General features: G+C 46.9%; 2 protein-coding genes across 3 annotated transcripts; one reads left to right on the top strand and one right to left on the bottom strand.

Moving 5' to 3' along the window:
- The first annotated feature begins 39,498 nt into the window (after positions 1-39,498).
- On the top strand, positions 39,499-55,592 carry BCL2L1 (BCL2 like 1). Its single transcript, XM_044273127.1, has 3 exons — positions 39,499-39,684; positions 42,164-42,819; positions 53,358-55,592. The coding sequence occupies exons 2-3, from the start codon at positions 42,331-42,333 to the stop codon at positions 53,493-53,495; spliced, it is 627 nt and encodes a 208-aa protein (XP_044129062.1). The 5' UTR covers positions 39,499-39,684; positions 42,164-42,330; the 3' UTR covers positions 53,496-55,592.
- A 3,550-nt stretch (positions 55,593-59,142) lies between these two features.
- On the bottom strand, positions 59,143-65,152 carry LOC122922515. Of its 2 annotated transcripts, none has more exons than XM_044273135.1 (5): positions 65,007-65,152; positions 64,402-64,498; positions 59,924-60,082; positions 59,488-59,619; positions 59,143-59,406 (listed from the first exon to the last, which is right to left on the bottom strand). In XM_044273135.1, exons 2-5 carry the CDS (start codon positions 64,496-64,498, stop codon positions 59,270-59,272), a joined length of 525 nt encoding a protein of 174 aa, XP_044129070.1. In that variant the 5' UTR covers positions 65,007-65,152; the 3' UTR covers positions 59,143-59,269. The 2 variants fall into 2 exon arrangements, with proteins under 2 accessions (XP_044129070.1, XP_044129069.1); XM_044273134.1 differs by lacking the exon at positions 65,007-65,152 and adding an exon at positions 64,610-64,711.
- Positions 65,153-66,948: the final 1,796 nt, after the last annotated feature.

The following is a 66,948-nucleotide window of genomic DNA, read 5'->3' as shown; positions in this document are numbered from 1 at the left end:
AGACAAAAAAAAAAAAAAAAGAAAAAAACAGGCCACAACGCAATAATTTTATTAACTTTGGAACAGAACATGTAACTTTAACTTTTGGAACTAAACATTAACCTGTTTGCTTACCTGTTTTTTTTTTTTTTTTTTTTACCTTTATAGAACAAACCTCTCCTTCCCCATGGGTCAATGTGCAAAGCGCAAATCGCCCAAAGATGTGGCGAAGTGCGTTATGCACTTTGTCCCATGTGAAAGGAGACGTTTGCAGCAGCAGTGAGTGAATGGGCCCTAATAGCCCTGTGTGCCTGTCCTGGTGAGATGATCCCTATGCTAATAGTGTACCTGTGAGTGGTACTTCCGGAAACACTCTCCAAAGCATAGGGCAGGGTGGTCCGGACAGTCAGGACAGAAATAGCGGGTGTCACGCCTTATTCCACTCCTGCTACAGACACGACATCTTTTTCGAGGTGACTGTTGGGTTGAGGTACCAGGAACGACATTGGGGAAATGTCGCTCGTGTAGACGGCTAACTACACTGGTGGTTGGGGCCACGGAACCTCCTGGATACAGGAGGTTCTCGATGATCTCTTCCTGAAATTTGAGGAAGGATCCAGTTCTCCCAGCCTTACTGTAGAGAACAAAACTATTGTACAGAGCCAATTGAATTAAATATACAGACACCTTCTTATACCAGCGTCTGGTGCGTCGGGAAACTAAATACGGAGACAACATCTGGTCATTGAAGTCGACCCCTCCCATGTGGAGGTTATAGTCGTGGACTGAGAGGGGCTTTTCAATGACACGGGTTGCTCGCTCAATTTGTATTGTCGTGTCTGCGTGAATGGAGGAGAGCATGTAAACGTCACGCTTGTCTCTCCATTTCACCGCGAGCAGTTCTTCGTTACACAGTGCGGCCCTCTGCCCCCTTGCAAGACGGGTGGTAACGAGCCGTTGGGGGAAGCCCGCGCGACTAGTTCGCGCGGTACCACAGGCGTCAATCCGTTCTAGAAACAAATGCCTAAAGAGGGCCACACTTGTGTAAAAATTGTCCACATAAAGATGGTACCCCTTGCCGAATAAGGGTGACACCAAGTCCCAAACTGTCTTCCCACTGCTCCCCAGGTAGTCAGGGCAACCGACCGGCTCCAGGGTCTGATCTTTTCCCTCATAGACCCGAAATTTGTGGGTATAGCCTGTGGCCCTTTCACAGAGCTTATACAATTTGACCCCATACCGGGCGCGCTTGCTTGGGATGTATTGCTTGAAGCCAAGGCGCCCGGTAAAATGTATCAGGGACTCGTCTATGCAGATGTTTTGCTCTGGGGTATAAATATCTGCAAATTTCTGGTTGAAATGGTCTATGAGGGGCCGAATTTTGTGGAGCCGGTCAAAAGCAGGGTGGCCCCTGGGACGGGAGGCGGTGTTGTCACTAAAGTGCAGGAACCGCAGGATGGCCTCAAAACGTGCCCTGGACATGGCAGCAGAGAACATGGGCATGTGATGAATCGGGTTCGTGGACCAATATGACCGCAATTCATGTTTTTTTGTCAGGCCCATGTTGAGGAGGAGGCCCAGAAAAGTTTTAAGTTCGGAAACTTGGACTGGTTTCCACCGGAAAGGCTGGGCATAAAAGCTTCCCGGGTTAGCGGTGATAAATTGTGTGGCATACCTGTTTGTTTCGGCCACAACTATGTCTAAAAGCTCCGCAGTCAAGAACAGCTCAAAAAATCCCAGGGCCGAACCGATCTGAGCCGTCTCAACCCGAACTCCAGACTGGGCAGTGAAAGGGAAAACTACAGGTGCGGCTGAAGTTGGGGACTGCCAATCAGGGTTTGCCAGCACCTCTGGGATTCTAGGGGCTCTACGGGCACGTCTTTGCGGTGGCTGCGACGGGGTCACTACTGCACGTGCCACCGTACCAGCTTCAACTGCCCTTCTGGTGCTCGCTACTTCACCAGGTTGTACGGCAGTGCTGGTACTAGGTCCAGGGAGGGCTGGGCTGCTGGTGTATGCCTCACCACGTAATCCGACAGCACCAGCCCCACTCTGCTGCTCTTGAAGCGGATCCTGCGCAACCTGCGGTCTAGCGACACGGGGCCGGGTACGCCTGGTGCTATCAGGGACCTCAGCCTCCTCGTCCGAACTTTGGGTCAGAGAGCCACTGCTTTCTACAGGTTCGTATTCTGACCCGCTGGATTCATCAGATGAGGGTTCCCACTCCTCATCCGACTGGGTCAGAAGCCTGTAGGCCTCTTCAGAAGAATACCCCCTGTTTGACATGTGGGCAACTAAATTTAGGGGTATTCCCTGAGACTACCCAAGAAAAAAAAAGCAAGCCTGTCTTACAAAGGGGAGGCTAGCGAAGTACCGGAGGCCGCTGCGGTTGATAAAAAATATCAAAACTGATTTTTTTATCGCCGCAGTGCGTGTAAAGTGAATGTGCAGTGATAGCGATACGCTAATCAGCGAATAACGGACTGCGGTGCGGTGGGCTGGGCGCTAACTGATCGCTAACTACCTAACCAAGGGACCTAAACTATACCTAAAACCTAACGGTCAATAACAGTGAAAAAAAAAAGTGACAGTTTGCACTGATCACTTTTTTCTTTTCACTTGTGATTGACAGGGGTGATCAAAGAGGTGATCAAAGGGTTAATTGGGGTTCAGGGGGGTGATCAGGGGCTATAGTGTAGTGTTGGTGTACTCACTGTGAAGCCTGCTCCTCTGCTGGATCCAACCGACGAAAAGAACCAGCAGAGGAGCAGGCAGCCATATAACAGATCATATTTACAAATATGATCTGCTATCTGGCACTTTGATTGGATTTTTTAAAAATCAGCAACCTGCCAGCCACGATCATTGGCTGGCAGGTTGCTGACGAAATGGTCCTGAACGAAATGCTGGCGCGAACTGCGCACGCGCGGGCGCATACTCGCGTCATCTCGCGTCTCGCGAGATGACGCGTATATGCGTGACTGTGCGCAGCCCTGCCACCTCCGGAACGCACATGTGCGTTAGGCGGTCCGGAGGTGGTTAAGAACAGGCATTTTATAATACACATTTTAGCTGCTTTTTGAAGAGAAAAGAGGAGCCCCCCCAGCGCTGCAGCAGCAGATATGTGTATTTTGATATCCTGTAGTAGCTGAGACCTGGTCCAAGAGGTTCTGCAGCAGCTGAGATGTGTATTATGTTCTGGAGCAGCTCAGTTGTGTATTATGAAGCTCTGCCGCAGCTGAGGTGTGTTTTCTGAAGTTCTGCAGCAGCTGAGATGTGTATTATGTTGTGCAGAAGCTGAGGTGTTTTCTGAGGTTCTGCAGCAGCTAAGGTGTGTATTATGTTGTGCAGAAGCTGAGGTGTGTATTATGTTGTGGAGCAGCTCATGTCTGTATTATGAGGCAGCTGAGGTGTTGAGGTTCTGCAGCAGCTGAACCTCTGTGCTGAAGATCTGGCCACCTACTTCAAAGAGAAAATTGAAAACATCCAGCTTGTAATCATTTACCAAGCATCAAGTGACATTAATCTTCCCTAAAGCACCTCCACTGGTTCACTTTCTATATCATAACCAGTCACAGAAGACGTCTCCAAGATCCTCTCTTTTTCTCGTCCTGCCACCTGCACTACTGACCCTATTCCCTCACATCTCCACCAGTCTCACTCCCCAGATGTCACTATTCACCTAAATATTCAACCTATCCCTCTCTTCTCGTATCCTCTCCTCCTCTTTCAAACATAACCCCATTACTAAAGAAACCTCCTGACCCACCATGCACAACTAACTACAGACCTGTCTGTAATCTCCCATTCATCTCTAAACTCCTGGAGTTTCTGGTGCACTCTCAGCTCATCCAGTATCTTCCTCTTAACTCTTTCCTTGACCCGTTACAATCAGTTTTCCGCCCTCCAAATTCTACAGAAACTGCACTCACCAAAGTGACAAATGATCTTTTGACAGCCAAATGCAACAGTGACTACTCTGTGCTCATTCTCCTGGATCTCTCTGCAGCATTTGACAGTGTAGACTCACCATGCTGCAATCTATTGGTCCTAAAGGGGTTGTCTCACTTAAGGAAATGGCAGTTATTCTGTAGACAAAGTTAAAGTGGACCTTTCACAGCTCTGGACATTATCATATAACTAGCGGGTTGTGTAGGACATACTGATGTTACAGCACTTACTAGTTTCTCATCGGCACAGGGAGGAGGAGACGGACGCGTTTCTTAATGGGCATCTTCTTCTCCCTAGGTGTGAGCTGTCCAATTGCAAAAAAAAAAAAAAAAACTCACATTCTCCCCAGCTGTGACGCTCTCCACTGTGATTGGACAGCTCACAGCCAGGGAGAAGGAGACGCCCATTGAGAAACACGACCGTCTCCTCCCTATACCGATGAGAAACTAAAAAGCTCTGTAACATCAGTATGTCCTACACAACCCGCTAGTTATATGATAATGTCCAGACCGGTGAAAGGTCCTCTTTAATACAAGGCACTTACTAATGTATTGTGATTGTCCATGTTGTCTCCTTTGCTGGCTGGATTCATTTTCACATCGCATTATACACTGCCCATTTACAGGGGTTACTGTAGGAAAAAGTGCCGACCTTTATGGTGGCCGGGACCGTAGGAGTGCACATAGGCACGCATGCACAACAGCTCCTGTCTCGGCTACTACGTATCTCCTCTGCAGCATAACCCCTAGAAATGAGCAGTGTATAATGCAATGGAAAAATGAATCCAGCCAGCAAAGGAGGCAATATGGAGAATCATAATACATTAGTAAGTTCCTGGTATTAGCTTTAAACGACATCATAAATACCATTTGCTGCCATGAGACAACCCCTTTAAGGTCTCTTTCACACATCAGTGAATCACAGACAGCACAGAAACCTATTGACTTTAATGTCCTTCAGTGTATCATTTGCTTCTCTCCCTCTTGCTGTTGGGGTTTCTCAGGGTTCAGTCCTTGGTCCTCTCCTCTTTTCTCTCTACACAGCCCCTAATTTGACAGATTATCAGCAGATTTGGTTTTCAGTACCATTTCTATGCTGATGACACCAACTATACACTACATACAGTGACATCACCCCTACTCAGGCATGGGATTCCGCCACTTCCCTCCGGTTCTCCAGATCCGGTTGTTAAAATTACAGCCGGATCGGAGAACCGTGTTGCTGGCTGAATCCCGATCCGGAGCTTGGCAGCAGAAGAGCAAGGGAGAGGCGTCTCCCTTTCCTGCTCCTCTGATAGGCTGCAGGCACTAGGCTTGCAGCCTATTAGAGGCTGGCGCAGGCGGAGCGATGTCATCATCGCGTCCACCTGAACCGAGATTTGTACTGCGCGGGACACAGGCCAGAAGAGGCCTGCATCGCTGCCAGCATGGAGGTAAGTGTTAGTGTTTTTTTCTTTTCTTTTATGTGGCGCGCTATGGGGGCATCAACTGGGGGAATTACTGGCACATGATAGGAGACACTATGGGGGCATTACTGGCACATCATGGGAAACACTATGGGGGCATTACTGGCACATCATGGGGCAATATGGGGACATTACTGGCACATGATGGGGGACATTACTGGCACATGATAAGGGGTACTATAGGAGCATTACTGGCACATGATGGGGACACTATGGGGGCATCACTGGCATATGATGGGGGATACTATGGGGGCATTAGTGACACATGGTGGGTTATACTATGGGGGCATTACTGGCACATGATGGGGTACTCTATGGGGCATTACTGGTACATGATGGGGGAAAAAATGGGGGCTTTACTGGCACATCATGGGGGACACTGTGGGGGTCTTACTGGTACATCATGGGGATTACTATGGGGGCATCTACTGGCACATCCTGATAGACACTATGGTGGCATCTACTGGCACATCATGAGGGACACTATGGGAGCATTACTGGCACATCATGGGGGACACTATGGGGGCATTTATACTGGCACATCAGGGGGGGCACTATGGGGGCATCTTTTGGCACATCCTGGTGGACACTATGGGGGCATCTACTGGCACATCATGAGGGACACTATGGGAGCAATACTGGCACGCCATGGGGGAACCTATGGGGGCATTTAATGGGGGCATTACGTGCACATCATGGGGGACACTATGAGGGCATCTACTGGCACATCATGGGGGACACTATAGGGGCATTACTGGCACATCATGGGGGACACTATGGGGCATTTATACTGGCACATCATGGGGGACAATATGGGGGCATCTACTGGGGGCATTTACACTGGCACATCAGGTGGACACTATGGGGGTATTTATAGTGGCACATCATGGGGGCATTATGGGGAAATTATACTGGCATATAATGGGGGAATATGGGGGCATTTACACTGGCACATCATGAGGGCATCTGCTGTGGGCATTTATACTGGCACATCTGGGCTATCTACCCGGAGGAATTTATACTGGCACATTATGGGGGCACCTACTGGGGGCATTTACACTGGGACATTAGGGGGGAATTTACTGGGGGGCGGTTATACTGGCACATCATGGGTGACACTATGGGGGTATCTACTGGGGATATTTATACTGGTACTTTATAGGGGGCACTATGGAGGCATCTATACTGGCACATCATGGGGACACTATAGGGGCATCTGCTGGGGGCATTTATACTGGCATATCATTGGGGACACTATGGGGGAATCTTATACTGGAACATTATGGAAGCACTATGGGTTTGGAAGGGGGAGAACACTATGGGGGCATATTATATAGGCACATTATGGGGGCACTATGGGGAAAAGGAAGGAGCGCTATGGTGGCATCTACTTGGGGCACTATATAGGGGCATTTTATACTAACACATTATGGGGGACACTATAGGTAAGGGGAGATGAGCACTATATGAGCATTATATAGGGGTATTTTATACTTGCACACATTATGGGGGCACTATAGGGATATTAGCTCAACAGGGGGCACTAAGAGGGGGGATTTTATGTACTGGCACACAGAACAGGAGCATTTTTGAACTAGTGCACATTATTAGGGGCAGGGGAGCACCCAGGAATTTTGTCTAGGGGGGGTCCGAAAGGCCAAAAAATGTGGCATGTGTAGTGTGCTGTGCTAATTCAATTTTTCAAAGCCCCCTTTATATTTAAAGGGCTTCTGTCAGCCCACTAAACCCTTTTTTTTTTTTCCGTTAATATTAATCCCTACACTGCAAGCTCCCTGTACATATGCTAAATATTAATTTTCGTTCAGTAGATATTGTTAAAAATCAAGTTTTATCATATGTAAATTACCTTGCTACCAGCAAGTAGGGCGGCTACTTGCTGGTAGCAGCCGCATCCTCCTCTCATCATGACGCCCCCTCCGCCGTTTGATTGACAGGGCCAGGGAACGGGTTCGTTCTCTGCTGGCCCTGTTCGAATTCAAAATATCGCGCCTGCGCCGTACCTTTCTTTAATCGGTGCAGGCGCACTGAGAGGCGGCCTCTCTCCCGGCCGCTCCATCCTCAATGCGCCTGCGCCGATGACGTCACATCTACACCCGGCGCAGGCGCATTGAGGATGGAGCGGCCGGGAGAGAGGCCGCCTCTCAGTGCGCCTGCACCGATTAAAGAAAGGTACGGCGCAGGCGCGATATTTTGAATTCGAACAGGGCCAGCAGAGAACGAACCCGTTCCCTGGCCCTGTCAATCAAACGGCGGAGGGGGCGTCATGATGAGAGGAGGATGCGGCTGCTACCAGCAAGTAGCCGCCCTACTTGCTGGTAGCAAGGTAATTTACATATGATAAAACTTGATTTTTAACAATATCTACTGAACGAAAATTAATATTTAGCATATGTACAGGGAGCTTGCAGTGTAGGGATTAATATTAACGGGGGAAAAAAAAAAGGGTTTAGTGGGCTGACAGAAGCCCTTTAAAACTGCAGGGACGGGGGTATAGTGTGTTGCGCTGATTCTTTTACTTGGCGATTCTAAAAGCTGGCCAGGAAAAGAACAATGCGCGCCGCAATCCCCCCCCCCCCCCCCAATACTGTACTGCAGAAACAGTCCCCCTGGAAATACTACTACCACACAGATAGTGCCCCAATACTGTGCCCGCTGTGCCCCCAATACTATACTGCAGAAACAGTCCCCCTGGAAATACTGCTACCACACAGATAGTGCCCCCAATACTGTGCCCGCTGTGCCCCCAATACTATACTGCAGAAACAGTCCCCCTGGAAATACTGCTACCACACAGATAGTGCCCCCTTCAACAATTATTGGCCGTTCTCCCCTTTAGTGCCCCCATAGTGCCGTTCTCCCCTTTACTGCCCCCCATAGTGCTGTTCTCCCCTTTAGTGCCCCCATAGTGCTGTTCTCCCCTTTACTGCCCCCCATAGTGCCGTTCTCCCCTTTACTGCCCCCCATAGTGCCGTTCTCCCCTTTACTGCCCCCCATAGTGCCGTTCTCCCCTTTACTGCCCCCCATAGTGCCGTTCTCCCCTTTAGTGCCCCCATAGTGCCGTTCTCCCCTTTAGTGCCCCCATAGTGCCGTTCTCCCCTTTAGTGCCGCCATAGTGCCGTTCTCCCCTTTAGTGCCCCCATAGTGCCGTTCTCCCCTTTAGTGCCCCTTTAGTGCCCCCATAGTGCCGTTCTCCCCTTTAGTGCCCCCCATAGTGCCGTTCTCCCCTTTAGTGCCCCCATAGTGCCGTTCTCCCCTTTAGTGCCCCCATAGTGCCGTTCTCCCCTTTAGTGCCCCCATAGTGCCGTTCTCCCCTTTAGTGCCCCCCATAGTGCCGTTCTCCCCTTTAGTGCCCCCCATAGTGCCGTTCTCCCCTTTAGTACCCCCCATAGTGCCATTCTCCCCTTTAGTGCCCCTGTAGTGCCGTTCTCCCCTTTAGTGCCCCCATAGTGCCGTTCTCCCCTTTAGTGCCCCCCCATAGTGCCGTTCTCCCCTTTAGTGCCCCCATAGTGCCGTTCTCCCCCTTTAGTGCCCCCCATAGTGCCGTTCTCCCCTTTAGTGCCCCCATAGTGCCGTTCTCCCCTTTAGTGCCCCCATAGTGCTGTTCTCCCCTTTAGTGCCCCCCATAGTGCCGTTCTCCCCTTTAGTGCCCCCATAGTGCAGTTCTCCCCTTTAGTGCCCCCATAGTGCCGTTCTCCCCTTTACTGCCCCCCATAATGCCGTTCTCCCCTTTAGTGCCCCCCATAGTGCCGTTCTCCCCTTTACTGCCCCCCATAGTGCCGTTCTCCCCTTTACTGCCCCCCATAGTGCCGTTCTCCCCTTTAGTGCCCCCATAGTGCCGTTCTCCCCTTTAGTGCCCCCATAGTGCCGTTCTCTCCTTTAGTGCCCCCATAGTGCCGTTCTCCCCTTTAGTGCCCCCCATAGTGCCGTTCTCCCCTTTAGTGCCCCCATAGTGCCCTTCTCCCCTTTAGTGCCCCCATAGTGCCAGCTCCCCCCCTCCAAAAAAAAACAACAACAAAAAATACTCTGATACTTACCTCCAGCAGAGATGCGATGCAGCCTCTTCCGGCCCGTGTCCCTGCTGTGTGCTGCCCGGCTCAGGTGGCGCAATGATGACGTCATCGCGCCGCCAGAGCCGGCCTCTGATAGACTGCAGGCATTAGTGCCTGCGGCCTATCAGAAGAACAGGGGAGGGACACACCTCTCCCTCCCCTGCCGCAGCACAGCACAGGCATCTGCTATCGCTGTCCTATGGACAGCGATACAGATGCATTAGATATGGAGATGAGCGCTTCCACAATGGAAGCGCTCATCTCCTACTGGCCCCCCCACCACCACCGCCGCCGCAATTACATCCAGGGCCACGCCGCCTGTGGTGATCGGCGGTGCGGCCCTGAAGGATAAAAAATAATTTTTGGGCTGGTTGTTCTAAGGGGGGGGGGGGTGTCCAGACCCGCTGGACCCCCCCTGTAGGCGCGCCACTGATTAGGGGGCATTTTTTGTACTGGGGCACATTACAAGGGACATTCTTTGTACTGGTGCTCATCTTAAGAGGCCAGTTTGCCCCCCACAGTAATACTGCTCCAAAGTTTTACCAATAGTAATAATTCTCTGACTTAGTAGTAAAAATGTCCCCACTGTGCCCCAGAAGTAATAATGCTCCCATAGTACCCATAATAGTAACCATGTTCCCCATAGTCCCCCAGTAGTAACAAGGGGACATAATGTTTTACACTTTTAGTGTCAGGGGCACTATCTGCTGGGCACAGTTATTTGCAGGGCAGTGTCTGCCAATAATTATTGAAGGGCACTATCTGTGTGGTACTAGTGTTATCAGGGGGTTTATCTGTTTCTGCTGTTTAGTATTGGGGAGCACAGCGGGCACAGTACTGGAGCTGGGGGCACTATCTGTGTGGTACTGGCATTTTCAGGTGTACAGTTTCTGTAGTATAGTATTGGGGAGCACAGCAGGCACAGTATTAAATGTGGCAGGATGAGTTGTTCAGAAGGTAGGAGGATGGAAAAGTAGTAACCTAAGATGTTTTTTTTGTAAAACTGCAGAGACGAGAGATAGGTGAAAAATTATCATGGTAGTCTGGTCTGAAAGGAGAAGATGAGGAAAGAGAACATCTACATCAGAGGATAAGTCACTGGATGTAAGAGGTATGGGGCGCTGTATTCTGGATACAACTGAATATAATGTGCGTGCTAGGTACAAATGTGTATGAAATGTATATGGAGTAGGTAGATCTACTGTAAGTGCACCCTATATGGGTGTATATTGTATATGTGATTATGTGAGTGTAGTGTCTATATAGTCTGTTTACTATGCATACCTCCCAACCATCCCAGATGTGGCATAACTACTGTTTGGGGGGCACAATGGAGACATTATGTGGAGTTAGAGGTGTGGGCCAGCGCTTTAAAAAACTTGTTGTGACAAGCTTTGCACGCCTCTGATAGTTTAGCTACTTGGGCTTTTTGAAAGTTGGGTGGTATGTGTGTGTAGTGTATATGTGGTGTATTTATGTGTATGTGTGTTGCATGGATATTGTGTATGTGTATATAAACATGTGTCGTGACGCCGCATGCCTGGCGTTGAGTAGGGAACCTGTTGTTAAAAATTTGAATCCCACCCCTGCCCCTACTGTACTAGACTGTCTGCTGTCCCTAACTTCATGTCCTCGCTCAGTGTGAAGCTGAATCTTTCAAAGACCAGCATTTTATGCATGCCACTCGTCATAAATTAGGCGCAGTTTTACAGCCTGTGCGACTGAGTAGAGTCGTTATTTTTACCAACATTTATACTTGTTTCTAGGCGTAAATTTGCTAGGGCTGATGTCCCGGCCCCCATCACTCCCAAGTGGCGAGGATGGCGTTAAAACGGCCACGCAACGAAATATGTGTACTGAACTGTGAGTTCAGTACAAGAGATCCACAATCAGATATGAACTGACTGTATGGTAAAACACGATGATACAGTCGTTTCAGTTCAGCGGAGACATGGTCGACCCGGGAAATGCGGCAGTGCATGAGCCCTAAATAATCCCTTTATGAGCCACTCCTGGTTTTAGCTTTAAAAACGGCATCAGAAAACCTGACCCACACCTGAATGTGTGCAGGCCTAATGCTGGGTTCACATCATGTTTTTGTCCCATGTTTAACATATATGTCGTGGGGGAGGGGGGCAAAGGAAAGTACACTATGCGTTTCCATCCTGCAGAGTCCAGTACAAAAAGTATATGTTTATATATATATCTTAGTTTTTTTTACAGTGGAACTCCATTTTCTGTGGCAGAAAGAGCCCTGGGTCTTGCAGTTTTTCACCCCATCGCTGCTTCCAGTGATGTCTGGACCCTGTGCCAAGAAGGAATATGCCCATTGAAAACCATGGGAGGTGGACACGAATCCGGCTGTAAAATCCACCATGGGAATATACTGCATTGACACTCGCCAGATTGTGTTGCAGAAATTTTCTGTTGCACACGCAAGATAATGGGGCCAGGCAAGAGCAGTACTCAGACACCTGGCCGTGTTGATCACCAAGAAATAGGCGGAGCTAAGTGAACAAAGGGCAAAAGGCCCGCCCTCGGTGCGTCAAACAGCTCATTTGCATTTGTGTTCAAACTACTTTTTCAGCTAATTGATACAACAGTATAAGTAAAGAAAGGGAGCACTTTAAATGTCTCTGCAAGTGACACTATGATTAGTTTAATAAGGAAAAACAAGTTGACAGATTCCCTTTAATTAAGATGAGCGCTGGGTGTGGTCCTTCTGCTGCGTAACGAGGAACCGACAGATAAGTGACTCAGCCGTTCGGCTATGTCTGCCATTCTCTATCACTTTCTATGTCTTATCATATGTGTGCACTGCTGTATTATTTCCAAAGCGCTCACAATGTTTCCTTCATGTTAGGCCTCATGCACACGACCGTTGTGTGCATCCGTGGCCGTTGTGACGTTTTCAGTTTTTTTTCACGGACCCATTGACTTTCAATGGATCAGTGGAAAAATCGGAAAATGCACCATTTGGCAGCCGCATCCGTGATCCGTGTTTCCTGGCCGTGAAAAAAATATGACCTGTCCTATTTTTTTCACGGCCAACGGTTCACGGACCCATTCAAGTCAATGGGTCAGTGAAAAACCACGGATGCACACAAGATTGTCATCCGCGTCCGTGATCCGTGTCCGTGATCCGTGTCCGTTTTTTCCTATCATTTCAATGGCAAACTTGACTTAGATTTTCTTTTCATTTTTCATGTCCGTGGATCCTCCAAAAATCAAGGAAGACCCACGGACGAAAAAACGGTCACGGATCACGGACCTACGGACCCCGTTTTTGCGGACCTTAAAAAAAAAACGGTCGTGTGCATGAGGCCTTAACCAGTAACGGACGTGTTTCCAAACTATCCTACTCCGCCCAGCAAACACGAATCTCCCCTTTAACACGTCCAGATTGCTCATGGCTCAAGTGAACCATACTTCGATTGCCATCAGTGAATGCGGAAATCTGGCTTTGGTCTATTTGAATGGCGGTGGGTTTCGGTCATGCACTTATAAGACAGACGCTAAGTCGTGGTTGCGTTACGGCTGTGTGAATGAAACCTGTGTAAGACAGAGAATATCGTAGTCCCACCAATTAAAGCAACTGTCAGCACGATCAACCCTATTAAACCAGGCATATTGCCTGGTTTAATTGATCATACTGATTAAAACAACACCTTAGTTATGCTTCTACGTGGCAGCAGTCCTGAGACACAAGCATTTTTATTATTATGCAAATGAGCTATTTTGAGCACCAAGGGGCCAGCCAGAATGCTTGGAGCACTGCTATTCCAAAAGGCCCATTTCCTCTGGCAGCTCCCTGTGTAGTGTCCCACTAGGTAGGGGTGGGCACTACACAAGGGTCAATTGGTGTGCGCGTTACTCCTACTCCCAAGGAACAGAAGTGTTATATTTAATTGTGCGTTTTATGTATGTTCTAATGTGTTTTTACATGCAATGTACCCCTGTATGATGTAACAGCAGGCCTAGTTGGGTGTAGTTAGACATCCCAGACACTAGAGGGAGATAGAGAGCCCCTAGTATAAATGTCCAGGCCTAGACAGGGAGAGTTAGTGCAGAGTCAGGAGTCTGAGAAGACAGAGGTTAAAAAGCCTGCTCCTGACATGCAGCTGGATAGCCCTGGCTGCTAGTGATGTCCAGGAGGCTAGTGAGAAGCTCCAGCCTGCCTGAGAACAAGAGAGCCTTAGTTAGCTCTGAAGAGATACCCCAGTTGCAGGACCCAACCTCCTGGGAGAAACCCACAGTCATCCACTTTACAAGAGAGGGCGATCCAGGGTAAGCTAAGTGACCCTGATGGGCAGATGAAACTAGAAAGTGCAGCAAGAATCTAATACCTGAGGAGGAAAGTAACCAAGGATTTAAGCCACCCTTTAGGCATCCGGGCCTTGGGATATAAAGCCAGAACAGGAGTTCTAGAAGGGACACTGTACATTGATTCTGAGGAAAGGTACAACCTGCTGCTGAGTGCTTGTGAAGTTACCCTCTGCGTATCTTGCATAAATATTACCTGCCATTGTGTGAATAAGCCTACTTGTGGAACTGTGATTGAAAGACTGTACTACTACCTGCTGTACAAAGTTGGATTGTTCAGTAAAGTTACGTTTGGTTCACTATTCTACTTGTGTACCGCCATCATTCCAACTACCAACCGGCGTGCCACCGTCCAAAGGCACTGGCGTCACGAATACAACAGGGACCTTGCCCCAGGCACTCAAAATACCCGTAACATCCAGGGCACCTCATCCACCATCAGGCCTGGTCCCTATATACAGAGTGTGCCCTAGAGGAACCGTGTCTACCTCTCCTTCACTGCCACGCGCCTGCCCAGGGTTCTCCAATATAGTGAGTAACCCTCGATTGCCCATAACCGTGACCTCACTTCGTCTATACCCTGCAGGTCTGGCGTGTTGCACCTGTCCCTTTTATGTATAGGGCTAAACATCTTGTCTAACCTTGTATTCGCGCTCCTGTGCTCTGCCTTAGTGACTCAGCGCATGCACTTTTGGAATCTATGATGCCTGGTAAGAGCAGCAGATCCAGTGCAGAGTCACTGAGCTATTCCACAGGAGGGAGAATACAGGGTTACATGATATTTTTAACCCTGTTAATCAAAGGGGAGTGGGCAGTGCCTGGAGGAGATGGGCCTTAGAATAGCAGTGTTCCAAGCATTTAGTCCAGCCCCTTAGTGCTCGAAAGAGCTAATTTGCATAATACAAATGCTGGTGTCTTGGGAATGCTGCCACGTGGAAACGTAACTAACGTATTATTTTAATCAGCATGATCAACCCTACCAGTCAGTAAGCCTGGTCTCTTTGGGTTGATCATGCTGACAAATGCTCTTTAACTCAAGACATTATTAAAAGACCTTAATAAGGGGGGCGTGGCCAGCCATGGAGGAGTGAAGACGTGCTCAGCCAGAGCTCCTCCAGAGCTCCTCCACATCCCCAGCGTAATTTGTCCCACATTGTCAGCCACTGATGGGCAAAACCTTGAAGAAGGGTAGAGCCCGACCATCGGCTCCCTTGGCATCCTCTTAAGGCGACTTGCTGCATCTGTTCGCCCAGCAGTCCACCTCGCCGTCTCCCGCTCTCAAAGGGCGCGCCATGCGCTCACAAGATGGCGCAGGCACTCACTCCACGCGGACATCAGAAGCGCTCCCTGCAGTGCCCGACAGCCTTCCTTTGCAAGCGGGCAGGCGCTGATCCGCCTTAGTGCCCTCCTTACCTGCTCCTGCAGAGCAGCCTGCAGGGACCCACAGTCCAGACCGAAGTCCTTCTGCCACCACTGGACCGTGATCTTCAAAGTTTACAGCGGTCCTGACTCTCCCCACTGGCCCGAGCATCAGCAATCCACCGCCACACTGCTGCTTCATACAGCACCGCAGGTCATTTCAAAGGGCACACCCTCCTCACAAGAGGTTTCCCCGATGTCCCCCAACCCTGCCATGCCAGGAGACCCTGCGCTGAGGCCCTCAGTTGACCCCTTTTGGCCCAGGGGATATACTCCCCAACTACCCATGGCACTGGATACCCTAGACATCCATCAGGGGCCCCCTCGTGACCAATCTTCACCACATCATGGCCCTTATCTCCTGCAGCAGCTCCAGGATCTGACTCAGAGGTCCCCCAACCAACTGGCACCCCGTGCCCTCTTCTCCCCTGCTGCACAAGACCCCCTTCATCCTCCTTTCCGCTCCCCTGGTCCCTCCTTGGCGGTGGTGCTACGCTGGTCTACCGGATCCATCAATACCCATCCGCCATTGTCTGGAGCAACACCACCAGGCACAGGGGACACAACTGACCTTGCGGATATACCCCCCCAGGGCCTTTCCATACACTCCGCCCTGACACCGCCATCCTCTTCTGCTTTATTTGATGAAGACACCAAGCCGCCCACCATGGCGGATTTGTGCACTCTTATATGCTCTCTACCCTCTAAAGATGATCTATCCAGCTTCGCCGCCAGTATCCTACAAGAATGTAAACGGGAATTCTGAGATGGCCTCGCTCGACATCAAAGTCAATTCTGTCACACATGATCATGTAACCTTGTCAGCTACTGTAGAAGCTCTATAAGACAAAGTCCAAGCCCACGATGTGCAACTACATGTCCTACAGCAACATGTCCTACAGTCGTAGCAACAATTTGTGGATTGGAGGCCTTTCAGAGTCCATACCAGCGGCGGACCTGCTACCCAAGAAGTGGGAATTTTCAACGGAATTCTGGGGCGCCCACCAAACTCTCACATAGAGATTGACAGAGCACACACGGCCCTGAGACCTCCTAACCCTGATAGCGCTAAACCGAGAGACATCATTTGCAGAACCCACTTTTATGCCATCAAGGAACAGATCCTGAATAAAGCATGGCAGTCCTCCCCTATATTCTATGACAGGGTCCCCATCATTCTGCTACAGGACCTCTCACTCTACACTCCACTATTGGATCTTCTCAAGGACTGAGGGATTCCTTACCGCTGGGGTTACCCATTTGCTCTATTTGTGGGCCCTAAAGGTCATGTTGCTACTCTCCGTACTCCTTCGGACTTACCGCATCTACTGCAAAAGCTAGACTTGCCACCGGTCAATCTGGGCCCATGGCCATCTATCCTTCCACCTACTTCTGAATCTTCGAGACGACCTCGTCCTCCTCATGACGTCACCAAGGAGGCACCTGGACCAACTACACCAACTCCACGGGAGCAGAGACGACAAAGATCAGCTGGTCCTAGACGCGGATCCCCACCTAACCTCGTCACTTGAAGGACTGCCTGCAGTTTCTATTTGAGCCTATTACTTCACAGCCATGATAGCTCCTCTTCTTTTCATGCTTAACACCACCTTGTCCCTTTCACTTGCTCTTTCTCAGTGGCTGCTATTATCGACCGTCAGTTCAATTTGATAGGGGATGTGGTAGGCCTGCTTTTACCTGGATGCTACTTTCCCTAAGAGTCTTTTTAGACCTTTTGGTCATGCTAGCTCTTTCTCTTGTTTGCGTCCTCTTTCTTTCTTCCTCTTCCTATTTTTCTTTACTCTCTTCTCGCTTTCTGTACGTCACCCTTCCCTGTGTTCCTTGTGTTCTTCCCTCCCTACAGATATGATGTCACTCAAGATAGCGTCTTTCAATGTAAAGGGCCTTAACACCCCTGAAAAAAGAACTCAGGTACTCCACCATCTCCATCGTCATCCAAAAATCTGGTAAGGACCCGCACTTATGTGCTAGCTATCGTCCTCTCTGTCTCCTGAATGTAGATCTCAAAATATTTGCTAAATTGATGGCCAATAGGTTAAATGCACTCTTACACTCAATTATCCACCCTGACCAGGTGAGGTTCGTACTGGGGCAATAGCAATACCCTTAAAACTCTAGACATCATCCATCATGAAAAAGCAAGAAAAATTCCCCTCATGATCTTATCCCTAGATGCCGAGAAGACCTTTGACCGAATCTCCTGGCACTTTATTCACACCGTTCTTTCTCATCTGGGCGTGGGCCCAGGTTTTATGTCAAAGGTTTTCAGTCTGTACCAACAACCCTCGGCGAGAGTTAAGATCAATGGCACTCCTTCCCCTTCCTTCCTTATTCACAACGGGACGCGCCAGGGTTGTCCACGGTCTCCTCTGCTTTACATTCTGGTTATGGAGCATCTTATATCCTCCATACTCGCCAATCTGGAATTCTCGGGAATAAAGATTGGAGAAACTGAATAGAAATGTGTGGATTTGCAGATGATCTCCTGCTCTATATAACTAATCCCAGCATTTCTCTGCCGTCTTTGCTCCGTGAGATCTCCCGTTTTGGTGAAGTGGACCAACTTCAAAATTAACATGTCCAAACGGAAACCTTGGATGTCTCCCTACCCAGTGCACTTGTCGATTTCCTCAAAACCTCCTTTCCCTTTTTCTGGCCACCAAACAGAATTAGATATCTAGTGTAAGGGGTTACACTCTCAGGTAGGGCGGCGATGAGAGATTCTCTTGCAGACCACAGGGTTAAAGTCCAAATGTTGCTTTATTTATCACACTACGGCAATACAGGCACCCCAGTTATAATTCACTGGGTAAGCTGAAGGTCCAGCACCACAAAACATAAACCAAAATAAACACCTGCCCGTCTGGGCTGTGGCTAATACGGTGAAGTTCCTAACTCACCTATTGAACACAGTTCACACAGAGAACTTGGCTTCTCTAGCCAGCAGGGCAGCCAGCTTCCCAGACTTTCTCCAGGCCTCACTCTCCTAGACTGACAGCCTGGACTATGCTTTATTTCCCCTTGATGATCCCAGCTGGCTTCAGCTGAGATCCCTCAGGCTAGGGGAAAACCTGTCCCGGAATGGGGTGGACTGGGGAGGTCCCTCTACCAATCCTACCTTCTCCCAGTCCAATAAAATCCAGCCCATAAACTTAACAAAACTGTCTCAGCAACCTACACATTGCTGAGACCATTTTAACCTTCTGGATTTTATTTACCTCACCCATTTGAGGAAGCTGGATGGGATATACACCCCTTCCAGGACTCTACCATACACTTTTCTGTTCACCTTACCACATATCCCCCCCTCTTCTCCAGACCGGAGGTCTGGATATTTTTAGCCAACAAGCAGTGTATCCTGGACAAAGCATCTGCGTTCCCCTGTAAATTCCCCGGCTTATGTTCAACCTTGAAATTAAAATTTTGCAGGGAGAGAAACCACCTGGTCACTCTTGCGTTTTTCTCCCTGTTTTGTTTCATCCAAGTTAAAGGAGCGTGATCTGTTACCAACTGAAATTTCCTACCCAGTAGGTAATATTTAAGTGACTCCAGAGCCCATTTAATGGCTAGACACTCTCGTTCCACTATGGCATAATTTTTCTCTGTTGGGGTCAACTTCCTACTTAGGTACATCACTGGGTGCTCCTCCCCATTTATCACTTGTGACAGGACCGCTCCCAAGCCTGTCTCAGATGCATCAGTCTGGACCCGAAGCTCTTTTCTGAAATCTGGGGAAATGAGCACCGGCTGTTGACAGAGAGCGGACTTTAGGCTTGAAAGGCCTTTTCTGCCCCTGGGGTCCACTTCACCATTACTGACTTAGGGCCTATCATTAAGTCAGTCAATGGTGCTGCCATCGAGGCAAAATTCGGTACGAACCGGCGGTAGGACTCTGTTATGCCAAGGAAGGCCCTGACTTGTTTCTTCGTTAAGGGCCTAGGCCAGTCTTGTATCGCCTCTACTTTATTGATTTGGGGTTTAACTAGCCCTTTACCAATAATGTAGCCCAGATATTTAGCTTCCTCCAGACCCACTGCACACTTCTCAGGGTTTATGGTTAGGCCAGCATCACTAATGGAGTCTATAATGGCCTGTACCTTCCAGAGGTGACTTCTCCAATCAGATGAAAAAATGACCACATCATCAAGGTAAGCGGCCGCATAGTCACGATGTGGCTTCAAGATCAGGTCCATCAACCTCTGAAATGTAGCAGGGGCTCCATGTAACCTGAACAGCATCACTGTGTACTGGAATAGCCCCTCTGGAGTAGAGAATGCCGTCTTTTCATTTGCATCATCTAATAATGGTATCTGCCAATACCCTTTTGTAAGGTCAAGGGTAGTGATGTACCTTGCTTTCCCAAACCTCTCAATTAGTTCGTCTACTCTGGGCATGGGGTACGCATCGAATTTCAACACCTCATTTAGCTTCCGGAAATCATTACAAAATCTCCAAGTCCCATTAGGCTTCGGGATTAGGACAATAGGGCTTGACCACTCACTGGTAGATTCCTCAATGACCCCTAACTCAAGCATGCGCCTGACCTCAGAGGATACCGCTTTTCTGCGTGCTTCTGGTATCCTGTAGGGCTTTAGATTCACCTTACTGTGGGGCTCAGTTCTCACGGAATGTTTTATCAGGTGGGTGCGGCCTGGTAGGTCAGAAAATCTCTCTCTATTTTTCTACAGAAACTCCTTTACTTCTTGTTTCTGAGATACTGACAGTGCCTCACTAATTTATACTGGAGGAATTGGTGGTGACACCTCCTTACTCATAGTCTGTGCGGCCACCAATGACTCCCGATCTTTCCAACAGCGCCAACCGACATTAAAACAGCGTTTTTAACAAGTATGAAGAAACACAAAGAGGAAAGAAAAACATGATTAGCAAAACACTAGGGGATTCTGTAAGGTACTGTGGTCGGTTTAATATGCGTTTTGCAGGTGACAGGTTCCCTTTAACAAAACTGTCTCAGCAACCTACACATTGCTGAGTCCATTTTAACCTTCTGGATTTTATTTACCTCACCCAGTTGAGGAAGCTGGGTGGGATATACACCCCTTCCAGGACTCTACCATACTCTTTTCTGTTCACCTTACCACACTAGGTATAAATATCACCGCTGACCTAACGCAGCTTTTTAGACTAAACTTCATCCCTCTCCTTGAAGCCTGGCGCTGAAGAGATTTTTCCTGGTTCGGCATGATTAGTATCCTGTAAATGACTATGTTACCAAAACTACACTCTCAGATCTCCTGCAGACCATCCCCCCTTGTATTCCATCCATATTCTGGTCTCCCATATGCCGATGCTTCATGCAATTTGTGTGGTCACCCGGTAAGCCACAAATTAAATAGGAAATAATGACCCGTTCTAAGGAGACGGGGGGTAGGTCTCCCAGATGGCCGACTATATTACCACGCTACTGCCAATCTCCGGCTTTTTTACATGATCCGCACTGATATATCCAAGTCTTGGGTTCACATCGCACGTGACTCCTCCCCCTGCTCTATAACGGTCCTACCATGGCTAACAGGCACTACGCGTCCCACTCTCTCTAAGTTATCCTTTACAGCCCATCATATGTTTGCAACCTTTCACCCCAGTCCAATGGAATAGACGTTTTCTTCTATCTCACAAAGCACTGATCTCTACTAAAGCCCAAGAAACGAGTTACAAAATTATACCCAGATGGTACAGAGTACCTGCGTTGCTCCATTAATGGTTCTCCACAGTGTCAGATCGCTGCTGGAGATGTCACACGGAGGAGGGCACGATGATCCATATTTGGTGGCATTGTACTATTCTACGTCCTTTTTGGAACCTTGTACACAGGGTTATCAGAGAAGTAATAGCCTAGGCATCCCCATCCTGAATTCCCCGTAAGCTCTTCTATTGTTTATACTTGACCTGAATATCCCTGCCTACAAAAATTCCCTTTTGAAATAAATGGTCCAGGCAGCAAAAAGAGTAATACCACGTCATTGGAAATCCATTTCTCCCCCATCACCGGAGGAGTGGTTTGAAGAGATTGCCCTATACCAGAGAATGGAGGACCTTATTAGTGTGACGCCCTTGGATACCTCACGATACTCAAAGACGTGGGGCCCATGGGACCCGTTGCATTCCTCGGAAACCTTTCAGAACATACAACTGTAAATTCTGCATATCTAGACACTGTCACCTTCCTACCCTCCCCCCCTTCCACCGTCTTATGTCCTCTTTTATGTGTCTTCTCTTAATCAGTGGTTTCGGTATTGATTTAAAAGGAGTCTTTCACGCAGATTCACCCTATTAACCTAATAACAGTGTTATGTCCACGGCATCCCCCCTATTAAAACGGTGCTTACCGTTTGTTCCTTGTTTCGTTGTGGAGAAAAACACTTTTAATCCGCATGCAAATGAGTCTGTGAAGGTGCCCAGGGCGGCGTTACAACGGCCGGTGCCCAGGCCCCTGGGTCATTTTCATACGAAGGCACTCCCCCTCTGCCGCGTCTGCTCGCCCTTAGTCTCTGTTCTAACCTCCCTCCTCCCGTCCGTAATCCCGCGCATGCGCACGCTAAACTGCGATGCCCTGGCGATATCGCATTCATCGGCGCATACGCGGGATTACGGACGGGAGAAGGGAGGTTAGAACAGAGACTAAGGGCGGGCAGACGCGGCAGAGGGGGAGTGCCTTCGTATGAAAATGACCCAGGGGCCTGGGCACCGGCCGTTGTAACACCGCCCTGGGTATTTGCTAAAACATACAGCAGAGCTAACAAGTCCACTGTGGTATATAGTGTGACACAGTGAGGGGTTGTGTCTGGAACGGCAGGTATTTTCCTTCCTGCATGTGTGGCTGGGCTGGTTTCCAGCCAGGTGAGGTCAAATACCGGACCGGAGTTTAAGTGGTCCGGGTTTTGGTAGCACTTGGCTGTCCTTAAATAGGAAGCTGGGTTCAGCAGAGATGTCTCTGTTTTTGGGATCTGAGGCTTTATGCCGTGCTGGAGGGCTGAGAGCCGCACGCTGGGGAAACAGGCCCTCTAAAGCCTGCTGTGGACTACTGGAGGCAGAACTGCCAGCAAGGTGACTTGTGTTATATGTACTTTCCATTGTGTGTGAATTAACACCAAGACTGCAAAGTTACATGCTGTTTTGTGCAGTTGCCTCAAGTGTCAATAAACACTGACGTTTTGAGTTAAGAACTTGTATTTTGCCTCTGTACTGTGCCATGCTTACCCTATCTACCAGAGCAAAATCCCACAATTGGTGGAGGATGCGGACAAGAGCAGTGAGGCTGGCGTGAACGCTGATATTTTTGGTTTCTGCATCTTTCATGCACAGTTGTATGTTGTCATCTCACAAAAAATAGATGTAGTGGTGTACGTTCAGTAAAGTTTCCTAGTCACATAGCCTGAAGAACGTATTTAAAAGAAAATAATGAAGTTTTATTACAATCCAATTGAAAGAAGGGGGTATTGTATTTTATTTACTATGAATATCAGGCAACCAGACTCATCCAGTGTAGAGATGGATAACCATATAACCAGCTACACCTGTACTTGCTAGCAATGTGCTGCTATTTGTGTGCAAGATCAGGGATGAGGATACCGCCCTGACTTTTCAGTTGGCTAGGGTATGACAGCAGCGATCCTATGTCTGTCACTGTAACCTGGCAATAACAAGCATCTTATCACCATTCCCCCTCCTGCATTAGCGCTGTGGGACTGTATGGCTCAGACCACATCCACACTCATTGCCAGGAACGTATATTTTTTGAGGTAAGCTGCCTGACACCCTGCCTAAAGAACCGTGTCCTACAGGATTAAACGCCGGCTCGTTTCTACGTGACACAATTCACCACGTGTCATCAGGAGCTTGTTACAATTATAATAGCCTGTAAGGAAAAATGCCCTGCACTGTTGTGTGCACAGGCTCCGACGCTGTGATGGCCGTACGCGGCCGAACACGCGCCGGGTAGATATTACAAAAGCCTTGCCTCCCGGGGGTGTGCGCCTGTGCAAGCGCCCAATCAGAATTAAGGGCATGTCAGAGTCTCGCGCCCTCTGACTCCGCAAGCGCACAGTTGAACAATAACACTCCCGGGAGGCAGCGCATGCGCACTTATGTAAAGGGGGAACCCAAACCGTGGCGAAAATCTAAAGCCTAGTACTAATGTGGTTCCAAACAAAGGGCCCGCCAGAGAAATATGCTTGATCATATTATAGATCTCTAATGGCGGACAGATATAGGTATCCATTATATTCAATCAAATAAAATATGCAGTAAACCGAACCTACCATTCAGTTGGCAAGTGCATTGGCAGTTCAAACCCCCTGTAAATCAAAGAGCAACCACAAGGGGGAACTGCATTGTATGATAAACCAGATGAATGTGTACATATACAATGTGATGAAATGACAAGCGAGCAACATCCTTAAGTGATTCTCCAAGATGTAATAAACGCCCCCTAACAGCACACGATGGCATTGCTGCTTATATGGGGGCATATATAGAGAGGTGACAGATGGAACATTGTCCTGACATGATAATACATAGTCATGTCACAAATACTGTAAGTACATCCATCCCATATCTGTTGGACCACAATATCAATCATCCTATTGTGCAATTATATGAAACAGGCATATGCGATTGCCTCATTTAACCCTTTCGGGTGAACAGTCTGCAACCTAAAAATCCAGATTGCTTCCTTCTGGAGCAGCTGTATATCAACGTCCCCGCCTTGGATGGATCTTCTAATATGTTCAATCACCTGCACCTTCAGTACATCAGGATTGCCATTATGAACATCACACACGTGGCGTGCCACGGACGTGTCACGTTGATTTCGAATGTCCGAAAGATGTTCGCCAATTCGTTTGGTTTTACCTACGTATTGTAGGCCGCACTGGCAGGTAATAAGGTACACAACGCCCATTGATGTGCACCTGATAAAGGAACGAATGTTATATCTCTCTCTAGTAGTGTAGCTAGTGAAAGAGGCCCCTCTCATGATGTTGCCACATATTATCCAGGAGCCGCAAGGAAAAGTTCCCTTAAAGTATAACTGTCCTTTTTTTTTTTTTTTTTGGGGAGTATTGGATTGTGGTGATTAATATCTCCTTGGTGGCCCTATTTCAACTTTTCACTATGTATTCAATTACCCCCTTAATTCCACAGTTTTGTTCCCTGTACTGCCTACTTTTACCTGTGCTTAAAATCAGGTCGCTAGGCATGCTCCGTCTGTCTGTTGAAGGACGGAGGACGCAGAAGCACGCAGCCTGCAAGGTCAGATTACTGACAGCCAGGGACTGTAAGTAAATGATTAAAGCCAGCTCCTCCCCAGCAGCTGATAACAGTGCCTGGGCTGTGTGCACTTCTCCCTGTCCCTGCGCTTGGCAGACGCTCCCTCACTCAGCAGAGCTGGAGAAGTAGAGTTGAAGCAGCGCAGACCAGGGAAGGGAGATCTGCCTCTGCTCAGTGTATAAATGAAAGCAACATGTGGTAAGAGGACCCCTTTGTGCTGCAGGAGATTAACCCTTTAGGGGGGGGGGGGGCTCTGGCTACTGACACTTTTGGGGGGCTATTGTTACTGGCTAGTGAGGGCAGGCGGGATTAACCTCAGGGTGAGGGCAGTGGCGGCCATCTTAACTAATTAGTGAAATTGCAGTTTTATGCAGACTGGTTGCTAAGGGCTGAATCTTATTAAATATGGGGTAAGTCAGTCTAATAGTAACTGATTCTGGAATATCATGTTATTAGTAACCACATATATGAAAATAGAAATTAGGGTCTAAGTGTGACAGTTATCCTTTAAGCGTATTTTTGAGCATGTTTAAGGCATTGGGCGTGTAAACAAACTGCGCACTAACCGATCGCGTAAGTTTGAACTACGGCGATACGTTATGGAGGGGCGATCCTGTAGCAATGACCCAATGTCTGGATCAGACTATAAAATGGTCCAGTGGCACTGCAGAATATCACATATCTGTTGGTCAGCCTTATCATATGTAGCTATAATCCTGAGGGTAGAGTCATCTTTGGCCCTAGTTCTGGGGACAAGAAGTTGACTACGATCAGCACACATAGAATGATGAAATGCCCTTTTCAATGTGTGCTGCGGGTACCCCCGATTAGTAAATAGTGTCCTCAGATCCGATGCAACTGCTTTAAACTCAGCAAGTTCAGAACAATTTCTCCTAGCCCTGAGGTATTGCCCTTTCGGGATACCTTTTTTCAGGGCCAGCGGATGCCCACTCTTCCAATATAAGAGGCTATTGGTAGATGTTTGTTTTCTGAACAAATTGGTGGTTATTCTTCTATCCGTGCCTATCGTGATCATAATGTCTAGAAATGCAATTTGACCCTCCTGCATCTCGGACGTAAAAAATAGGCCTAGCTGATTGATATTCAACGCTGCCACGAACCCAATGAAGATCTCTCTCGTTCCCTTCCATAGTATCAGCACATCATCGATGTAGCTGATCCACAACTGTATGGATGATGTGTACTGTTCCATCATGTCACCAAACACGACTTCTTTCTCCCACCAGCCCAGGTAGAGATTTGCGAACGTGGGGGCACAGGGACTACCCATCGCCACTCCCCTGAGCTGGTGGTAGACATGATGATCAAAGAGAAAGATATTACGCGTAAGGACAAAGTCCAACAGTTGCATCAGGAAGATGTTGTGGCGATGGCAATGTTCACCTCTCTGTTGGAGGACGGCCTCGACAGCTCTACACCCAATGTCATGAGTTATAGAGCTGTACAAGGCCTTCACATCCAAACTAGCCCAACCACACATCATCCTCACATTGAATACCATCTAACCGCTGCAGCACGTCCATAGTGTCCCGGGCATACGATGGCAGGCTAGCCACAAATGGCCGCATTTTTAAGTTGCAGACTGTTCACCCGAAAGGGTTAAATGAGGCAATCGCATATGCCTGTTTCATATAATTGCACAATAGGATGATTGATATTGTGGTCCAACAGATATGGGATGGATGTACTTACAGTATTTGTGACATGACTATGTATTATCATGTCAGGACAATGTTCCATCTGTCACCTCTCCATATATGCCCCCATATAAGCAGCAATGCCATCTTGTGCTGTTAGGGGGCGTTTATTACATCTTGGAGCATCACTTGAGGATGTTGCTCGCTTGTCATTTCATCACATTGTATATGTACACATTCATCTGGTTTATCATACAATGCAGTTCCCCCTTGTGGTTGCTCTTTGATTTACAGGGGGTTTGAACTGCCAATGCACTTACCAATTGAATGGTAGGATCGGTTTACTGCATATTTTATTTGATTGAATATAATGGATACCTATATCTGTCGGCCATTAGCGATCTATAATATGATAAAGCATATTTCTCCAGCGGGCCCTTTGTTTGGAACCACATTAGTACTAGGCTATAGATTTTCGCTGCGGTTTGGGTTCCCCCTTTACATAAGTGCGCATGCGCTGCCTCCCGGGAGTGTTATTGCTCAACTGTGCGCTTGCGGAGTCAGAGGGCGCGAGCCTCTGACATGCCCTTAATTCTGATTGGGCGCTTGCAGTGGCGCACACCCCCGGGAGGCAAGGCTTTTGTAATATCTACCCGGCGCGTGTTCGGCCGCGTACGGCCATCACAGCGTCGGAGCCTGTGCACACAACAGTGCAGGGCATTTTTCCTTACAGGCTATTATAATTGTAACAAGCTCCTGATGACACGTGGTGAATTGTGTCACGTAGAAACGCGCTGAGCGAGCCGGTGTTTAATCCTGTAGGACACGGTTCTTTAGGCAGGGTGTCAGGCAGCTTACCTAAAAAAATATAAGTTTCTGGCAATGAGTGTGGATGTGGTCTGAGCCATACAGTCCCACAGCGCTAATGCAGGAGGGGGAATGGTGATAAGATGCTTGTTATTGCCAGGTTACAGTGACAGACATAGGATTGCTGCTGTCATACCCTAGCCAACTGAAAAGTCAGGGAGGTATCCTCATCCCTGATCTTGCACACAAATAGCAGCACATTGCTAGCAAGTACAGGTGTAGCTGGTTATATGGTTATCCATCTCTACACTGGATGAGTCTGGTTGCCTGATATTCATAGTAAATGATATACAATACCCCCTTCATTTAATTGGATTGTAATAAAACTTCATTATTTTCTTTTAAATATGTTCTTCCGAAAGTTGTATGTCGTACATTAAACCAGCTGTATTACAACCAGTGCTTCACGACAGAATGGAGGCTGTTGTGAAGGCCCTCATGGAGGCTAATCTGCAGCAGCGTTAAACAAACCTGCAGCAATGCGAGGCTAATAAGCAGCAGCAGCAGACTAACCAGTTGATGCTACACGTGATGGCTTTGCAAACAGCAGGAGCAACCCTGAGAGTCCACGATGCCCGGAAAGCTGTCAGTGCCGCGATTCCTAAGATGACCCCCCGCAGACACTCCTGAGGAGGTTCTGCCTGACTCAGGGAGTCTGGTGTCCCTAGTAAAGGCTCACCTGGTATGGTCAGCGGAGTATACTGGCCGGAAAGTTGGGGTCAGGTGCATCCATGGAGACTTAAAAGACTATCCCACGGCCCTGGTGTCTCTAACCACAGGGGCTGGCAGATGGACTCACGAAGTGGCAGTTGCCCCAAATTTACACTACGAACTTATAATAGGGAGAGACTTTCCGGCACTGTGGCCTGCTATGAGAGTGACTGATACCCATGAGACAGGGGTAACCCTAGCAGAGTGGCCAGGAGCAGGGGGAGACCAGAACCCTGGGAACCTGAGACCAAAGGGCCAGCGGTAGGGGTGACCGCCACTTCGGTGGAAGAGGGGGAGACAAACTCGCTAAGTGTGATGGTGGGAGACGTGGCGGACTTGTCGCCGGGTCCTGAATTGGCAGACCTCAATGTCTCCGGGAATAACTTTGGTACCGCCCAACGTCGGGACCCAACCCTATGCTGCGCCTGGGAAAATGTGTTAATAGTAGATGGTGAACCACAACAACCTGGGGCAGAGTCAGTGTTTCCCCGTTTTATGGTTCATCAGGATATGTTGTATCGGGTAGATGAACTACGGGGTGAGCCTATTGAACAGTTGGTGGTCCCCAAGGTTTATCGCAAGCTTGTGTTAGATCTAGCCCACATGCACGTTCTTGGGGGTGCAGAAAACTCAGGATCGTATTCTACAGCGGTTTTACTGGCCTAGCATATTCAAAGAAGTGGGAGAGTTTTGTAAGTTTTGCCCGACCTGCCAGATAACTAGCCCCCAGCCACATTTCGATAGTCCCCTAGTACCTCTCCCGATTATTGAACTACCGTTTGACCGAATAGCTATGGACCTCATAGGCCCACCACCGAAGTCCGCCAGAGTGCATCAACACATCTTAGTCATTCTAGACTACGCCACTCGGAACCCGGAGGTGGTGCCACTGCGACATACCTCAGCCAAACTCATAGCTAAGGAGTTAATGGAGATGTTTTCCCAAGTGGGACTACCTAAAGAGGTTCTGACCGACCAAGGGATCCCTTTTATGTCCAAGGTGATGAGGGAACTCTGTAAGTTGCTGCACATAAAACAACTATGGACGTCCGTTTACCATCTGCAATCGGACGGTCTGGTAGAACGGTTTAACCAAACATTAAAAAATATGTTGAAAAAGGTAGTGTCTAAAGATGGGAAGGGCTAGGACCTCCCGCCCTTTCTCATGTTCGCAGTGCGAGTGGTACCCCAGGCTTCTACTGGGTTCTCACCCTTTGAACTGCAATATGGCAGACACCCTCGCGGTCTCTTGGACGTGGCCAAAGAGGAGTAGGAACAACAACCCACTCCACATAAAAGTGTCATTGAGTACATTACCCAGATGCAAGAACGGATAGAAACAGTGTTGACTCTTGTTAGGGAGCATATGGAGGCTTCTCAGCGAGCCCAGAGTCGGGTCTATAATCGACAGGCTCGGGTCCGGATCTTTAACCCGGGTGATCGGGTTTTGGTTCTGGTGCCGACTGTGGACAGTAAGTTCCTGGGTAGGTGGCAGGGGCCCTATGAAGTACTCGAGAAAATTAGAGAGGTGCAGCTAATATTGCAGCTAGACGTCATTGAGGAGTCAAAAAGTGAGTGAGCCAGTCCTATAGTATTGATACCCAAGCCGGACGAGACGTTACGGTTTTGTAAAGACTTTCGAAAACCTAACGAGGTTTTCCAAATTTGATGCGTATCCCATGCCCCGGGTGGATGAGCTCATTGAGAGGTTAGGACAAGCACGGTATTTGTCTGTTTTGGACCTCACGAAAGGGTACTGGCAGGTGCCCTTAACGGAGGCTCCAAAGAGAAAACTGCCTTCATCACGCCTGAGGGACTGTATCAATATAAGGTCTTACCCCTTGGTCTGCATGGCGCCCCTGCCACTTTTCAGCGACTAATGGACATTGTGGTTCGTCCACATTGTCGGTACGCTTTGGCTTACCTGGACGATATTGTCATATAGTACCGACTGGGAAAGTCACCTACCTAAAGTGCAGGCTGTAGTGGACTCCCTTCGGAAATCTGGCCTAACCGCTAACCCCAAAAAATGTGTGATAGGGTTAGAAGAGACTAACTACCTGGGGTATGTCATTGGGCGCAGAGTCTTCAAACCCCAAGTGAACAAAATAGAGGCAATACGGAATTGGCCCCGACCTGTCACCACTAGACAAATAAAGTAATTCCTGGGAATGGTGGGCTATTACATGAGGTTTGTTCCCCACTTTGCTACTCTAGCCGCGCCCTTGACAAGGCTCTTGAAGGGACGAAAATCAGTGATGGTTAGCTGGGATGATCGGATGGAAGAGGCTTTTGCCGCTTTGAAGTCGGCCCTCTGTGGGTCACCGGTTTTGGTGACGCTCGACTTCAAGAGGGAGTTCGTGGTACAAACGGATGACTCTGAAGTAGGCCTCGGTGCTGTACTGTCTCAGGAAGTCAACGGGGAGGAGTATCCCATTGTCTTCCTAAGCCGCAAGCTCACCCCAGCCAAAACCAGGTACAGTATAGTGGAGAGAGAGTGCCTGGCTATCAAGTGGAGGGCCACTAAAGAGTCTCTCCGCTACTATTTGTTAGGGAGAAAGTTCCGCCTGGTGACCGACCACTCTCCTCTCAAGTGGATAAGCCAGGCCAAAGACAGGAATGCCCAGGTCACCAGATGGTTTTTGTCTTTGCAGAACTTTAAGTTCTCGGTAGAACACAGAGCAGGCTGGTTGCAGGGAAACGCGGATGCCCTGTCCCAGGTGCATTGTCTGGCGTGTGTCCACCCCCTCAGGGTTGAACAAAGGGGAGGGGGGTATGTGACACAATGAGGGGCTGTGTCTGGAAAGGCAGGTATTTTCCTCCCAGCATGTGCGGCTGGGCTGGTTTCCAGCCAGGTGAGGTCAAATACCGGACCGGAGTTTAAGTGCCGGTTTGGGTTTTGGCAGCAACTGGCTGTTCTTAAATAGGCAGCTGGGCTCAGCAGAGATGTCTCTGTTTTTGGGATCTGAGGCTTTGTGCTGTGCTGGAGGGCTGAGAGCCGCATGCTGGGGAAACAGGCCCCCTAAGGCCTTCTGTGGACTACTGGAGGCAGAACTGCCAGCAAGGTGACTTGTGTTACTGAACTTTCCATTGTGTGTGAATTAACGCTAAGACTGCAAAGTTACGTGCTGTTTTGTGCAGTTGCCTCAAGTGTGAATAAACACTGACATTTTGAGTTAAGAACTTGTATTTTGCCTCTGTACTGCGCCCGCTTATCCTATCTACCAGAGCGAAACCCCCCAATAGGAATAAAGTAATGATTCCCATCCCTCAATAAGTAATTCTAATCAGAATCAGGCCTCATGCACACGACCGTATGTATTTTGCGTTCCGCAAAAAATATGGATGACGTCCGTGTGCATTCCGTATTTTGCGGAACGGAACAGCTGGCCCCTAATAGAACAGTACTATCCTTGTTAGTAATGCATCATACCATGATTAAGATCTGATAGATCGAAATGACCGGGTCCTTGCATGATAGGTAATATGGGGAGTGCTGGCTTACCTTTTTGACCTTTACGGGACAATAATAGGACATGTTCTATTTTTTTGCGGAACGGAAATACGGACATACGGAAACGGAATGCACACAGAGTAACTTCCGTTCTTTTTGCGGACCCATTGAAATGAATGGTTCCGTATACGGTCTGCAAATAAACCAGCACGGACACGGAAAGAAAATACGTTCGTGTGCATGAGGCCTCACAAGACATTAAGCTGATGTCATCCAATAGGATTTATTTTTTTTGGTGTTTTTGCATTTTTTGGTGCATTTTTTTAGCACCAGATGTTGCATGGAAGTTTATGGGAAAGTTTAAACACATGATTAAGGCCTCATGCACACGACAGTATTTTTTTGCGGTCCGCAAAAAGGGGTTCTGTTGTTCCGTGTCCGTTTTTGTTTCCGTGTGTCTTCCTTTATTTTTGAAGGATCTCCAAACATGAAGGAAAGTTTAAAAAAATCTTTAAAAGTTTAGTTTGCCATGCAAATGATAGGAAAAAAACGGACGTGGACGCGCGGAAGCGGATGACAATCTTGTGTGCATCCGTGTTTTTTCACAGACCCATTGACTTGAATGGGTCTGCAAACCATTGTCCGTGAAAAAAATAGGAAACACGGATCACGGACGCGGATGACAAACGGTGCATTAGCCGAGTTTTCCACGGACCCATTAAAAGTCAATGGGTCCGCAGAAAATCACGTACAACGGAACAACGGACACGGGACACAACAACGGTCGTGTGCATGAGGCCTAACAAGCATTTTTTTGTAGTGACATTTTTTCACTCTTGAGGTGCTTTTTTTTTCACAGCATGCCCTGGATTTGAATGTTTTTCCTAATTGTCTTGTTTTTGTCGATTCCATTGGTTGTTTTGCCCTGCTTGAAAAAAAATGAATGCGCAAGATCTCCCAACCACTTTCTCCCCTTCCCATCTGACTGCTTTATTAGTTTCTGCTCTAAAATCTGTGTCCCTATGCATTTGAGTTAAGGAAAGTGATATGAGGCCCCTTGCATACGGGCGTCACAGTTTTTGTCCGGATGCGTTGCAGCAAACCCGCGCGAGCAGGCATGCAATTTCAGTCAGTTTTGTCTGCGATTGCGTTCCGTTGTTCAGTTTTTTCTGCGCGAGTGACGTCAGCGTAGGTCATTTTGCAGGTTCTGCAGGAAGAAAAAAAGAAGACGGCTGCGCGATCAAGTGGATGAGGTGAGTTTATTTTTTTATTTTTTAACCCCTCAATGTACATTTTAGTTAGCATTCTGTATTAATAATGCTATTATTTTCCATTATAACCATGTTAGAAGGGGAAATAATACAGTGAATTGACTCTAGTGGGGTCCGGGGTTGCTTATCCCTATTTACTAACATCCTCTGCTAGCAACCATGTGTGAAAATCGCACCGCATCCGCACTTGCTTGCAGATGCTATGTGATTTTCACGCAGCCCCATTCATTTCCATGAAAAACGCTGAATATAGAACATGCTGCGATTTTCACACAACACACAAGTGCTGCATGAAAAACAACGGTCATGTGCACATCCCCATTGAAATGAATGGGTCCGGATTCAGTGCGGGTGCAATGCGTTCACGTCACGCATTGCACCCGCGCGGAATACTCGCTCGTGTGCAAAGGGCCTAAGACGTTCTGGTGTGGTATCTCACCCGTGCAAAAATCCATAGCTTTGATCCTATCTACCTGGCCGCTAATTGGAAGTGTGGGACGACAGCCAGTACCTATTACAATATCTGCTCATATCACTTGACGATCCACACCAGCTGCCGCGTACTGGACTTTAAAGGGGTTCTGCACTTTGTTTAAACTGATGATCTATCCTCTGTATAGATCATCAGCTTCTGATCGGCAGGGGTCCGATACCCAGGATCCCCCGCCGATCAGGTGTTTGAGAAGGCAGCGGCGCCCCAGCAGCGCCGCGGCCTTCTCACTGTTTACCGCAGGCCCAGTGACGTCACGACTAGTATCACTGGCCTGGGCGGGGCTAAGCCTGCACTGGCCTCTGATAGGCTGCGGGCCTTGTGCCGGCAGCCTATCAGAGGAACTGGGAAGGGAGACGCCTCTCCCTCCCCTGCCCCACAGCACAGGCATCTGTATCGCTGTCCTGAGGTCCCTGTGACCTGCCGACGCCACAGGCCCCCCGGTCCCAGAGCCAGAGTGAGGCCCCCACCAGTGCGAGGCCTCGCAAAGAAAATAAAAAAGGCTCGGGACCAGGAAGGTGTGGGGTGGTGGGCTTGGGGGCCCCTAAGGACACGGTGGCCTGGGGGAAATCTTGAAAAAAAAAGATCTTGAAAATATGGGAGACTAGAATTGAGCATTGCAGGAACATAGTGCAGTGTCCCAGGGGGTCAGTAGTGTATGCTGGGCTATGTAGTGCAGATTGACTCACTAACCTGGGATCCACTGTCGTCTTCAATTGGGGCAAATACTGGAACAGGCAGGTATACAATGTTCGTGACGCCAGTGTCAATTAAACGGTGACACGCCGTGTATAGTAATGTAGAAGAATGAAGCAACCAAGGGTTAGCCAACCAAAACTGGAACTTTTTACTGAACGTCAGTGAGAATCATACATGGACGCAGTTGGAAGCGCAGTTCCAAGGAAGACAGTCGGTTTCTATTTGAATACAGCTGGTTCTTAGAAGTACAGAATGGCCGGTTTTAGCAATGTTCTTTACAGAGTGTTAATTACAGGAGATGCAGTACAGGTGGCTTGCACACTATTCCTGACTGGTCCTGAAACATGTGACTTATCCTCCAAGGTCCAATGCCCTATAGCTGGCGTACCCTTGAAGCTGTCTTTATCTAGTACCTTCTCTGTTATCTTGAGTACCTCTTGCTTTATCTGATCGGCCTCTGTGGTATTCTGTGTCCCGGCTGGTTGCTTGCTTATGATGTTTCAGCTAAACGGATGATGACTCAGGAGGGGAACCTTTTCCTTGGATCCGGAACCCGGTTACAGGGCCTTTACTACCCTCTCCTAGTCGGCAGGCTTCAGGCCTGCTTTACTCTCACAGGCCCATAGCCTGGCCTTGACTCAGACACAGGATCATCTCTGACTCCTTTTCCCACTGTCTGACTGCTTACTACTTCCTGACTGGGCCTTATATAACCTAGGGTTCCCTAGCTCCCTCTAGTGACTCAGAGCTCGAATGACACCCTAGCCGGCCTGCACATGCACATTTCACAGTAACAGGAAGTACATAGCATTACATTAACAAGATGTTTTATACCAACCTCCCCATAAATACAGGGGGAACGACGGTACCCAAGTGACCCTTCTGTAGTGACGGGGTATTACTCTCCCGTACACTACAATAGCCACAGCAGTTTTCCATGGAGGGAACTCTAGTGCTGGTTACTGCCTCTCAGTGTGGGCTACAACCATCGAATGCTGCAAAACAGCAGCAAAAAATTCATCTATTTTCCTACAGTTTTTGGTGTGGTGCATTAATCGCAATGGCGTAGCAAATGACAATGAAAGAAATAAAAAAATGATATAATGCATTGAGGAGATGTAGATAAATCTTTACCATGGTCCTGCAGAAGGGAAACGGGGGACATCTAGGAAGAGTATACACTCTGGTTAATTCCGATAACGAACGAGACTCCTCCGTGCTAACTAGTTACGCGACCCCCGGCGGTCCGCGTCCAACTTCTTAGAGGGACAAGTGGCGTTCAGCCACGCGAGATCGAGCAATAACAGGTCTGTGATGCCCTTAGATGTCCGGGGCTGCACGCGCGCTACACTGAACGGACCAGCGTGTGTCTACCCTTCGCCGACAGGTGCGGGTAACCCGCTGAACCCCGTTCGTGATAGGGATCGGGGATTGCAATTATTTCCCATGAACGAGGAATTCCCAGTAAGTGCGGGTCATAAGCTCGCGTTGATTAAGTCCCTGCCCTTTGTACACACCGCCCGTCGCTACTACCGATTGGATGGTTTAGTGAGGTCCTCGGATCGGCCCCGCCGGGGTCGGCGACGGCCCTGGCGGAGCGCCGAGAAGACGATCAAACTTGACTATCTAGAGGAAGTAAAAGTCGAAAGCTAGCATTTTGTAATTATAAAAAAACCCAGAGCAATGAAGATAAGGAAATCTACAAGATTAGGCAGAAAGAGGCCAAGCAAGTTATAAGAACTTCTAAAGCTCAGGCAGAAGAAAAACTAGCTCAGTCTATGAAAAAAGGGGATAAGACATTCTTCAGATATATAAATGAAAAAAGGAAATTAAAACAAGGAATAACTAAATTAAAAATAAAGGACGGAAGGTATGTAGAAGAGAATAAAGGGCTAGCCGACTGCCTTAATGAATACTTCTGTTCAGTTTTTACAAAAGAAAAAGAAGGAGAAGGACCTCCACTAGAAAGGATGACTATTAAATCGTTTGATGCATGTGTCTTTACAGAGGAAGATGTTCTAAGTTTGCTGTCTAAAGTGAAGACAAATAAGTCACAGGGGCCTGATGAGATACACCCAAAATTATTAAAAGAGCTTAGTGGTGAGCTGGCAAAACCGTTAACAGATTTATTTAACCAATCATTAGTAACAGGAGTCGTCCCGGAAGATTGGAAATTGGCAAATGTCGTGCCCATTCACAAGAAAGGTAGTAAGGAGGAATCGAGCAACTATAGACCAGTGAGTCTGACATCAATAGTAGGCAAATTAATGGAAACCCTATTAAAGGATAGGATTGTGGAACATCTAAAATCCCATGGATTGCAAGATGAAAAACAGCATGGGTTTACTTCAGGGAGATCATGTCAAACAAATCTTATAGATTTTTTTGACTGGGTGACTAAAATAATAGACGGTGGAGGTGCAGTAGACATCGCATATCTAGATTTTAGTAAGGCTTTTGACACTGTCCCACATAGAAGACTTATCAATAAACTGCAGTCATTGAGCATGGACTCCCATATTGTTGAGTGGATTAGGCAGTGGCTGAGTGACAGACAACAGAGGGTTGTAGTCAATGGAGAACATTCAAAACAAGGTCATGTTACCAGTGGGATTCCACAGGGATCTGTACTGGGACCAATTTTGTTTAATATCTTCATAAGTGATATTGCAAAAGGCCTCGATGGTAAGGTTTGTCTTTTTGCTGATGACACAAAGATATGTAACAGGGTTGATGTTCCTGGAGGGAAACGCCAAATGGAAAAGGATTTAGGAAAACTAGAAGAATGGTCAGAACTCTGGCAACTGAAATTTAATGTGGATAAGTGCAAGATAATGCACCTGGGGCGTAAAAACCCAAGGGCAGAATATAGAATATTTGACACAGTCCTGACCTCAGTATCTTGTTGAATCAATGCCACGTAGAATTAAGGCAGTTCTGAAGGCAAAAGGGGGTCCAACACCGTATTAATATGGTGTTCCTAATTATTCTTTAGGTGAGTGTATAAGGGGGTCAGTCCTTATGGTTTTCTCTTGGCAAGATGTTGTAGTGAATGATACAGATGGCGAGCTTAAAGGAGTTGTCCAGGTTTAGAGCTGAACCCGGACATAAGCTCCCCTTCACTCATTTAGCCTGTATGAGTGGAGCATCGGAGCATTTCTAGCTCCCATGCTCCCCCTTGCCCTGCATAGCGCAGGACAAGGGCTGTTTGTTTACTGCTGGTGACGTATCCGGATTTTTTCTCAGTTTACTAGGCGGAGGCTTCCGATGCAGCGCAGGGCAAGGGGGAGCAGCAGAGCAAGAAATGCTCCACTCATACAGGCTAAGTGAGTGAAGGGGAGCTTATGTCTAGGTTCAGCTCTGAACCTGGACAACCCCTTTAAAGGGCATTTGTCAGCAGATTTCTACCTATGAAACTGGCTGATCTGTTACATGTGCGTGCACTTGGCAGCTGACAACATCTGTGTGGGTCCCATGTTTATATGTGCCCTCATTGCTGAGAAAAATGAGATTTTAATATATGCAAATGAGCCTCTAGGAGCAACGGGGGCGTTGTCATTACACCTAGAGGCTCAGCTCTCTCTGAAACTGCTGCACCTTCTCCACTTTATTGACAGGGGTGATCAGATTTTCACTGCTTGGCCCTGTTAATCAAAGTGCAGGGAATGCTGACCTTCTAGGAGTAATGGCAACGCCCCCGTTGCTCCTAGAGGCTCATTTGCATATATTAAAACTTCTCCGTTTTCTCAGCAATGCAGGCAGATATGTACATGGGACTAACCAAGGGCCTGCCAATTTTATAGGTACAGATCTGAGGACGGATACCCTTTAACAGGAACCGGTGTTTACTCAGCTTTGATGTAACTGGCGTGGAGGTTATAGTTCCTCTTCACAGAGGATACAGGCTTATCATTACAACACAGTTCTCTACAAAGCTGACAGTTCCTGGCACAAGCACCGTGCTTGGCGATTAATAGCAGGCAAATAGTCCCTTAGAACTCCCCTCTGCCTGGGTATCAGGCGGCACTCCACTTCGCAGGACTCCTTGTAGTCACAGGCTCTTTCATAGAAGAATGGGCCACAGTCTCGTTCACAGCACCCATCCAGAGCAGTCTCAGATGACTGGTTTTGTGCAATTTGGCGCACAGTTGTAGGCCATGATTTACCACACTTTATTAGTCTCTGTGAGTTTTGCTTCACCACACACTGGCCCAGATGTATAGTGTCTGAGACAAAAATCTAAGAACTGGTGCAAATTAGCGCATATAGGGTTCCTACAGTTGTTTCCAACATGCTCAACAAGGGTGGCTTTGTTGGAAACAGGGCAAGGCCTAAGAGGCACCATTTTGCTTTAAAATTGCACCACAATTCTGGCGAAAAAAGTTTTCTCAAAGTAAGACAACTAAGAAGGAGTCGCAGAAAAGTGTCTGGCAACTGTGTCAATACAGCCTTTCCCTTCTCAGACGGCTGGCTGTTCACAATTACAGGATGTCTGGCTTAATCACCTCCTATGGAGACAACAGTGTGGTAGTCTCCATAACTACTCTCAGGGTGCGACCATAGGGTGTGGACATGACATGGTTGCGACACAGACTTACTGAACAGTGTGGTCCAAATTAGTTAATTGGAGCCTGCTTTGGCTCACATGGCCACGTTGTAACCGCGACACGTGGTCATACCCTAAGGTTCTTCTCTGGTGTAGATGCCCAAAATCACTTCAGACCAGAACTTGGTCTGTAACCAGTCACAGTCCCCAGACCTGCTCCCCAAGTGAAGCAGGCCCAACAATATCAGGCAGTCCAAGTTCAGACAGAGATCTTGTAGTCTTCACCAAGCGCTGGTGGCCCAATTTTTTTTTAGAGGTCTGGGGTCTGTATTTTTTAGAGCTTCTGTATTGTTTAGGGGCTTGGGTCTAGTGTCTTTTTTGGGGTGGGTTTTAGCGTTATAGTTGTCAGATCAGAGCTCTGTATTTATGTAGAGGTGCTGGTCGGGGGTCCATATTCATTTTGAAGCATGACAAAAGGGGTCATAAGTGCAGTTTGTGAGACAAATGCTTTAGTTTTCAGGATATTTTATTTATAAATGGGCAAAGCATAAGATTGTATGCCATACTACACATGCTGCTTAAAGGGGTTGTCCAACTTCAAACAGTTTTTGAAATGCCCTCCAGTGGGAGCTGTTGAGAGAACCATTCTGTCCTGCCTCTGTGTCTACAGCTATCTTCTCTGTACTTCAGTTCCTGTGTGTATATTCCATGGACAGGGACATGTGTACTGCAGCAGTCAATGATGGGCCACAGTAGTGGCGTATGACCCAGTAGTGATGTGGGGACGCATCACTTCTGTGGCACACTTGTCCCCGTCCATGACAGAAGTTTACATGCGTGACCCAAAACGCGTTGGTCCCATGGAGCAGGAACCAAGCGTCAGGGTGCAGGAAATTATGCTTCCATCGACAGGTTCCTGCGGTGGTAGTGGTGGTGTATATAAAAATATATATAAAATTGGTCAATCCCTTTACATCTCTTCTCTGAATCTCTGTTTTCTCAAAAGCAGGCAAGCATGGTCTAAAAGGCATTTTCCATGTTTAACATTACACTCTAAAGACCCCACTATTGCTATAAGTAAATTAACAACAACCATTTTCAACTCATTTATCTTTTTAAAAACATAAAGAAATAAAAAGCATATAGGTCTACGACAAAATGGCCAATCCCGGACATGACGCAGCACTTTTAGCACCTTTCACTAATCCCCCCCCCCTCTCCCCGCTCAGTGCGTCAGCCTGACGTCAAGAAGCAAAGCATTTCGGGAAGCGTAGTTTTGTCAATGCTCTGAGTGCGCAGATCAATGGGGCGCTGCCAGGGCAACGGCCCACTCACACCCTGATTGGGTATCCATGATCACCGAGGGAAGGGGCGGAGCTGCAAGGCGACAAGAGCGTCTCTTGGGGTAGTGAGGGGGACATTGGTGTCCTCGGAGTGACAGACGGAGAGCCCAGTGGGGCCCCTGCTGTGTGAGTATCCCGGGGCCTTCTGCTTCCCTGTGTGTGTGGGGTGTGAGCACATATTTATAATGGGCGTGTGTGGTGTATGTGCTATGTACTAACCTGTCTACCTATGTGCACCGGCTATATACATGTCATGCATAGGGTAATTACCCCCCCCCCCCCCCCCCCCCCCCCCCACGAAGGACAGCACATCAGCCTCTGCATTTCAGTGGATTCTAGGGAGTGTTCCCCTTTAAATTGCCCCACGATTATGCCCCTTGGGCCGTATATCCATTTTATACACTTGTGTGACCTGCACCCTGTGGCTCTCCATCGGTTGCAAAACTACAACTCTCAGTATGTAGGGAATGTTGGAAGTTGTAGTTTCCTGACAGGTTGCGTGACTGAGCTGATTGGAGGGTCCCCTTGCTCCCTGATCTGAACCCCGCTCCTGGTTTAGGGGTCCATCAGTCAATTTCTGCCATGTCATGCTTTTTTTTTTTTCCCCCTGTTGTAGTGATTGCAACCGATCACAGGGTCCTTCCTGTAGATATGGTTTTTGGCTGTGGAGCTACAAGTCCCAGCATGCTTGCTGATCCATCCTGCATGCTGTACGGCTGCGCTGACTCATGCGTTACTCATTAGTGGGGATGAATGAATGGACCGGCCAGTTTGCTGGTAGTAGCCTACCTCCCGTCCTCTGCTGACGTCTACCTGGAGTCCTCCATCGTGTGCTCGCTGCGTGGAGCCCGGCGCAGTAAGGGAGCATTCACACACTGCAGATTTTGCCGCAGAAAATCCGTTGAATTCATCTGAGTCGGGTTTTGACGTCAGGGCCATGGATTTCTGCAAGTCCCACTCCGATGAACAGGACTGCTTTACACTCAGTGCACATAGGGGGCAGATGTGTAATAAGCCCGTTATGCTCCGGATCATGATATTGCAGTATTTCTCAAGAATGCTGCTTTCTGCTTGTTTAGAAAAGGCTTGTCTATCATCACAGGATGTTAACTTTCTGAGTCATTCACTTTCATGGAATTTACCTCAGTGGAAGAGTTCACCTCGAATAATGTCACCCAGTGATATTATAGTAGTTATATTCTAGTACATAGTGGGCAGTATTATAGTAGTTATACTGCCCCCTATGTACAAGACTATTATAGTAGTTATATTCTTGTACATAGGGGGCAGTATTATAGTAGTTATATTCTTGTACATAGTGGGCAGTATTATAGTAGTTATAGTCTTGTACATAGGGGCAGTATTATAGTAGTTATATTCTTGTACATAGGAGGCAGTATTATAGTAGTTATATTCTAGTACATAGTGGGCAGTATTATAGTAGTTATAGTCTTGTACATAGGGGCAGTATTATAGTAGTTATATTCTTGTACATAGGAGGCAGTATTATAGTAGTTATATTCTTGTACATAGGAGGCAGTATTATAGTAGTTATATTCTAGTACATAGTGGGCAGTATTATAGTAGTTATAGTCTTGTACATAGGGGGCAGTATTTTATTCTTGTACGTGAAAGGTATTTTTTTTTTTTTTTGTATCACTTTTGATGCAAATATATTGCACTCAGCCTGTCAGGATGCCATGATGTAAAATAAGTTGTTTAATCCCGGCATGTACTGTCCACCACTTACCTTTTCAGGAACACTTTGGTCCAGCTTTAGTAATGTGTCTGCGCCAAAGATTTGTCTAAAAAGTGGAGCAATTTGGTGCATCTAGGGTTTAGATGTTTGTTTCTGACATGCCGACAAGGGGGGGACTTAGTAGAAAAGTGGCTGTGTTTCATAAGGAAAGAGGCTGGGTCTTCACTGCTCCATTTTGTTTCAAAATAGTGCCACAGTTCTGGCATAGAAATGGTCAGTAGTCAGAGAAAAGTGTCTGACACAAAAAAACGGACACGAATAGGACATGTTCTGTTTTTTTGGCAGAACATACTTCCGGACATATGGATGCAGATTTTTTATTTTTAGGTATTAGGTTCCATTGAAATGAATGGTTCTGCATGCAGACCGCCCAAAAAAACCTAGAATGGACACAGACAAAAAAAATAAGTTTGCGTGCATGAGCTAATTGCACTAGAGCTTCCTTAATTGGCGCACTATGCATAATTTAGCATTTTACCGCTAATAATATTACCTATAAAAACGCCATTACAAATCTAAAGACCCACAGTAAAAGCAAGCGGTGGTGGTTTACTGACCCTCTCGATGAGCGACAACCACTGCAGTGTTGCCGATGCACTCCGATCGGTTGTCACTTCCCTTCCCCCGATCTTGGCAGCTCATAGATGGTGCATTTATAGCAGGGCATGGTATTAAGCGCAGGAGAAAACTCCACCTTGGGTAAAGAAAATGAAATCTGTGCTCCGTCCTAGGTCTGGTGTGAGGAACGTGTCGAGTAAAGTCAGTTTTGCAGGAGGTGCAGATCTCTGTATGAGCTTCTGGTCCTGGCGTCCCTCTTATTGATGCTGTTTGTCTTTCTTTCTGCAGATGATCTCTGTCCTCCCATCAGTCACGAGTGGTCGTGGATTTACTGACATCAAGGCTGAGTGACGCGTCTTCCGTCCTTGCCCCGGGAACCCTAGATCCGCGGCAGCCTGCACGCCGTCAGCTGCTGCCTCTCTATCCCAGGACATGATAAGCTCTCACCCTTGAGGATGGACGGAGGCAATCAGGTTCTTGTACAAAACTTTATATGCAAAAAACTCTTGCAGAAAGGCTTCAACCTAAGTTGTTGTGCTGATCCCGAGCCTGGAACACTGCTGAATGGAACCTCGCCCTCTGCTCAGACTGTAGCCCAAACCGCTGCGCCCCCGCAGGGTGCCGTGGCTGAAGATGTGCTGCAGGCGCTGCTGGAAGCCTCAGAAGAGTTTGAGTTGAGGTATCGCAGGGCGTTCAGCGACCTCACCTGCCAGCTGCACATCACCCTGGACACTGCGTATCAGAGCTTTGAGCAGGTGGTGCACGAGCTGTTCAGGGATGGCATAAACTGGGGACGCATTGTGGCCTTTTTCTCCTTTGGGGGGGCACTGTGTTTTGAAAGTGCAAACAAGGAAATGGAAGTACTGATACCTAGGATTATCGAATGGATGGCCACCTATCTGGATACAGCTTTAGGACCATGGATACAAACAAATGGAGGCTGGGTGAGCAGTGGGCAAGTGGGGTGGTTGAGCGTTGGGTCAGGGTGGTTGATGGACGGTGGGTGAATGGGCAGTAACTCTGTGGCATGGAGAATGAATGATGGGTGAGCTTCAGTGTGGGGTTGGCAGTGGTCATCTCTGACAATGGGGGGTGGGGGTGGCATGAAGAAGAAAAATGTCTTGGTCACTTTATCTTCTTGGTTTATTTTATTTATTTTTTTACTTTTTCTTTCACATAAATGCAAGGCTGAGTGGTACAGAAGTAAGACGGAGGTTGGGGAGGGGAAGGTTTTAATAAATCAGTGTGAACTTAATTCCCCTTCACCACAAATGGCTGTGACATGTGGCTGTTGCTATAAGGGGTGTCCCACCAATGACACTTATCCCCCAGCCACAAGGGAAGCTTTCCTATAGAAGTGTATGGAGCAGTGGTCACGCATGTGTACCACTGCTCCATTCTCACAAGATGGTTTGGTGATGCTTGCTGCCCCTTGTCCTTGCACTCACTGGTGGTCCCAGCGGTCGGACCACTATTGATCAGTTATCGCCTCTTCTGTGCATAGAGGATGTGTTATTAGCAGAAAACCTCTTTAATGTATTTAGAAAAGCTTCAGAATTGGTGTCCACCAAAATATACATCCTAACAGATCTCCTTCCATTCCTGTTCCAGTGCTTCCCCAGTTCCTGGTCCTTGCCTCCTGATGCCTCTCAGCACGCAGGAAATAATCCTCAGCCGGTGACTGGCCACGGCAGTGAGCTGCCTCAGCCGGTGACTGGCCACATGGTCACCTGCTTGTTGAGAGGCATCAGGAAGTAGAGGGCTGTGAGGGACTAGGGGAGCACAACGGGAGCAGATGGGTGAGGTGTGCGTGTGTGTGTGTATATATATTTATATTTTCCCTGTTACACCCTTTTGAGGCTTTTCTAAGGCTACTTTCACACTTGCGGCAGTGTGATCCGGCGGGCAGTTCCGTCGTCGGAACTGGCCGCCGGATCCGCCGATCTGCTGCTGCTGCGGATCCGTCTCACAAATGCATTGCAAGGACGGATCCGTCTCTCCGCTTGTCATGCGGACCGACGGATCCGTCTTGTACATTTTTTGCATTTTTACCGATCTGCGCATGCGCATGCCGGAACGACGGATCCGGCATTCCGGTATTCTGAATGCCGGATCCGGCGCTAATACATTCCTATGGGAAAAAATGCCGGATCCTGCGTTCAGGCAAGTCTTCAGTTTTTTTCGCCGGAGAAAAAACCGTAGCATGCTACGGTTTTCTCTTTTGCCTGATCAGTCAAAACGACTGAACTGAAGACATCCTGATGCAAACTGAACGGATTACTCTCCATTCAGAATGCATGGGGATATGCCTGATCAGTTCTTTTCCGGTATAGAGCCCCTGTGACGGAACTCTATGCCGGAAAAGAAAAACGCTAGTGTGAAAGTGCCCTAAGTTATTTTTATCTTGTGGACCAGTCCTTTAAATCACACGATCATGTCAGTGCTGCATGTTCTGCTCAGCGAGTGTTGCCTTACAAGTAGAATACAAATGCACTTCCCTGCAGCGCGGCAGTGTACCTGGCATAGTATTATTGGAGAGCGGATGACATGACGTGGAGCTGCCAATAGTGCTAGCGGTTTCATGTAGTCATGTTCCTCATACCTCTGGGTGAATTTTGATGGAATAGGGAAAATCCAGGTTTGCCGTTCACTAAATATATTTATCTTGTATTCTAAGGCTTTTGCTCTGCACGGTGCATGGCTCCGAAGCCTCTAGTGCTTGTACCTTTTACATTGATACCAATGGCCATCCGTATTGCAGCCACCCCAGGTGAAAGCTCCTTGCAGAAAAACACACTAGATCTCGGCGTCCCAACCTTCCATCTTTTCTTGGCCACATGAATCAAGTTTGTTGGGGGTTGTGCTATTAATATGCAACAATGTGAAAACCCAGTGTTACCCATCATCCAGATCTGCTGATACTAGGTGACCAAACATATTTGGCTTAACTGAAAGGGTCCCTAAGGCTGAGTTCACATGGGAGAGATTTCCGCGCGGATGCGATGCGTGAGGTGAATGCATTGCACCCGCACTGAATACCGACCCATTCATTTCTACGGGGCTGTGCACATGAGCGGTGATTTTCACGCATCGCAGTGAGCTCTATATAGTGCGTTTATCACGCAACGCAGGCCCCATAGAAGTGAATGGGGCTGAGTGAAAATCGCAAGCAAGTGCGGATGCGGTGCGATTTTCACGCATGGTTGCTGAGATGACAGTCTATTCACTGTATTATTTTCTCCTATAACTTGGTTATAAGGGAGAATAATAGCATTCTTTAATACAGAATGCTTAGTAGAAGGTCAATTGAGGGTTAAAAAATAAAAAATAAATTAACTTACCTCCTCCTCTTGATTGCGTAGTTGCCAATCTCTTCTTACTTCTTTAATCATGAGCTGTTGGCTAATGGACCTGTGGTGACGTCACATTACATGGTATAATCACATGGTCCATCACCGTGGTGATGGACCATTTGATTGGACCATGTGGTGATCTCAGTGATGTCACCACAGGTCCTTTGACAGGTCCTGAAGAAAGAACAGGAGACCGGCAGCTGCGCGATCAATTGGAGGAGGTGAGTTAATTTTTATTAATTTTTTTTAACCCTCAATTGACCTTCTACTTAGCATTCTGTATTAAAGAATGCTATTATTTTCCCTTATAACCATGCTATAGGGGAAAATAATTACATCTACACACCAACGAACCCAAACCTGAACTTCAGTGAAGATGTTCGGGTCTGAGTACCACATTCAGGTTTTTTATCACGCGGGTGCAAAACGCATTGCACCCGCGCGATAAAAACTGAACAACGAAACGCAATCGCAGTCAAAAATGACTGCAATTGGGTACCTACTCACGTGGGTTTGCCGCAATACACCCGGGACGCATCCTGAACAAATCCGTCACGCCCTTGTGAACTCAGCCTAAGGCCTCTTTCACGGATTGGCTCTGGATGCGTTCAGTGAAACTCGCACCATTTTGTAAGCAAGTTCAGTCAGTTTTGTCTGCAATTGCGTTCAGTTGATCAGTTTTTTCCACGCAGGTGCAATGCGTTTTGATGCATTTTTCACGCGCTCGATAAAAAAACTGAAGGTTTACAAACAGTGCGGATGCAATGCGTTTTTCACTGATGGTTGCTAGGAGATGTTTGTAAACCTTTCGGGTTTTTTTAATCACGCACATGAAAAACGCATCGCGGAAAAAAAACAAGTGGACGCAATCGCAGACAAAACTGACGGAACTTACTTGCAAAATGATGCGAGTTTCACTGAACGCTTCCGGAGCCAATCCGTCACGCTCTTGTGAAAGAGGCCTTAGGGTTGTAATGCTGCAAGCTATCATTACAGGTGGGTGATGTCACTGTGTAGCCCCAGATTTTTTTAAAGGTCCATGGAGACACCTGACCTCCTATGATGTCTAAAGCTGGCTACATATTAAAGAGGTTGTGCCAAGTTTGCACGTTATCTCTTATCCACAGGATGGGGCCTAACTAACTGATCGGTGGGTGTCCGACTGCTGGAACCCGCATTGATCACGAGAACAGAGATCCCCTTCCTCTGATCTGATGGAACAGGTCAGGCATGTGCCATGCCGCTCCATTCATTCTCTATAGGACTGCCAGAGATGGCAGAGTACTGCGCTCGGCAGTGGGCCGATAGTTAATGAATGGAGCAGTAGGGCGTATACTCCACCTGCTGCTCCATCATGCGCCTGAAGGATCACTAGATTCAGGGCTTGTTCACACAAATGTATGGGCTCCGTTCCGTGCATTGGGGCCGCAATTTGCGGTCGGCAATGCCCTGAGAACGTTTGTGAGGCCTCCGGAACAGATCCAAACCCGTTCAACTTGAACGGGTCCGCATCCCTCCGTTCCGCAAAAAGATAGGACATGTTCTATCTTTGTGCGGTGCGGAACCCCACAGAAGCACTCCGTAGTGCTTCCGTGGGTTTCCGTTCCACACTGCTCTGCATCTCCTGATTTGCGGACCCATTCAAGTGAATGGGTCCGCATCCGTGATGCGGAATGCACACAGAACGGTGTCCGTTTATTGCGGATCCGCAATACGGCAACGGAACCCATACTTTCGTGTGAACAAGTCCTAATGCGGAGACCATGACACTTCTCCAATTGGGATTATGCTGGGTGCTGACTGGAAGGTTGACCATATCCCTTAGACCAGGGATCAGCAGCTCTCGGCACTAGCTGCTGTGAAACTACAACTCCCAGCATGCTGTTTGTCTAACTCCAATAGAAATGAATGGAGCATTCTGGAAGTTGTAGTTCTAGAACACCTGGAGTGCCGATGGTTGCTGATCCCTGCCTTGGATAGGGGATAACTTCTAAACTTGGCACAATCCCTTTAAAAAGCACATGTCAGCAGGATCAATTCTGTTAAACCAGGAATATTTCCCAGTAGGGTTGATCCTGCTGATTTAAAATGATACCTGTCTTGTGAAAATCTGTTGTGGCGTTCAATAGAAAAAAACTTGTATTCTTTATGCAAATAAGGACTTCAGTGCACTGAGGGGCGGGGCCAACACTGGAAACCTGGAAGAAAGGCCCCGCCTCTTGGTCTCACCATTAGGAGAATATTTGAAGTCCGTTTTGCTTCAGTCTGTGTTGGAGTACTTTGTGCTACCTTTATCAAATGTCCCATCTTACTTGATAAATTTGTCTCGTCCTTAAACCTAACACTTCTGTCTAGAGAAGCGCCTCCAGTTTTCCTACTCCACCCTGCTCCTGGAGTGAGGTTGCGACTTATTTGCGAAAAGTCTCAATGATAAATGTGGAGTGAAACTCATTAACATAGCTAACCACGCCCACTTCCCCACCCATATTACAAAACTGGAGTGAGTGGTGTACACATGCAAAAAGTCGCAAAAGCCCTATTTTGCGACTTTTTGATGCCAAAAATTCTGGAGTGAAGGTATGATAAATCAGGGCCTGTTTTCGGAAACGCCACAACCAGTTTTCACAGGACAAGTATCATTTTAATCAGCAGGATCAACCCTACCAGGCAGTATTTCTAGTTTTAAAAGGATTGATCCTAGTGACAGGTGCTCTTTAAAATAGTTTGACTTTGGCGTGACTGGAGAAGAATATGACCTGTTGCTCAATAAAAGACCAGTGAAGTAGTTACATGTAAATCCAGATTTCAGTTGTGAAAAGTGGACTTTGCTTTTTTAACACTGTATCACCCACAATTCAGCCAGAAGGAGACGAGACGGTCTGCAGCTCTGGATGTGACTGTAGTAAAAAGACATCTCCCAAGAGGAGTAACGTTTTTGCAAAGTACTCTGCAGCTAAAATGACGTAACAAGCGGTAACACAAGGTGCACCTGGCTGAGAGCTCACCATGATAGGTGCTCTTCACCTTTACTACAGCCTTATTGCTAGGCTTGACTTCACTGAGGATGATGATTAGTCCGGGAGCAATGTGAAGAATGCCATTGTCTTCTCCTCACCTCCCTTTGAGGACACTCCTGAGAACATAACAGGGATTCATGTCTGGACTTAGCCAGCGGCTCGCAGCTCATTCTTCTGTTGCCTCGTGTACACAGCTATCACTGAGACATTCCAGCAAGGGGAGAGCTGGACCGAAAATATGAGGCCTGTGACGAAACCCTCTCTAATAACATAATCATCTGGCCTTATTTTAGAAGGGTGACAAGGACTGAGGTCATGGCCCCTACCTTATTGCTGGCAGAGCTGAAATCTCTGAAGAGCCGCTGCTGGTTCAGTGTCGCATACATGGCTTGATATATATAGATATAGATATTATTTTTTATAAAATTTGTTAAAATGTCAGGTTTCTGTGCTGTAAAAAAATGAGACAAAGATAAATAATTTCAGAACTTTTCCCACCTTTAATGTGACCTATAAACTGTACAACGCAATTGAAAAACAAACTGAAATCATTTAGGTAGAGGGAAGAAAAATATAAAAATAAAAGATGGTTGCATAAGTGTGCACACCCTTAAACTAATACTTTTTTGAAGCACCTTTTGATTTTATTACAGCACTCAGTCTTTTTGGGTACGAGTCTATCCGCATGGCACATTTAGACTTGGCAAGATTTGCCCACTCTTCTTTGCAAAAACACTCCAGATCTGTCAGATTGTGAGGGCCCCAAAACAGCCCCTTGGCATGATGCTGCCACCACCATGCTTCACTGTGGCTACGGTGTTCTTTTGGTTGTTTCTGTGCCAAACATATCTTTTGGAATTATGGCCAAAAAGTTCAACCTTGGTTTCATCAGACCATAACACCTTTTCCCACATGCTTTTGGGAGACTTCAGATGTGTTTTTGCAAAATGTAGCCTGGCTTGGATGTTTTTCTTCGTAACAAAAGGCTTTCATCTTGCCACTCTACCCCATAGCCCAGACATGTGAAGAATACGGGAGATTGTTGTCACATGTACCACACGGCCAGTACTTGCCAGATATTCCGGCAGCTCCTTTAATGTTGCTGTAGGCCTCTTGGTAGCCTCCCAGACCAGTTTTCTTCTCGTCTTTTCATCAATTTTGGAGGGAAGTCCAGTTCTTGGTAATGTCACTGTTGTGCAATATTTTCTCCACTTGATGATGACTGTCTTCACTGTGTTCCATGGTAAATCTAATGCCTTGGAAATTCTTTTGTACCCTTCTCCTGACTGATACCTTTTACAATGAGATCCCTCTGATGCTTTGGAAGCTCTCTGTGGACCATGGCTTTTTTTAAAAAAATCTGATAATTTTTATTGAGCATTTTTACAATGTAAATACGCCGTAACATAGAACACAATCAAAAATGACACATAGACTTATCTCCCATAATTCTGACATCAATCAGGTTACCAGACAGTAAGTCACTCAATTTTCACCCCCCCCCCCCCCCCAAGTCCTTCACTCAAAGAAGAGAGAGGTATTGCCTCCAGTATGTCAGACCATTGGTCGTCTGTTAGCTCGCCAACATCTCTTACCCACTTACTCCTAGCTGTCAGCGGATGTAAAAGTAAAAACTTGTCAAGCAACAGCTTGTATATACAGGAGATCATACCTCTCCTCGCCCCCCTGGACAGAATCTGGTGCAAAGCAGCATCCCTCCCTGCCACCACCGTCGGACCCCTAACCCTGGGTTCAGACCTGAGCGTTCTGAAACGAGCGCTCTGTATGCGCGATTGTACGGGCGTTTACAATCGCGCATACAGAGACTGGCGTTCACACATTGTCGCGCGTTCCTGAATTTCTATGTGCGGGAACGCGCGACAAACGCCCAAAAAAAAGCTCAAGCACTTGTTTGAGCGTCGGGCGTTTTACAGCGCGATCGTACGCGCTGTAAAACGCCCAGGTGAGAACCATTCCCATAGGGAATCATTGGCTCTTGTCTGTTGTGCGTTTTACAGCGCGTAGGAACGTGCTGTAAAACGCTCAGGTCTGAACCCAAGGTAAATGTGGAGCTGTATGCGTGTCTCACCTGAAGATACTTATAGAAATGTGTTCTAGGCAGCTCATATATCTCCTGCAATCTGGCAAAAGACATGAAAATATTATTTTCCATAAGGTGGCCCAATCTCAGAATACCCTTCCTTTTCCATGCCCCAAAGCCAGATAAAGAGAGGAACTCCGGCAGCGCGGGATTATCCCACAGTGGAGTGTATTCCGTATTGCCGACAACACCTCTCAGAAATTTAACCTTGCTCCATGCAGACTGCATCAAGTAGCCCAGATCTCCCAAGGGACCATTCTTCCCGGCACCCTTAGTCTCCAATATCAACATAAGGTCGCTAGATGGCAAGCAATGAGTTAATAGCTGACCCGTCACATCACTCGACTCCGGTTCTATCCACCCTTTAAAATGTTGACACTGTGCAGCCAGGAAGTAAATCCAGGGGTTAGGTACTGCAAGGCCCCCTTCCGTTTTAGGATACTGCAGCGTTTCAAGTTTAATTCTCGGTTGCCCCTTACGCCATATGAGCTCCCTAAAGGTAGCATTAATTTGATCAAATTTGGTCTTCGACAGCCAGACCGGGGAATTATGCAAAACATAGAGTAGCTGGGGCATCAACACCATTTTAATAAGATTTGCTCTACCCGCCACCGACAGGTATAGTTTACACCATGCCTTAATTTTATTCCTAAACTTAACAACCAGTGGGTCAAAGTTAAGGCGCACAAAGTCCCGGATTTTAGGGGATACATGAACACCCAAATACTTAAAGGTCTCTACACATGGAATATTTCTGTCTCGCACTGTCTGCGACTGCTCTTGCCCGTCAAGCACCATAATTGCCGACTTGCCCCAATTTATAGTCAGACCCGACAAGGCCCCGAAGTGGTCAATAATTGTCATAGCCGCTTCCAGGGACGGACCTGTGTCCCCTAGGAAAAGCAAAGTATCGTCCGCATACATCGCCACTTTATTGTTAACTATTCCATAATTAAATCCCCGAACGTTTAGTGACCCACGAATCGCTGCAGCCAGTGGTTCAATCGCGACTGCAAATAGCAGGGGTGACAGCGGGCACCCCTGTCTAGTACCCCGGCCCAAACAGAATTTGGGGGACACCCCACCATTTGCCCTGATACATGCTTTGGGACTAGAGTATAATACTCGGACCCAGGATATATACTCATCTCCAAATCCCATATGCGCCATGACTCTCCACAGGAATCGCCACTCGATGCTGTCAAAGGCCTTGGCCGCGTCTAAAGAAAGGATAGCTCTATCTCCAACATTATCAGCTGGAAGTTGAATACTGGTAAACACTCTTCTTATATTAATTGACGTGGACTTCTGAGGCATGAAGCCTGTCTGGTCAGAGTGTATGATAGACAAAATCACTTTAGACAGACGTGTAGCCAACACCTTCGCAAGCAACTTAACATCAGTGGAGAGCAGAGAGATCGGTCTATATGAGTCAGGGAGTGAGTGATCCTTGTCCGGTTTAGGAATGACGACAATAAGCGCCTCCTGCATAGACTGGGGCAACACCCCTTCCTCTCTGGAATAAGTAAATACCTTCAAAAGTTCCGGCAGCAGCACTTCCGCAAAGGACTTATATATTTCGGCTGGAAGCCCATCTAAACCCGGCGCCTTGTCGTTAGCCATAGCAGCTAATGCCGCCCTCAATTCTTCTAACTCAATCGGCTCCTCTAACCGCATGCTATCTTCCCTAGACAATTTAGGGAGGTTCAATGAAGTCAAAAAGGCGTCGATCTCCACATCTGAACATGACACCTTAGAAGTATACAGAGAGGAATAAAAATTATTCAGTATATTTAAGATGTTTTCTGTATCTCGCCTCAAGACACCATTAGAATCCCTCAGGCCAGTAATACAATGTGACCCCTGCTGAGCTGGACCATGGCTTTTGCTGTGGGATCAGACTAAGAAAATTTCAGGAAAGACCAACTAGAGCAGCTGAACGTTATTTGGGGTTATTCAGAGGCTCTGTAAATGATGGCAGGTGTATGCTGACTCCTATGTAACATGATTTTGAATGTGATTGCTTAATTCTGGACACAGCTACATCCCCAGCTACATGCACACTTATGCAACCTCATTATTTTTTTTTATTATTTTTTTCTTCCCTCCACCTAAAAGATTTCAGTTTGTTTTTCCATTGAGTTGTACAGTTTATAGGTCACATTAAAGGTGGAAAAAGTTCTGAAATGATTTATCTTTGTCTCATTAATTTTTTTTTACATCACAGAAACCTGACATTTTTACAGGGGAGTGTAGACTTTTTATATCCACTGTATATAGCCAGGCCACATCCTACCTGACTGATATTTTTGAAGTTTGTATATAGCCAGGCCACATCCTACCTGACTGATATTTTTGAAGTTTGGGGACTCCAGTAGTCGCAATACATCTTGGACCCCATGCACACTATCATATTTTTGGTCTGCATCTGATCCACATTTTTTGCAGATCACATGTGGACCCATTCATTTCACCATGTGCTGTCCACATCTGTATGTCCGTTCCACCACCCCGCGAAATAGGCATTTTTAACATAGGGCAGAAGGTGCAGAACAGGAAAATATGTGGGCAGTATCCATTTTTTGTGTGGATTTTCAGACCGCAAACTGACTGGATACGGTCGTGTTTATGGGGCCTCATTCAGACTTCAGTGAATCCCGGACGTGTACTGCATATGTTCTCCATGGACTGTGGAGTAATGGAAACACAATGGAAACATAAACAGCACTTCATAGATAATGAATAGAATGCTAAATTTGCTGTTAAGACTGACAGATGAGTAGATGAAAGGGATGGGGGCTACATTGGTGTAACTTTGCTAATGTAGTTGTCTTTCAGGGTCAGTGAAAAGTTATAATGGCGGCAGTGACCACCATGCATCCCACAGCCTGTGTAACAGTGGTCGTAGGGGAGCAGATTCACTCAGGGTTGATTCCTAGGCTCCTTGCTGCGGAGGATCCTGTCAGCACTGGACAGTATTGTCTTATTAACCTCCTTTTCCTTCCCCACAGGAAGCTTTTGTCGGCCTTTATGGAAGCGATGCCGCAGCTAAATCCAGAAAGAGCCAGGAACGCTTCGGGAGGTGGCTTCTCACTGGTGCGACACTGGCTGGTGCGGCCCTGCTGGCCTCCTACATCGTCCGCAGATAGACCTCCGTCCACTGGACCCAGATATAAGAAAAGATGTCGGGAAGGTGGGGAGTTCTCAATGTCCACCCTTGACAAAGAATGTCTTATCCCCCCTTCCTCATACAGGATGTCCCAGTAACTGGGACTCCTGCTCTGCAGACTCCAGATCCTTGTTAACCATTTGTTAGTTTATTTTAAGTTCCTGTTCTGTGGATCAGATCCGTAATCTGTATTTAAATAAATAGGGTTTTTTTTGTTTTGGTTTTTTTCCCGTTTTCATGCTGGAAGTCCCTGTGTTTCCTTGACCTTGATGTTTGCAACATCACTGTGATTGATCCACAATGCAATGCAAGTCTTGGGGGGGCCCTCTATTACAGGGTCATCCATTGTTTCTCCTAGGTGTTACTTTGCTTAGCAGTGGGGTTATCCACACCTTGGATATCTTCATGAAACTCATCTCATGGGGGAGTCATTGTGAGCCCCTTTAAGCTTTGAAGGACTGTTTACCCAAAAGGTTTAGAGTTCCCTTTTTGAGGAAGCTTCCCCAACTGATGGCAAAGGGGTCTGGCTGCTGGGAACCGCACTGTGGGAAAAGTAATTGGGCAGCCATGTAATACACGGTCTTGTCTAGTGGTCCCATAACAAGGGCGTCCCAGGCAGTGAACTACACCCCCCCATCACTACGCTCTATGATGCATATGAAGTATGGGGGTTGTTCGGAGTGGACAGAGGAGAGAATGAAATCTAGTGACCAGACCATTCACATGGGAGGCAGTACGTACCATAAAGGGAAACCCTTTAGGACATGTGGATGGAGATGGGGGAGTAGCTCAAGTTGACCCTCATGCCACAGAGCCCCCCTTCTCCATATGCACTTCAGTATTAGCAAACGGGGAAGAGGAGAACCGTCCAGATTGTCTTATGGGATAGAATAGGTGAACCTGAGTTGGATGCTTCTGTACTGGGATAGTAAAGGGGTGCAGAGGGGTGCAAAACACCCTTCTGGTGCACTATCATCTCTAGAAGCACTACAGTAGGTCTCTATGATCACAATACTGAGGTTCCGGATAATATACCTTCACATAATCGTCAAATTGGCCTGACTTGTAGTGCAGCAGAAGTCTATATCTGCACGTTTTGGAACCATAAATGTGATCCCAGTCAGTAGAGTACTATTAGCTACTCCTTAGGGTTGCTATAAGTATATAGTTTACCACCCTGCATATAGCTGGGTACCAAACTATAAAAAAAATGTGTAGGTAAGTATCACTTCTAAAATAGTGGCCTCCAGCTTTCAGAGCATGCTGGTAATGGTAGTTTGGCAACAGGTTGGAGACCACTGTGTATAGAATATACTTCTGAAGCCTCTATAAGGTGTGTGTCCCTGGCAGGCCTGAAAATTCCAGGGCGATGGCATATATGGTGTCTCCAGCCATGTCCCTCACATGAAGCTGAGCTGTCTGCAGGGTCATCACCGTGTAGAATTACTGGAAACATCCCAGCAAAATAGCTGGTCTCGCCTGTACAGTGAGGAACCCGCAAAAACAAAACCCTCATATGTCAGCTTACTGGGATATTGTAACGCGGGAGGCAAAATATATTGGGGGTCATTTACTAAGACTAGCATTTTACGCAGGTCTTTGGTCCCCCCCCCCCCCCCCCCGGGCTGCCAGAGGATACACCTAATTTATGACGAGGTGCATCCTAAGGCAGTTTGTATGCCGGGATTGAGAAACTACCCCATTCCCTGAGTGGAGTAGTTTTCTCCAACATTTACACCTGTTTTCAGGTGTACATGTTAGTGAATTTGACAGTGTCGTTGGCGCCACCAAGCCCCCTTCACGGCCCAGTGGCAAAGATGGTGCAAAAACACTGTGTGTGACAGACAGAAAAAAGGGGCTTGCAAGTTTTTGGTTTTTTTTTTACACCAAACTGGCGTTCATAAATGACTCCCATTAACTGGAGGCACACCTGAATTTTCAGTATGTGAGTGGAGTAAGGCCCCTTTCACACGAGCGAGTTTTCCGTGCGGGTGCAATGCGTGACATGAACGCCTGCCACCTGCACTGAATCCTGACCCATTTATATTATTTTTTTCACGCATCAGTTCTGCGTTGCGTTAAAAAATCGCAGCATGTTCTATATTCTGCGTTTTTTCACGCAGCCCTGGCCCCATAGAAGTGAATTGGGGTTCAGTGAAAAACGCATCGCATCCGCAAGCAAGTACGGATGCAATGCGGTTTTCACTGATGGTTACTAGAAGATGTTGTAAACATTTCAGTTTTTTATCACGCGCGTGAAAAACGCATTGCACCCGCGCTGAAAAAAACAACTGAACGCAATCGCAGAAAATGGTGCGAGTTTCACTGAACGCATCCGGAGCTAATCCGTCACGCTCGTGTGAAAGAGGCCTAGGTAGTCTGAGGTCTGCTGACCCAGTCTCCAGGAGACAATAAATTGTATAACCAGATTATTGTGAATGTGTTCTGCATAGAATAAAAGCGATATAAACCTAAAAACTAATAGTAATACAATGTCAGAATTCTTAATCACCAGTCTAAATTATGCTAAATAATAAAGTCTTCACCAGATCATTTTTAGGTTCAATATCCTGTGCTGATTGCTTTCTTAATATATCATTCTAGCAGTTGGGGCTCCATTTATGTGATACAGAGCTCCAGATCCCCTGCGGCCACGAGTAGGAAGAGACTACTGTATAATGTGTTTTATTCGTAAGTATAAGGCCACTTTCACACGGGCGAGAATTCCACGCGGGTGCAATGCGTGAGGTGAACGCATTGCATCCGCACTGACTCCGGACCCATTCACTTCAATGGGCGGTGATTTTCACGCGTCACTTGTGCGTTGCGTGAAAATCGCAGCATGTTCTATATTCTGCATTTTTCACGCAACGCAGGCCCCATAGAAATTAATGGGTCTGTGTGAAAATCTCATAGCATCCGCAAGCAAGTGCGGATGCTATGAATTTTTTTAACGCATGGTTGCTAGATGATGTAAGTAAATTGATAAAAGTCAATTTACTGTATTATTTTCCCTTATAACATGGTTATAAAGGAAAATAGCATGATTAATACAGAATGCTTAGTAAAATGTGGCTTGAGGGGTTAAAGAAAAAAATTAACTCACCTCATCCTTTTATTCGCGCAGCCGGCATTGTCTTCTTTCTTCATCTTTCGGGACCTGCAAAAGGACCTTTGATGACATAATCGCGCTCACTACGTGGTGAGCACGATTATGTCTAAGGTCCTTTTGCAGGTCCTGAAAGATGAAGAAAGAAGACAATGCCGGCTGCGCGAATAAGAGGATGAGGCGAGTAAATTTTTTTCTTTAACCCCTCAAGCCACATTTTACTAAGCATTCTGTATTAATAATGCTATTTTCCTTTATAACCATGTTATGAGGGAAAATAATAAAATTAATAGAACACCTAACCCAAACCCGAACTTCAGTGAAGAAGCCCAGGTTCGGGTCTGGGTACCACATTCAGTTTTTTCTCACGTGCGTGAGAAAAAACCTGAACATCAGAACGCAATCGCAGTAAAAACTGACTGAAATTGCGTGCCTACTCGCGCGGGTTTCTCGCAATGCATAGGGAGAACATCTGTGACGACCGTGTAAAAAAGGCCTAAGCCATGTAATTCTGTGTCCCCAGGGGTTTGGAGCTCTGCATCAGAAAAACGGAACTCTGACCCTTATAGTTCATGACCTGTTTACACAAAACTGTCACCTAGAGGTGATGCCGATTCTGCCCCTGTATGTGGAATCATCAATGTCCTCCCTCCGCTGGGAGACTGTGCGCACTTCACATAAGAATGATTGCTTTTATATGTTTAGGAGTGATTGGTTGGTTTATATTCAGTAATGATCAGTAAGATCTGATCCGTGATCATTTCACATCAACAGATTCAATTGTCAAAATAATAAATGCATTTTCTGTAATAGATTACTCCTGCCTGCCTGTCTTTATTTCATTTCCTTTTTTTTTTTATATAACTATTGTTGGGATGATTACTGTAACTCAGATATGAGTTGTATTTATTACATATTTTTGATTTTCCATGTAACAAGTTTCAATAAAATGCCATTAATACAGTTATTTTGTCTCCTGGATATTTGACCTGCTCTGGAAATATGGCAGTAAGCTGCAGGAAAATCTGATTGGTAAATTAAAGGAGTTCTCCAGAAAGCATAGGACAGGGGTGGGCAACCTGCGGCACTCCAGCTGTTGTGAAACTACAATTCCCAGCATGCTCCATTTATTTCTGAGAGTTCTGAGAAAAGCAGAGCAAGTATGCATGCTGGGAGTTGTAGTATCACAACAGCTGAAGTGCCACAGGTTGCCCACCCCTGGCATATGGTGATGGGAAGAGATTGACTGAGGGTCCAGATGGGTGGCCAGTTTATTTCATTGAGTAACTCATTTATTTCCCCTAAAGATAACAGATGACTGAGGCAAGTTGTCCAAACTCAACATCCCCTTTAAAGCAAACCTCCACCTTTCTAAATGCGTTGTATTTCTCATCTTGAGTGCAGTTCTGAAGTATAATACAGGATAATAAATGTATGTACACAGTGACTTCACCAGCAGAATAGTGATTACAGCTCTGGAGTATAATATAGAATGTAACTCAGGATCAGTTCAGTATAAGTAATGTACACAGTGACTCCACCAGCAGAATAGTGAGTGCAGCTCTGGAGTCTAATATAGAATGTAACCAAGGATCAGTACAGGAAAAATGTAATAAGTTCAGTGACTCCACAAGCAGAATAGCGAGTACAGCTGTGGAGTATAATACAGGATGCAACTGAGGATCAGTACAGGATACATAATGTATATTTATACACAGTGACTCCACCATAAAAATAGTGAGTGCAGCTCTGGATAAATAATGTATTTACACTCCCACTCCACCAGCAGAATAGTGAGTGTAGCTCTGGAGTGTAATATGTGCTCAATGATTCCACCAGCAGGATAGTGAGTGCAGCTCTGAAGTATGATACAGGCCAGTGGTCCCCAATCTTTTGTACCCCAAGAGCCGCATTCAGCACTGATAGATGGTTATGGGCCATGTTCAATGTGACCACCATGCACATAACCTATTCTAATTAATAGGACCTACGAAAACGCCTTACTGAGGGTTGTCTTTCACTACCACTCATGCATTTGCATCTCCAACTGACCCTCCCCTAATCTTACTTATTAAAAGGGTTGTCTCATCTCGCTGTTAGTCACGACCACTAGCCCGATAGGAAATGGCATAGTTTCTGTAGCTTCCATGCTTCGGCATTGTCCACTGTCTCCGTTTCCTGGCTGGTGGTCAGGACTGTGCCTTATCTCGACTTAGTAATGGCGAGATGAGACAACCCCCTTTAAGCAAGTCCTTCACGTCACTAAACTAGGCCCCTCCTTCAAACACTTATAAACAACGTGGGGGAGGAGGTCCCTCCAAGTCCCCTCAGTTAGTGGAGTGCATGGGTGGTGCTTAAACAAGTAATTTTATTTTACCCAGTGCTGGAAGCCCAGTAGTGGGAGCAGCATGGCGAGTGCAGCTCTGGAGCATCATATAGTATGTAACTCAGGATCCAGGCCTACATTTTGCAGACCATGGCATTGTTATGAGAGACAGAAGATGCTTTTACACCCGTGTTACGTGGATTCATTGACAAGAGTTTATTAACAGACTATTGTTGAACTAGTACATGGACACACCACGGTTAGGTTGTATATGGAGAGTTTGTGCTGGCTTGGATCTAGTGCCTTCGAAGATCACAGTTTATTTCTTCCACTCATTCTTCTCATAGTCCCAGTTGGAGGAGAAGCCTTCAATGGGCCCCACGCGCATGTCCAACATCCTTCGAATCTGCATCTGTATCCACTCCTCCTGGAGGGTGTGCGGGAGAGGAGGGAACACTACACAGACAGAAAACATGGTGTTAGTCCTACCCCCAAGACAGTCCCCAAAAGAAGCCCGTTTTCCAATAGTATTCTCACCATGTACTTTCTGCCACCACACTATGAGTCCTGTTATGCCAAAGAAGAAGAGGATGCCACCAATCACACTTTTCCACTCATTGGTTGGTTTATTCATCTCTGCATATGTCTGGTTAAACTGGATACGGTAAACTGTGTGGCAATGAAAAAAAAGGTAGAGTTAAAGAAGCACCCAATTAAGGAAGGCCCTCAGATTAAGGGGGCATCAGCCATAGAGAGTCTACTGGGCATTATATAAAGGGTCATATGAACAGATCAGAATGGTGGTCTGTAGGCTTGGATCTGTGGCAATTTCAAAAATTGCAGGGTGTCTAGAAAGCCCAGAGATTTTCATCACTGTAATCTCTGGCACTACATGCTAAACAAGTGGCCATACCAGGCAAACAATGCTTATGGGCACTAGTAGACCACTGGTCCTGAACACACTGTACATTACGTGATATCTTGTCCTCTGGACTCAGCTGCTTCCAAGGTCCTTTCTCCTTCTCCTTAAGCGCAGTTTCCTGGGAGCTCAGACCATCATGAAAGGGGATGTCAGGCAGAGGAAGAGTCCGGTGGTCAAAATATGCCGGCTTGGTGTAATATGGTACTGCGTCTAATGATGTAAGAGATGCCATTAGAACTGGTAATATTTTCATATGCCCATAGGTATATATTCTTTTACATAGGGGTAATTAGTTATATTCTTGTACATAGAAAGCAGTATTATAGTAGTTATATTCTTGTACATAGGAGGCAGTATTATAGTCATGATATTCTTGTCCCACAGAGGCAGTATTATAGTAGTCATATTCTTGTACATAAGAGGTACTGTTATAGTACTTATATTCTAGTACATAGGGGCAAATATTATAGTAGTTATACTCTTGTATATATGAGGCAGTATTATAGTAGTTCTATTCTTGTGCATAGGTAGCAGTATTATAGTAGTTATATTCTTCTACATAGGAGGCAGTGGTGTAGTAGTTATATGGTACATATGGGGCAGTATTATAGTAGTTATATTCCTCTACATAGGGGGGCAGTATTATAGTAGTCCCAACCCGATTATTAGATATTTTTGAAAGAGTGAAAAATGTTATATATTCCCCCTATTTTTAACTAGTATCAATAAAGTATTAGTTTATCCACCATTAGGCCTCTTTCACACGGTCGAGTTTTCCACGCAGGCGCAATGCATGTGAACGCATAGCACCTGCACTGAATCCTAACCCATTCATTTCAATAGGTCTGTGTACATGAGCGTTTTTTTTCACGCATCAGTTCTGCGTTGCAGCATGTTCTATATTATGCGTTTTTTCTTGCAGCCCTGTCTCATCATAGAAGTGAATGGGGCTTCAGTGAAAAACGCATTGGATCTGGAAGCAAGTGCGGATGCAATGCATTTTTCACTGATGGTTGCTAAGACATGTTGTTTGTAAACCTTTAGGCCTCGTTCACACTTCAGTGTTTGGTCAGTGATTTCCATCAGTGATTTGTGAGCCAAAACCAGAAGTGGAGCCTCCACAGACATGAGGTAGAAGGGAAAGATCTGCTACTGTTCTGTGTTTAGAGTTGCACCTGGTTTTGGCTCACAAATCACTGATGGAAATCACTGACCAAACACTGAAGTGTGAACGAGGCCTTAGGCTGAGTTCACACGAGCGTGACAGATTAGGTCCGGATGCGTTCAGTTAAACACGCACCATTTTGCAAGCAAGTTCAGTCAGTTTTGGCTGCAATTGCGTTTAGTTGTTCAGTTTTTTCCGCGCGGGTGCAATGCGTTTTGATGCGTTTTTCACGCGCGTGATAAAAAACTGAAGGTTTACAAACAACATCTCCTAGCAACCATCAGTGAAAAACGCATTGCATCCGCACTTGCAATGAGTTATTAACGCAGCCCCATTCACTTCTATGGGGCCAGGGCTGCGTGAAAAACGCTGAATATAGAACATGCTGCGATTTTAAAGCATTGCAGAACTGATGCATGAAAAAAAATGCTCATGTACACAGCCCCATTGAAATGAATGGGTCAGGATTCAGTGCAGGTGCAATGCGTTCACCTACTGCATTGCACCCGCGCGGAAATCTCGCCCGTGTAAACGCAGCCTTAGTTTTTTTATCACGCGCGTGAAAAACGCATCAAAACGCATAGCACCCACACGGAAAAAACTGAACAACTAAACGCAATCGCAGACAAAACTGACTGAACTTGCTTGCAAAATGGTGCGAGTTTCACTGAATGCACCCTGAACGCATCCGGACCTAATCAGTCACGCTCGTGTGAAAGAGGCCTTATAGTAGTTATAGTCTTGTACATAGGGGGGAAGTATTGTAGTAGTTATATGTTTGCACATATGAGGAACTATTATAGTAGTTATATTATTGTACATAGGGGCAGGATTGTCATAGTTACTGTATATTCTTGCACATATGAGGCAGTATTATACCCGTTTAGTAATTCAGAAATTATTACTGTATTATTGATCATATCAGCGGTTACTGGAATTGCCCTTTAAAGGGGTTCTTCAGAAATTTAAAATGGCCGCCAGCAACCTGTCCTAGAGTGTCAGTAGGACTGGTTGCAACTGCTTGCGTAGTTGCTTGCCGCCCGTTGGAGCCGTCTAGGGCCTCAGTACACTGCTCTACAATAAATGGTAATGATGCGATCCTACCCATGAAATGCCATCATGGCTGAGCAGCCTGACAGGAGCAATCACGAATGTGTAGTATATGCAAGTGCCAGAGTATAGTGTGTAGTGTGGCCTCGACCTCACCCTCTAGGCAACTCTGGAAGTAGAAACCAGTCCTTCTCACATTCTAGGACATGTTGCTTACGGCCATTTTAAATAATTCCAGGAGAAGCTCTTTAAATACAAGTAGCCCCGATTACTGACTATCTAGGGAAGATGTAAGCTTGTTCATCTTTACCAGTATAAAAATAACAGGAAGGGTTTGTCTCCTTACCTTGAAATTCTCCATTTAGCCATCATCCATGATGTGCCGTTTACAGTGTTTTTAGGGAGTTTTGATGGAGGAACTGTTGACTTTGTTAACATCATTATAAAGCACTACAGATTAGTAAGCTCACAGTGAAGACGTTAGGGTCACATACTTGTGCTTCCCATTGTCTTGCAGAAACGGCTGTTTGTAGTACAGTATTCGCTAATGACTCATGGCACTCTGCCCCTGGCACGCTCCTTCCACTCACTGTCCTCATCTTCTCTTGCTTCAGGTACCTCCCGTCTCATTCTTGCTTAAGCAACTTATTACAGGCAACTAATGTGCCTTTCTCAATTCCTTTTTCTTAATAGCTGCCTTATCCTGTCTGTATCCTAAGATGCACCTAATGGGGGGGGGGTTGTTATTGGCCATAGACCCTACAGGGAATTTTCCTGTTGCGCCGATGCCCATAGGGCAATGAGAGCCTCCTCATTGCCGCTGGCTGGGTACATACTACTAGGGAAACAAGGGTCATTATTAGAGGAAGTCCAGGTGCATGTTGAGCGTAGGGCTGACTTGGTGCTGTGGCCCATATCTCACATCCCAAGAATCCTGCTCCATATTAGACACAATTGGAGGAGGACAGAAAGTGGCAGCCATGGCCATTGAAGAGGGACAGTTCTGGAGAAGTATTTTGTGCCGCACTGGGGTATTTGGGTCTGTGGGATGGTATTCTAAATACCACCTTCTGTCGATTATGACCTACCTACAACATTGGGGCCACCTTTTTTTTTTTTTTCAGGGCCACTTTAAAGGGGTATTCCCATCTTAGACAATGGGGGCATATCACTAGCATATGCCCCCATTGTCTGATAGGTGCAGGTCCCACACCTATAGACAAAAGGAACGGGGAGCGCTGTGGCTGGAGGACCCCAGATTTCCCGGGGTCCATCCACCACCAAGCGCTAATCCCCGCCTCTCCCATAGAAGTGCATGCGCGGCCCATGCTCCCATTTATTTCTATGCGGCGCTCAGCTATTTTTAGCGGCCCCATAGAAATGAATGGAGGGCGGCTGTGCATGCGCAGTGCGCTCTCACTTTCGGGGCTCCGTTCTCGATATAGGTGCGGATCCCAGCGGTGGGACCCGCACCTATAAGACAATGAGGGCATATCCTAGCAATATGCCCCCATTGTCTGAGATGAGAAAACCCCTTTAAGTTCCCAATCCACCCCTGACCTCATGCCTCATTTTATGCCCACATAACGACCTGTGTCTTATTACAGGTGCCTCGCTCTTAGTTTTGTGCCCGTATCAGTTCCCATACCTCAGTCTTTACTTCCTTGTCCAATTGCTGGCGCCTTATACGTTGGCCTGTGTCCTTGTCAATTGCAGTTACCTGATGTCTCATTCTTGGACACTTAAGTCACAGTTCAATAAAAGTGCCTCACACCTTATTTTATGTGATACTTACTTATTCTTATCACAGGTGCCTCATGCCTCATTCTGTGCCTCTTAATTAGTGGCTGAAGCCTCAGGTCCGCGTCGATGTCCCATCACTTTGGTTTAATATTCCTCCATTCTACCTAAATATTGTTTGAAGTATTTCACCCCATTCAGGGGCTCTCCTGACTTTCTGGATCTCCAATAGGTACCCATCAGAGCTCTTCTCTACTTAACAAATCTTATAAGAGGTAGCTCATTCAAGGACCCTCCCCTTTTCTTCAAACCTATTACCAGTGTATCATGGCATTCCAGGCCCTCCATACTTTTCCAACATTATTATTTGTATCCCATGCCTCATTTGAGGCTCTTTTATGGTCCTCACACATCATTTTGGGCCATCTACAGTTCCTTCCGTATAACAAATGGTTAGCACAAAACTGATGCCTGGTACCTCATTCTTTGTCTTTATCTCACCGGATTCTGTGCCTCTCACTTACTCTTGTGAAATCCTTACCTACTGTCGTACAATTTTATTCCCAGCACTTACCGTGGTCCCCGTGGCTGTGGGCTGCTCTTACGCCGATGGCTCCTAGAACCCTCATTTTAGCCAAAAGCGGCGACCTCTGTGCCAGAACCGACAACATCTAGAATGGAAAAATTGTAGGTCAGCATCTGCTGTACCCTCTCCTGCCCCTATGTGTTGGAGAATGAGGGTAATGTCCTATGAAGAATAAGTAGCTGTTCCATGTTCCTACCACAGAGTGGCGCTGTGTCGGACATCCTGGCACTGCCACCTGAGTTGAGTATTCTTCTGACCTCTGGGAACAGGGAAAGGTCAACATGTCTCTCACCTCATCTGTCTATATAGTTACACTACAGTTAGATTACCAGCTCTTGATACAGTGGCGATAGCTTCTCTGCGGATAGAAGGGGAGGATTTTGGGGATCTGCTTTGAAGTTGACAAGAGAAGCTATTGCATGCACTGGCATAGCCGGTAAAATGTCATGGCCTTCAGCTGAAGGTCCCGTAGCAATTCCACAAAAACATTTTTAACCCCCTCCCAAGCCTCAGCAGCCCCCCCATATATTGAGCAACACCCCCATTTAAAAAGACTGCAGTGCAGAACCCCCCACAGGCCATACAGTACTCACAGCGACAGCAAGGGAGCCGAACTGCAGACTGTGTAAAATGGAGAGAGACTCAGGGACAGGATCTGGGAGCAGAGCCAAAAACAGATTTTGAGAAAAAGCCAGGAGAAGGGCATTCTGGGACAGAAAGAGCAAGAGACGCCTTAGTTGCTTTAATCCCCCCCCCCCACAAACGTTATAGCAGGAAATCAGAGAAGGAGGGGGTCACGTATAATCACCACCTTCTCCGATGTTTCCTCCTGATACTTTGTCTCCTTCCGCCTTTCAGTCTGCCACCAGCCATGACAGTCTTATTTTTTACCCCCATACAAGGGCTCTTAAAGGGGACCTGTCTGCAATTTACATCTAGCAACAAGGTTATACAAGTTATAGAAGCGGATCCCTGATCTAAGGGTCTACAGGGGGCATATTTCATATTCTGTCCCCTTCCCCTGGGGTGGCGTCTTCTACAAAACAACCTGAAGATCAAACTGCAAAGAAAAAGGGGGTCAGTCAGCACATCCCAATGCGCAGGGGCACGTTGCTAGGGCGGAAAACATCATATGCAATGCAGCAGCTCTCTGCAAACCAAATAAAGTACAAAAATGCATAATAAATGCTAGTGCTATACTAATAAATTAGAGATGCTTGGCAAATAAATAATTTTGTACAAAATGTGAGCCCGTCTGCCGCACATCAAGGCAATCCCTGCAAGACGGGTTCCTAACACTAAATTCTACCTGTTATGTGCCATGACGGCTACCATACAATTCAGGGAGTGAAGGTTCCACATGGATGCTGGCCCGCTTTCATTTCTGTCATCTTTGGTGCCAAAATGGCCTCCATTATATCCAGGGAATGCAGGTACCAACATGCACGCCAGGCCCACCCTACACCACTCCTGGTGCCAAATGGCCACCAAAGACTGCAATGAAAGCCCACGCATATACCATACCTCTCCTGGTGCCAAATGGTTTCCAGTGAGTGAGGGGGAGCAGGCCAAGCTATATACTCACACTAATTAAAATCAGCCTATGGGGCAGACGAGCTAGAGGAGTGCACGGCTGGGGAGGCAGCCACACCTCCAGTACAAACTGCAAAGAAAAAGGGGGTCAGTCAGCACATCCCAATGCGCAGGGGCACGTTGCTATGGCTGAGAACAACACTGTAGTTTTGTACAAAATGTATTTGCCAAGCGTCTCTAATTTATAAGTATAGCACTAGCAATTATTATGCATGTTTTGTACTTTATTTGGTTTGCAGAGAGCTGTTGCATTGCATGTTTTGTTTTACAACCTGAAGATCAGTAGGCCGGAAAAGAATATAGAAAGAAGGAAGATATACAAATGTAGTCTCCTAGGCAGGGGTATTAGTAGACTGAAGAGGGATATACAAAGAGGTATCTCCCAAGGACAGAGGACCATCTCACTAGTGCCACTTTGTGGAATACAACTTTTTAACTAAGCCTTGGGATATGAAAAAGGGGAATATAGCCAAGCCAAATATACATCTGTAGCTGTTTCAGGGCGTTTGCCCCTCGTCAGTATGGAGTAGGATTCTGTCTGGCTCGGATCCAGTTTACGCAGGGTCCTGGGTCTCTCTAAAGAGATCAGTCCTGTACGGAGACTTACTAGAAGTGCTTGTGTATATCTCCTGAGCATGCCTCCCAACTGCCCTGGATTTAGCATGAGGGTCCATTCACACATCCGTGTGTGTTTTGCGGATACACGGATCCGCAAAACATGGACAGCAGCAATGCGCGTTCCGCATTTTGCGGACCGCACATTGCCAGCACTAAGAGAATATGCCTATTCTTGTCAGCTATTGCGGACAAGAATAGGACATGTTCTATTTTTTTCAGGATCGGAATTGCGGACCCGGAAGTGCGGGTCCACAATTCCGGATCGCAACCCCATAGAAATGTACGGGTCCGCAATTCCGTTCCGCAAAATGCGGAATGGAATTG

Source organism: Bufo gargarizans, unplaced genomic scaffold (assembly GCF_014858855.1).
Source record: "Bufo gargarizans isolate SCDJY-AF-19 unplaced genomic scaffold, ASM1485885v1 fragScaff_scaffold_41_pilon:::fragment_2:::debris, whole genome shotgun sequence".
NCBI lineage: Eukaryota > Metazoa > Chordata > Amphibia > Anura > Bufonidae > Bufo > Bufo gargarizans.
The sequence above is the reverse complement of the archived record's forward strand: the minus strand, read 5'-3'. Positions and strand labels throughout refer to the sequence as shown.

Coding starts and splice junctions, on each gene's coding strand:
- BCL2L1 (XM_044273127.1), top strand. CDS start 42,331: ATGGACGGAGGCAATCAGGTTCTTGTACAAAACTTTATATGCAAAAAA. Junction 42,820..53,357: donor TACAAACAAATGGAGGCTGG/GTGAGCAGTGGG, acceptor CCTTCCCCACAG/GAAGCTTTTGTCGGCCTTTA.
- LOC122922515 (XM_044273134.1), bottom strand. CDS start 64,696: ATGTTGACCTTTCCCTGTTCCCAGAGGTCAGAAGAATACTCAACTCAG. Junction 64,499..64,609: donor CGACACAGCGCCACTCTGTG/GTAGGAACATGG, acceptor TTTCCATTCTAG/ATGTTGTCGGTTCTGGCACA. Junction 59,407..59,487: donor GTGGTGGCAGAAAGTACATG/GTGAGAATACTA, acceptor CTGTCTGTGTAG/TGTTCCCTCCTCTCCCGCAC.